Source organism: Bufo bufo, chromosome 6 (assembly GCF_905171765.1).
Source record: "Bufo bufo chromosome 6, aBufBuf1.1, whole genome shotgun sequence".
Taxonomy (NCBI): domain Eukaryota; kingdom Metazoa; phylum Chordata; class Amphibia; order Anura; family Bufonidae; genus Bufo; species Bufo bufo.
In genome coordinates this window covers 8,279,764-8,351,852 of record NC_053394.1, presented here as the reverse complement: position 1 = coordinate 8,351,852, position 72,089 = coordinate 8,279,764, and positions in this window count along the sequence as shown.

The window sequence follows — 72,089 nt, the reverse complement described above, 5'->3', positions numbered from 1 at the left end:
ACAGTGCTGCACCCCCTACATCTCCTCCTCATCTCTGTCTACCACCCTACCTGTACTCTCCACAGTGCTGCACCCCCTACATCTCCTCCTCATCTCTGTCTACCATCCTATCTGTGCTCTCCACAGTGCTGCACCCCCTACATCTCCTCCTCATCTCTGTCTACCACCCTACCCGTGCTCCCCACAATGCTGCACCCCCTACATCTTCTCCTCATCTCTGTCTACCACCCTACCTGTGCTCTCCACAGTGCTGCACCCCCTAGATCTCCTCCTCATCTCGGTCTACCACCCTACCCGTGCTCTCCAAAGTGCTGCACCCCCTACATCTCCTCCTCATCTCTGTCTACCACCCTACCTGTACTCTCCACAGTGCTGCACCCCCTACACCTCTTCCCTCATCTGTCTACCATCCTACCTGTGCCCTCCACAGTGCTGCACCCCCTACATCTCTTCTCTTATCTGTCTACCATCCTACCCATGCTCTCCACAGTGCTGCACCCCCTACATCTCCTCCTCATCTCTGTCTACCATCCTACCTGTACTCTCCACAGTGCTGCACTCCTACATCTCCTCCTCATCTCTGTCTACCATTCTACCTGTGCCCTCCACAGTGCTGCACCCCCCCCTACATCTCTTCCCTCATCTCTGTCTACCATCCTACCTGTGCTCTCCACAGTGCTGCACCCCCTACATCTCCTCCTCATCTCTGTCTACCATCCTACCCGTGCCCTCCACAGTGCTGCACCCCCTACATCTTCTCTTCCCTCATCTCTGTCTACCACCCTATCCGTGCTCTCCACAGTGCTGCACCCCCTACATCTCTTCCCTCATCTCTGTCTACCATCCTACCTGTGCTCTCCACAGTGCTGTACCCCCTACATCTCCTCCTCATCTCTGTCTACCATCCTACCTGTACTCTCCACAGTGCTGCACCCCCTACACCTCTTCCCTCATCTCTGTCTACCATCCTACCTGTGCTCTCCACAGTGCTGCACCCCCTACATCTCCTCCTCATCTCTGTCTACCACCCTACCCGTGCTCTCCACAGTGCTGCACCCCCTACATCTTCTCCTCATCTCTGTCTACCACCCTACCTGTGCTCTCCACAGTGCTGCACCCCCTAGATCTCCTCCTCATCTCGGTCTACCACCCTACCCATGCTCTCCACAGTGCTGCACCCCCTACATCTCCTCCTCATCTCTGTCTACCATCCTACCCGTGCCCTCCACAGTGCTGCACTCCTACATCTCCTCCTCATCTCTGTCTACCATCCTACCTGTGCTCTCCACAGTGCTGCACCCCCTACATCTCCTCCTCATCTCTGTCTACCATCCTACCCGTGCCCTCCACAGTGCTGCACCCCCTACATCTTCTCTTCCCTCATCTCTGTCTACCATCCTACCAGTGCTCTCCACAGTGCTGCACCCTCTACATCTCCTCCTCATCTCTGTCTACCACCCTACCCGTGCTCTTCGCTCTGTAAATGCTTTACCACTGACATCCTCCATAATCTGAACCTCTCACTCCCATCTCCAAGACTTCTCCTGAGCTGCACCAGTTCTCTGGAATGCCCTACCCCAAGAAATTAGGTTAATTCATAACATCCACAGTTTTAGGCGCTCCTTAAAAACACATCTTTTTAGTTTAGCCCATCATATTCCCTAATCTTTCTCTTCTCCTCCTCCCCCATCATCATTCTGAACCTGCTCATTATCAAATATCCAGACCGCACACTATGCACTCAGACGCACTACAGATACCAGCTGGTGACGGCTCATGCAGCCTTAGATCTACTCCCCTATTGTGTTAAGATGGCCGGACCATTGTACTAATCAAGCACTTGTTACCTTTTGTCGCCCCCCCCCCCCCCCATGTCCTGATAGATTGTAAGCTCTTGTGAGCAGGGCCCTCATTCCTCTTGTTTTCATTGTTGACCTGTTTGTTGCTCTGTTATTTATGACTCTCTTTGTACATGAAACCCCTGTGGAATATGTTGTATGGCCATGGCCATATGTGGAGTCACTGCACAGAGCTCTGTATGGTGTTAATTGAGCACTAGATAGTTGCATTATTTGGGACTTGTGTGGTGGTATTGTATGTTCACTGTGTATTTATGCTCTCCATGGCGGGCTTATACAAACACTGTATGGCAGGCTTATTCATGATGATATTATTTCTGCACTTTATAGCTGTATGACCAAGTTGTTTGAGCCTTGTATGGTGGTACTGTTCTACAAGTCACCTATAGCATTATAAAACATGGACTTGTTTGACAGGCTTAGGCCGGGTTCACATCTGCGTTGGGAATTCCGGCAGTTTGTTCCGGTGGAGGACCACCGTGCACCACTGGATCCCCATTCACTGTAATAGGATCCGGCCGCTTTCAGCATATATGCCGGCTTTCAGCCAGACAAAAACATGCTGCGTGTATCATGTACACCAGATACAGGGAATTCTGGCAGTTTTTTAATAGAAACATAGAAACCTAGACTGTGTCGGCAGATAAGAACCATTTGGCCCATCTAGTCTGCCCAATATACTGAATACTATGGATAGCCCCCGGCCCTATCTTATATGAAGGATGGCCTTATGCCTATCCCATGCATGCTTAACCCCTTAAGGACACAGCCTTATTTCACCTTAAGGACCAGGCCATTTTTTGCAAATCTGACCAGTGTCACTTTAAGTGGTGATAACTTTAAAACGCTTTGACTTATCCAGGCCATTCTGAGATTGTTTTTTCGTCACATATTGTACTTCATGACACTGGTAAAATGAAGTCCAATTTTTTTTTATTTTTTGCATAAAAAAATACCTAATTTACCAAAAATCTGAAGTCACTTTGCGAGGCTTACATAATAGAAACCACCCAAAAATGACCCCATTCTATAAACTACACCCCTCAAGGTATTCAAAACTGATTTCACAAACTTCGTTAACTCTTTAGGTGTTTCACAAGAGTTATTGGCAAATGGGGATGAAATTTGAGAATTTCATTTTTTTCCTTATTTTTCCATTTTAACCCATTTTTTCCACTAACAAAGCAAGGGTTAACAGCCAAACAAGACTGTATCTTTATTGCCCTGACTCTGCCGTTTACAGAAACACCCCATATGTGGCCGTAAACTACTGTACGGCCACACAGCGGGGCGTAGAGGGAAAGGTGCGCCGTTTGGTTTTTGGAAGGCAGATTTTGCTGGACTGTTTTTTTTGACACCATGTCCCATTTGAAGCCCCCCTGATGCACCCCTAGAGTAGAAACTCCATAAAAGTGACCCCATCTAAGAAACTACACCCCTCAAGGTATTCAAAACTGATTTTACAAACGTCGTTAACCCTTTAGATTTAATGGGAAATAGAGATACAATTTCAAAATTTCCCTTTTTGGCAGATTTTCTATTTTAATATTTTTTTTCCAGTTACAGCCAAACAAAACTCATTATTTATGGTCCTGATTCTGTAGTTTACAGAAACACCCTATATGTGGTCGTAAACCGCTGTACGGGCACACGGCAGGGCGCAGAAGGAAAGGAAAGCCATACGGTTTTTGGAAGGCAGGTTTTGCTGGACTGGTTTTTGACACCATGTCCCATTTGAAGCCCCCCTGATGCACCCCTAGAGTAGAAACTCCCAAAAAGTGACCCCATTTTAGAAACTACGGGATAGGGTGGCAGTTTTGTTGGTACTAGTTTAGGGTACATATGATTTTTGGTTGCTCTATATTACACTTTTTGTGCGGCAAGGTAACAAGAAATAGCTTTTTTGGCACCGTTTTTTTTTGTTATTTACAACATTCATCTGACAGGTTAGATCATGTGGTAATTTTATAGAGCAGGTTGTCACGGACACGGTGATACCTAATATGTATACAATTTTTTTTATTTATGTAAGTTTTACACAATGATTTCATTTTTAAAACAAAAAAAAAAGTTTTAGTGTCTCCATAGTCTAAGAGCCATAGTTTTTTCAGTTTTTGGGAGATTATCTTAAGTAGGGTCTCATTTTTTGCGGGATGAGATGACGGTTTGATTGGAACTATTTTGGGGTGCATATGACTTTTTGATCGCTTGCTATTACACTTTTTGTGATGTAAGATGACAAAAAATTGCTTTTTTTACATTGTTTTTTTTTTTTTTTTTTACGGTGGTCATCTGAGGGGTTAGGTCATGTGATATTTTTATAGAGCCGGTCGATACGGACATGGCGATACCTAATATGTATACTTATTTTTTATTTATGTAAGTTTTACACAATGATTTCATTTTTGAAACAAAAAAAATCATGTTTTAGTGTTTAGAGCCATAGATTTTTCAGTTTTTGGGCGATTATCTTGGGTAGGGTATAATTTTTGCGGTTTGATTGTTACAATTTTGGCGTACATGCGACTTTTTTGATCACTTTTATTACCTTTTTTGGGAAGTAAGGTGGGCAAAATTTATATTTCATCATAGTTTTTTATTTTTTATTTTTATGGCGTTTACCGTTCGGGTAAAGTAACATGACCGTTTTATCGATCAGGTCGTTATGGACGCGGCGATACCAAACATGTGTAGGGAATTTAATTTTTTTCATTTTTAATCAGTGATAAATGTGTTTTTTGATTTTTACTTTTCTTTCACTTTTTTTTAATGAATTTTTTGACCCAGACCCACTTGGTTCTTGAAGATCCAGTGGGTCTGATGTCTGTATAATACAGTACAGTACACCATATAGTGTTTTGTACTGTATTTTACTTACACTTTGTCTGAACAGATCTATGCCTTTAGCACAGATCTGTTCAGCACCATGGACAGCAGGATGCCCGAGAAGGTATGGGGGCTCTCTCCCTCTCCATCGGGGGGCTGCAAAGGCACAGCAGCCCCCCGATGGGAGAGGGAGGGAGCTCCCTGAGCTGTTAACCTTTTCCATATGGCGGTCCGTACGGACCGCGGTATGGAAAAGGTTAAACGGCTGACATCGCATCACAGATGTCAGGTGTTTATACCAGGGTGTCAGCAATGTGCTGACACCCTGGTATACCCACTGGCCACCAACGATTTTTCAAGGGGAGGTGGGCGGGGGATCGCGATCCCGCCTGCCGCACCGCCCGCCTCCTGCACCTCCCAGCGGGATAAAATCATTCAGGGGTGGTGAAACATATATATTTTAGGAGTACTAAAGTTTCTGATCCCCGCGGTCAGGGACCGCGGGGATCAGAAACTGCAGAAAGTGCAGCAAACCGCAGGTCTGAATTGACCTCCAGTTTGTTATGATCGCTGACATGGCGGAGTCACGGGACGCCCCCGTGCATTTAGCCGAGGTGCCTGCTCAATGATTTGAGCAGGCACCTTGTTCCGATCACAGCCGGCCGGGCGGCAGTGATCGGAACAACACATGACGTACCGGTACGTCATGTGTCCTTAAGGGGTTAACCTCCTTCACTGTATTTGCAGCTACCACTTCTGCAGGAAGGCTATTCCATGCATCCACTACTCTCTCAGTAAAGTAATACTTCCTGATATTACTTTTAAACCTTTGCCCCTCTAATTTAACACTATGTCCTCTTGTAGCAGTTTTTCTTCTTGTAAATCTTCTCTCCTCTTTTACCTTGTTGATTCCCTTTATGTATTTAGCAGTTTCTCTCATCTCCCCTCTGTCTCGTCTTTCTTCCAAGCTCTACATATTAAGGTCCTTTAATCTTTCCTGGTAAGTTTTATCCTGCAATCCATGTACCAGTTTAGTAGCTCTTCTCTGAACTCTCTCCAAAGTATCTATATCCTTCTGGAGGTATGGTCTCCAGTACTGAGCACAATACTCCAGATGAGGTCTCACTAGTGCTCTGTAGAGCGGCATGAGCGCCCCCCTCTGTCTACTGGTAATGCCTCTCCCTATACACCCCAGCATTCTGCTAGCATCTCCTGCTGCTCTATGACATTGTCTGCCTACCTTTAAGTCTTCTGAAATAATGACCCCTAAATCCCTTCCCTCAGATACTGAGGTTAGTACTGTTTCCGTCGGAACAGACTGTTGGAGGAGGATGGAGAGGGCAAAGGAGTCAGAAGAGGACAGAGGGGTCTGAAAGGGAGAGAGGAGTCTGGGGGGACAGAGGAGTCTGGGGGGGACAGAGCTAGCTCCAAGCTTTTTAGAGGATGAAGCAAGAAGAATGTTGATGATATAGCCAACTAGAGAAGACAGACGTTTAAGGAGATTTCTCATGTCCTTGAGGACAGGTATGGTCATACGTGTCTGAGGCCATTCTGCAGGAGACATTCTTTGCCGAGCATCAGGGATCATGGAAGCCTGTAAGGGAGTCAGAGAATCTTTTTGGCCATGAGTTGCTCCCCACTCTAGGTTGGTGGAAAGGCATAGTTGAACCTTATCACATCCACTTGCTAGCTGGCTGCACACATCAATATTGCTGGTTTTGTTTCCAGCAGCATTTTCCCAGATTACTCTTCCATCTGCCTGCTACTGACATGAGGTCTGCAGAGCACTGCTATTTATCATCTCTATACCATGTAATTCTCATGACCTAAAAATCCTGGTGCTCCACACATTATCCAACAGCAATATTACAACTGGCCATTAGGTGGCAGCGCAGCCTTTCACCTTTTACACTGTAGTACATTTTTATCCCAGTGCAGTATTTCCATAGCATATTTCCCCCTGTCCCCAGTGTGGTTCACCTGTAATGTCCATCACATCCTGCCCAAGGTCCATGACTTCCCCAGAGTGGTCATTGCAGATGATCGACAAAATTTCCCATCAGTATACAGCTGTGCCCTGGAGCTGTGCATGCATGGTGCCCCCCCCCCCTCCCCCACTTACCTCAATACCTCTTTTCTAGTACTCCAGCTGGCATTTTTTAAGCATTGTAAGATCCACATAGCACACATTTAACACATCACATTTCATATGCAACATGTTGTATTAACATGAATGCAAGTACATTACACACGAGTGCAGGGAGATATCATGCATAACAAAGCGTATGGAGGGTCAAATAACAACCTACTGCAAAGGACAGACTTTCTAAGGAAGGAGCGGCGGGGGGACACTTTCTTTCAACCCTCCTACAGGTCCATGTGGTATCCCTGGAAAGGACTTGCTCGATGACTGTTGGCTGGTTTAAGTGAATTGAGTTACCCTGTCTAGTGGAGACTGGATCAGTTCAGTCTTCAAAACTCATTTTCCTGTACAGTTATGTGAAAGCAGCGCCACCTGGGTGCTCCTCAAGGGGGCTAATAGCCTGCCCACCTCTGCTGAAGGGGTGATTGAAGTGGACATTACAGTATGGGGCAGGGAACTGAGCAAGAAGGGGTCTGATTTGAAAGGTAAGGGGGTATTTTTAGTACTGGCACACAATGTTTAGGGGTATTTTTGTGGACTGGAGTATATTATAAGGAGGTATTTTTTTTCTACTGGTGCACATTGTAAGGGGGTATTTTTTGGACTGGTGCACATTATAGGGGTATTCTTTGTACTAATGCATAATATAAGGAGGGATTTTTTGTACCGGCACACATTATAACGGGGTATTTTTGTACTGGCACGTATAAGAGGGCAATTTTTCTAGTGGCAGACATTATAAGGAGAAGTATTATTACTGAGGCACTATGGGGAACACAATTACTAGTATAATGGGGACATTATTACTATTGGGGGCACTGTTACTACTATGTGCACTCTGGCAGGTTATTTCTATTGGTGGCACTTTGGGAGCACTATTACTGTGGGGGGCACCGTGGCACAGTATCAGCTTAGACTAATTATTTTTGGGGGACACTTTGTTTATACTATTAGTGCCAGGGGCACTGTTTGCTGGGAGCAGTTATTTTTTAGGGCACTGTGTGGCAATAATTACTGAAGGGGGCACTATCTGTGTGGTAGTAGTATTATCAGGGGGACTGTTTCTGCAGTTAGGTATTGGGGGGCACAGCGGGCACAGTATTAGGGGTGGGAGGATGGGGTGTTCACAAAGTGGAGAGGATGATGGAAAAGTAGGAAACTAAGATGTCTGTTTGTCAAACTCTGCAGAGACAAGAGACGGCTGAAAGAAAACATCATGGTGGTCTGGACTGAATGGAGAAGATGAGGAAGGAGAATATCTACATCTGAGGAGATGTCACTGGATATAAGAGGTATGGGGCGCTGCATTACCCTCTATGTTTTGTAGAGCTGTATGTAAAGTTTCCAAGTATGTCTTTAAAAGGGTTGTCTCATGACAGACAATGGGGGCATATCGCTAGGATATACCCCCATTGTCTTATAGGTGCCCGCACCTATATCGAGAGCGGAGCCCCGAAAGTGAAGGAGGGAGCACTACGCATGCGCAGACGCCCTTCATTCATTTTCTATGGGGCCAGCGAAAATAGCTGAGCGCTGGCTCGGCTATTTCCATCGAGCCCATAGAAATGAATGGGAACGGTGGCCGGTCATGTGGGGTGCGCTCCTATGGGGAGCCGGCTTGGTGGTGGCCGGACCAGAGTCCTCCAGCCACCACCTTGCGAGGCTCCGTTCTCAATATAGGTGCAGGTCCCAGCGGTGGGACCCTCACCTATAAGACAATGGGAGCATATCCTAGCGATATGCCCCCATTGTGTATGATGGGTCAAAGATCACAGGAAGTAACGATGATAACAAACAGAATGTAACAACCTCAGCATTCTGACAGTATAAACAACATAATAACAATGCACAGATAATAAATATAATAAAGTTTGTGTAAAGAAGAACCAGCCCGGGTTTATTCAATATGATGTTCATATGTATCGACCTGTGATGTATAGGATTCTAAAACACGTCCGGTTACCGAGGATTTATAGCAGAACAAATAGATAATATTGAATAAAGAAAAGGAAAAGAAAGTTCTGTGTTCATCAGGAATGTATAATGTACCGAGATCTGTAAGAGCGGTCACACTGCGGAGGTCTGTACTGTAAGAGCGGTCACACTGCGGAGCTCTCTACTGTAAGAGCGGTCACACTGCGGAGGTCTGTACTGTAAGAGCGGTCACACTGCGGAGGTCTCTACTGTAAGAGCGGTCACACTGCGGAGGTCTGTACTGTAAGAGCGGTCACACTGCGGAGGTCTCTGCTGTAAGAGCGGTCACACTGTGGAGGTCTGTATCGTAAGAGTGCTCAGACTGCGGAGGTCTGTACTGTAAGAGTGGTCACACTGCGGAGGTCTGTACTGTAAGAGCGGTCACACTGCGGAGGTCTGTACTGTAAGAGCGGTCACACTGCGGAGGTCTCTACTGTAAGAGCGGTCACACTGCGGAGGTCTCTACTGTAAGAGCGGTCACACTGTGGAGGTCTGTACTGTAAGAGCGGTCACACTGCGGAGGTCTGTACTGTAAGAGCGGTCACACTGCGGAGGTCTGTACTGTAAGAGCGGTCACACTGTGGAGGTCTGTACTGTAAGAGCGGTCACACTGCGGAGGTCTGTACTGTAAGAGGTCATTGTGGAGGTCTGTACTGTAAGAGCGGTCACACTGCGGAGGTCTGCGATGTAAGAGCGGTCACACTGCGGAGGTCTCTACTGTAAGAGCGGTCACACTGCGGAGGTCTCTACTGTAAGAGCGGTCACACTGCGGAGGTCTCTGCTGTAAGAGCGGTCACACTGCGGAGGTCTGTACTGTAAGAGCGGTCACACTGCAGAGGTCTGTACTGTAAGAGCGGTCACACTGCGGAGGTCTGTACTGTAAGAGTGGTCACACTGCGGAGGTCTGTACTGTAAGAGCGGTCACACTGCGGAGGTCAGTACTGTAAGAGTGGTCACACTGCGGAGGTCTGTACTGTAAGAGCGGTCACACTGCGGAGGTCTTTACTGTAAGAGCGCTCACACTGCGGAGGTCTCTACTGTAAGAGCGGTCACACTGCGGAGGTCTCTGCTGTAAGAGCGGTCACACTGCGGAGGTCTGTACTGTAAGAGTGGTCACACTGCGGAGGTCTGTACTGTAAGAGCGGTCACACTGCGGAGGTCAGTACTGTAAGAGCGGTCACACTGCGGAGGTCTGTACTGTAAGAGTGGTCACACTGCGGAGGTCTGTACTGTAAGAGCGCTCACACTGCGGAGGTCTTTACTGTAAGAGCGGTCACACTGCGGAGGTCTGTACTGTAAGAGCGCTCACACTGCGGAGGTCTGTACTGTAAGAGCGCTCACACTGCGGAGGTCTGTACTGTAAGAGCGGTCACACTGCGGAGGTCTGTACTGTAAGAGCGGTCACACTGCGGAGGTCTGTACTGTAAGAGCGGTCACACTGCGGAGGTCTCTACTGTAAGAGCGGTCACACTGCGGAGGTCTCTGCTGTAAGAGCGGTCACACTGCGGAGGTCTCTACTGTAAGAGCGCTCACACTGCGGAGGTCTCTACTGTAAGAGCGGTCACACTGCGGAGGTCTGTACTGTAAGAGCGGTCACACTGCGGAGGTCTGTACTGTAAGAGCGGTCACACTGCGGAGGTCTGTACTGTAAGAGCGGTCACACTGCGGAGGACAGTACTGTAAGAGCGCTCACACTGCGGAGGTCTCTGCTGTAAGAGCGGTCACACTGCGGAGGTCTGTACTGTAAGAGCGCTCACACTGCGGAGGTCTGTACTGTAAGAGCGGTCACACTGCGGAGGTCTGTACTGTAAGAGCGCTCACACTGCGGAGGTCTGTACTGTAAGAGCGGTCACACTGCGGAGGTCTCTGCTGTAAGAGCGGTCACACCGCGGAGGTCTGTCCTGTAAGAGCGCTCACACTGCGGGGGTCTGTACTGTAAGAGCGCTCACACTGCGGAGGTCTGTACTGTAAGAGCGGTCACACTGCGGAGGTCTGTACTGTAAGAGCGGTCACACTGCGGAGGTCTGTACTGTAAGAGCGCTCACACTGCGGAGGTCTGTGCTGTAAGAGCGGTCACACTGCGGAGGTCTCTGCTGTAAGAGCGGTCACACTGCGGAGGTCTGTACTGTAAGAGCGGTCACACTGCGGAGGTCTGTACTGTAAGAGCGCTCACACTGCGGAGGTCTGTACTGTAAGAGCGGTCACACTGCGGAGGTCTGTACTGTAAGAGCGCTCACACTGCGGAGGTCTGTACTGTAAGAGCGGTCACACTGCGGAGGTCTCTACTGTAAGAGCGCTCACACTGCGGAGGTCTGTACTGTAAGAGCGGTCACACTGCGGAGGTCTGTACTGTAAGAGCGGTCACACTGCGGAGGTCTCTACTGTAAGAGCGGTCACACTGCGGAGGTCTGCGATGTAAGAGCGGTCACACTGCGGAGGTCTGTACTGTAAGAGCGCTCACACTGCGGAGGTCTGTACTGTAAGAGCGGTCACACTGCGGAGGTCTCTACTGTAAGAGCGGTCACACTGCGGAGGTCTCTACTGTAAGAGCGGTCACACTGCGGAGGTCTGTACTGTAAGAGCGGTCACACTGCGGAGGTCTGTACTGTAAGAGCGGTCACACTGCGGAGGTCTGTACTGTAAGAGCGGCCACATGATGGAGGTCTGTACTGTAAGAGCGCTCACACTGCGGAGGTCTGTACTGTAAGAGCGGTCACACTGCGGAGGTCTGTACTGTAAGAGCGGTCACACTGCGGAGGTCTGTGCTGTAAGAGCGCTCACACTGCGGAGGTCTGTGCTGTAAGAGCGATCACACTGCGGAGGTCTCTGCTGTAAGAGCGGTCACACTGCGGAGGTCTGTACTGTAAGAGCGGTCACACTGCGGAGGTCTCTACTGTAAGAGCGGTCACACTGTGGAGGTCTGCGATGTAAGAGCGGTCACACTGCGGAGGTCTCTACTGTAAGAGCGCTCACACTGCAGGGGTCTGTACTGTAAGAGCGGTCACACTGCGGAGGTCTGTACTGTAAGAGCGCTCACACTGCGGTGGTCTGTACTGTAAGAGCGGTCACACTGCGGAGGTCTCTACTGTAAGAGCGGTCACACTGCGGAGGTCTGTACTGTAAGAGCGGTCACACTGCGGAGGTCTGTACTGTAAGAGCGGTCACACTGCGGAGGTCTCTACTGTAAGAGCGGTCACACTGCGGAGGTCTGTACTGTAAGAACGGTCACACTGGAGGTCTGTGCTGTAAGAGCGGTCACACTGCGGAGGTCTCTACTGTAAGAGCGGTCACACTGCGGAGGTCTGTACTGTAAGAGCGGTCACACTGCGGAGGTCTCTACTGTAAGAGCAGTCACACTGCGGAGGTCTGTACTGTAAGAGCGGTCACACTGGAGGTCTGTGCTGTAAGAGCGGTCACACTGCGGAGGTCTGTACTGTAAGAGCGGTCACACTGCGGAGGTCTCTACTGTAAGAGCGGTCACACTGCGGAGGTCTGTACTGTAAGAGCGGTCACACTGCGGAGGTCTGTACTGTAAGAGCGGTCACACTGCGGAGGTCTCTACTGTAAGAGCGGTCACACTGCGGAGGTCTCTACTGTAAGAGCGGTCACACTGCGGAGGTCTGTACTGTAAGAGCGGTCACACTGCGGAGGTCTGTACTGTAAGAGCGGTCACACTGCGGAGGTCTCTACTGTAAGAGCGGTCACACTGCGGAGGTCTCTACTGTAAGAGCGGTCACACTGCGGAGGTCTGTACTGTAAGAGCGGTCACACTGTGGAGGTCTGTGCTGTAAGAGCGGTCACACTGCGGAGGTCTGTACTGTAAGAGCGGTCACACTGCGGAGGTCTGTACTGTAAGAGCGGTCACACTGCGGAGGTCTGTACTGTAAGAGCGGTCACACTGCGGAGGTCTCTGCTGAAAGAGCGGTCACACTGCGGAGGTCTGTACTGTAAGAGCGCTCACACTGCGGAGGTCTGTACTGTAAGAGCGGTCACACTGCGGAGGTCTGTACTGTAAGAGCGGTCACACTGCGGAGGTCTGTACTGTAAGAGCGCTCACACTGCGGAGGTCTGTACTGTAAGAGCGCTCACACTGCGGAGGTCTGTACTGTAAGAGCGCTCACACTGCGGAGGTCTGTACTGTAAGAGCGCTCACACTGCGGAGGTCTGTACTGTAAGAGCGGTCACACTGCGGAGGTCTGTACTGTAAGAGCGCTCACACTGCGGAGGTCTGTACTGTAAGAGCGGTCAGACTGCGGAGGTCTGTACTGTAAGAGCGGTCACACTGCGGAGGTCTGTACTGTAAGAGCGGTCACACTGCGGAGGTCTGTACTGTAAGAGCGGTCACACTGCGGAGGTCTGTACTGTAAGAGCGGTCACACTGCGGAGGTCTGTACTGTAAGAGCGGTCACACTGCGGAGGTCTCTACTGTAAGAGCGCTCACACTGCGGAGGTCTGTACTGTAAGAGCGGTCACACTGCGGAGGTCTGTACTGTAAGAGCGGTCACACTGCGGAGGTCTGTACTGTAAGAGCGCTCACACTGCGGAGGTCTCTACTGTAAGAGCGGTCACACTGCGGAGGTCTGTACTGTAAGAGCGGTCACACTGCGGAGGTCTGTACTGTAAGAGCGGTCACACTGCGGAGGTCTCTACTGTAAGAGCGGTCACACTGCGGAGGTCTCTACTGTAAGAGCGGTCACACTGCGGAGGTCTGTACTGTAAGAGCGGTCACACTGCGGAGGTCTCTACTGTAAGAGCGGTCACACTGCAGAGGTCTCTACTGTAAGAGCGGTCACACTGCGGAGGTCTGTACTGTAAGAGCGGTCACACTGCGGAGGTCTGTACTGTAAGAGCGGTCACACTGCGGAGGTCTGCGATGTAAGAGCGGTCACACTGCGGAGGTCTGTACTGTAAGAGCGGTCACACTGCGGAGGTCTGTACTGTAAGAGCGGTCACACTGCGGAGGTCTGCGATGCAAGAGCGGTCACACTGCGGAGGTCTGTACTGTAAGAGCGGTCACACTGCGGAGGTCTGTACTGTAAGAGCGGTCACACTGCGGAGGTCTGTACTGTAAGAGCGGTCACACTGCGGAGGTCTGTACTGTAAGAGCGCTCACACTGCGGAGGTCTGTACTGTAAGAGCGCTCACACTGCGGAGGTCTGTACTGTAAGAGCGGTCACACTGCGGAGGTCTGTGCTGTAAGAGCGGTCACACTGCGGAGGTCTCTGCTGTAAGAGCGGTCACACTGCGGAGGTCTGTACTGTAAGAGCGGTCACACTGCGGAGGTCTCTACTGTAAGAGCGGTCACACTGCGGAGGTCTGCGATGTAAGAGCGGTCACACTGCGGAGGTCTCTACTGTAAGAGCGCTCACACTGCGGAGGTCACTGCTGTAAGAGCGGTCACACTGCGGAGGTCTGTACTGTAAGAGCGGTCACACTGCGGAGGTCTGTACTGTAAGAGCGGTCACACTGCGGAGGTCTGTACTGTAAGAGCGGTCACACTGCGGAGGTCTGTACTGTAAGAGCGGTCACACTGCGGAGGTCTGTACTGTAAGAGCGGTCACACTGCGGAGGTCTGTACTGTAAGAGCGGTCACACTGCGGAGGTCTGTACTGTAAGAGCGGTCACACTGCGGAGGTCTGTGCTGTAAGAGCGCTCACACTGCGGAGGTCTGTGCTGTAAGAGCGATCACACTGCGGAGGTCTCTGCTGTAAGAGCGGTCACACTGCGGAGGTCTGTACTGTAAGAGCGGTCACACTGCGGAGGTCTCTACTGTAAGAGCGGTCACACTGTGGAGGTCTGCGATGTAAGAGCGGTCACACTGCGGAGGTCTCTACTGTAAGAGCGCTCACACTGCGGAGGTCTGTACTGTAAGAGCGGTCACACTGCGGAGGTCTGTACTGTAAGAGCGGTCACACTGCGGAGGTCTGTACTGTAAGAGCGGTCACACTGCGGAGGTCTGTGCTGTAAGAGCGGTCACACTGCGGAGGTCTGTACTGTAAGAGCGGTCACACTGCGGAGGTCTGTACTGTAAGAGCGGTCACACTGCGGAGGTCTGTACTGTAAGAGCGGTCACACTGCGGAGGTCTCTACTGTAAGAGCAGTCACACTGCGGAGGTCTGTACTGTAAGAGCGGTCACACTGGAGGTCTGTGCTGTAAGAGCGGTCACACTGCGGAGGTCTCTACTGTAAGAGCGGTCACACTGCGGAGGTCTGTACTGTAAGAGCGGTCACACTGCGGAGGTCTCTACTGTAAGAGCGGTCACACTGCGGAGGTCTCTACTGTAAGAGCGGTCACACTGCGGAGGTCTGTACTGTAAGAGCGGTCACACTGCGGAGGTCTGTACTGTAAGAGCGGTCACACTGCGGAGGTCTGTACTGTAAGAGCGGTCACACTGCGGAGGTCTCTACTGTAAGAGCGGTCACACTGCGGAGGTCTCTACTGTAAGAGCGGTCACACTGCGGAGGTCTGTACTGTAAGAGCGGTCACACTGCGGAGGTCTCTACTGTAAGAGCGGTCACACTGCGGAGGTCTGTGCTGTAAGAGCGGTCACACTGCGGAGGTCTGTACTGTAAGAGCGGTCACACTGCGGAGGTCTGTACTGTAAGAGCGGTCACACTGCGGAGGTCTGTACTGTAAGAGCGGTCACACTGCGGAGGTCTCTGCTGTAAGAGCGGTCACACTGCGGAGGTCTGTACTGTAAGAGCGCTCACACTGCGGAGGTCTGTACTGTAAGAGCGGTCACACTGCGGAGGTCTGTACTGTAAGAGCGGTCACACTGCGGAGGTCTGTACTGTAAGAGCGGTCAGACTGCGGAGGTCTGTACTGTAAGAGCGGTCACACTGCGGAGGTCTCTACTGTAAGAGCGGTCACACTGCGGAGGTCTGTGATGTAAGAGCGGTCACACTGCGGAGGTCTCTACTGTAAGAGCGCTCACACTGCGGAGGTCACTGCTGTAAGAGCGGTCACACTGCGGAGGTCTGTACTGTAAGAGCGGTCACACTGCGGAGGTCTGTACTGTAAGAGCGGTCACACTGCGGAGGTCTGTACTGTAAGAGCGGTCACACTGCGGAGGTCTGTACTGTAAGAGCGGTCACACTGCGGAGGTCTCTACTGTAAGAGCGGTCACACTGCGGAGGTCTGTACTGTAAGAGCGGTCACACTGGAGGTCTGTGCTGTAAGAGCGGTCACACTGCGGAGGTCTCTACTGTAAGAGCGGTCACACTGCGGAGGTCTCTACTGTAAGAGCGGTCACACTGCGGAGGTCTCTACTGTAAGAGCGGTCACACTGCGGAGGTCTGTACTATAAGAGCGGTCACACTGCGGAGGTCTGTACTGTAAGAGCGGTCACACTGCGGAGGTCTGTACTGTAATAGCGGTCACACTGCGGAGGTCTGTACTGTAAGAGCGGTCACACTGCGGAGGTCTGTACTGTAAGAGCGGTCACACTGCGGAGGTCTCTACTGTAAGAGCGGTCACACTGCGGAGGTCTGTACTGTAAGAGCGGTCACACTGCGGAGGTCTGTACTGTAAGAGCGGTCACACTGTGGAGGTCTGTGCTGTAAGAGCGGTCACACTGCGGAGGTCTGTACTGTAAGAGCGGTCACACTGTGGAGGTCTCTACTGTAAGAGCGGTAACACTGCGGAGGTCTGTACTGTAAGAGCGGTCACACTGCGGAGGTCTGTACTGTAAGAGCGCTCACACTGCGGAGGTCTGTACTGTAAGAGCGGTCACACTGCGGAGGTCTCTACTGTAAGAGCGGTCACACTGCGGAGGTCTGTACTGTAAGAGCGGTCACACTGCGGAGGTCTGTACTGTAAGAGCGGTCACACTGCGGAGGTCTGTACTGTAAGAGCGGTCACACTGCGGAGGTCTGTACTGTAAGAGCGGTCACACTGCGGAGGTCTGTACTGTAAGAGCGGTCACACTGCGGAGGTCTGTACTGTAAGAGCGCTCACACTGCGGAGGTCTGTACTGTAAGAGCGCTCACACTGCGGAGGCCTGTACTGTAAGAGCGCTCACACTGCGGAGGTCTGTACTGTAAGAGCGCTCACACTGCGGAGGTCTGTACTGTAAGAGCGGTCACACTGCGGAGGTCTGTACTGTAAGAGCGCTCACACTGCGGAGGTCTGTACTGTAAGAGCGCTCACACTGCGGAGGTCTGTACTGTAAGAGCGGTCACACTGCGGAGGTCTGTACTGTAAGAGCGCTCACACTGCGGAGGTCTGTACCGTAAGAGCGGTCACACTGCGGAGGTCTGTACTGTAAGAGCGCTCATACTGCGGAGGTCTGTACTGTAAGAGCGGTCACACTGCGGAGGTCTGTGCTGTAAGAGCGGTCACACTGCGGAGGTCTGTACTGTAAGAGCGGTCACACTGCGGAGGTCTGTACTGTAAGAGCGCTCACACTGCGGAGGTCTGTACTGTAAGAGCGCTCATACTGCGGAGGTCTGTACTGTAAGAGCGGTCACACTGCGGAGGTCTCTGCTGTAAGAGCGGTCACACTGCGGAGGTCTGTACTGTAAGAGCGGTCACACTGCGGAGGTCTGTACTGTAAGAGCGGTCACACTGCGGAGGTCTGTACTGTAAGAGCGGTCACACTGCGGAGGTCTGTACTGTAAGAGCGGTCACACTGCGGAGGTCTGTACTGTAAGAGCGGTCACACTGCGGAGGTCTGTACTGTAAGAGCGGTCACACTGCGGAGGTCTGTACTGTAAGAGCGGTCACACTGCGGAGGTCTGTACTGTAAGAGCGGTCACACTGCGGAGGTCTGTACTGTAAGAGCGCTCACACTGCGGAGGTCTGTACTGTAAGAGCGCTCATACTGCGGAGGTCTGTACTGTAAGAGCGGTCACACTGCGGAGGTCTGTGCTGTAAGATCGGTCACACTGCGGAGGTCTGTACTGTAAGAGCGCTCACACTGCGGAGGTCTGTACTGTAAGAGCGCTCACACTGCGGAGGTCTGTACTGTAAGAGCGCTCATACTGCGGAGGTCTGTACTGTAAGAGCGGTCACACTGCGGAGGTCTGTGCTGTAAGAGCGGTCACACTGCGGAGGTCTGTACTGTAAGAGCGGTCACACTGCGGAGGTCTGTACTGTAAGAGCGCTCACACTGCGGAGGTCTGTACTGTAAGAGCGCTCATACTGCGGAGGTCTGTACTGTAAGAGCGGTCACACTGCGGAGGTCTCTGCTGTAAGAGCGGTCACACTGCGGAGGTCTGTACTGTAAGAGCGGTCACACTGCGGAGGTCTGTACTGTAAGAGCGGTCACACTGCGGAGGTCTCTGCTGTAAGAGCGCTCACACTGCGGAGGTCTGTGCTGTAAGAGCGGTCACACTGCGGAGGTCTCTACTGTAAGAGCGGTCACACTGCGGAGGTCTGTACTGTAAGAGCGGTCACACTGCGAAGGTCTGTGCTGTAAGAGCGGTCACACTGCGGAGGTCTGTGCTGTAAGAGCGGTCACACTGCGGAGGTCTGTACTGTAAGAGCGCTCACACTGCGGAGGTCTGTACTGTAAGAGCGGTCACACTGCGGAGGTCTGTACTGTAAGAGCGGTCACACTGCGGAGGTCTGTACTGTAAGAGCGGTCACACTGCGGAGGTCACTACTGTAAGAGTGGTCACACTGCGGAGGTCTGTACTATAAGAGCGGTCACACTGCGGAGGTCTGTACTGTAAGAGCGGTCACACTGCGGAGGTCTGTACTGTAAGAGCGCTCATACTGCGGAGGTCTGTACTGTAAGAGCGGTCACACTGCGGAGGTCTGTACTGTAAGAGCGGTCACACTGCGGAGGTCTGTACTGTAAGAGCGGTCACACTGCGGAGGTCTGTACTGTAAGAGCGGTCACACCGCGGAGGTCTGTACTGTAAGAGCGGTCACACCGCGGAGGTCTGTACTGTAAGAGCGCTCACACTGCGGAGGTCTGTACTGTAAGAGCGGTCACACTGCGGAGGTCTGTACTGTAAGAGCGCTCACACTGCGGAGGTCTGTACTGTAAGAGCGCTCACACTGCGGAGGTCTGTACTGTAAGAGCGCTCACACTGCGGAGGTCTGTACTGTAAGAGCGCTCACACTGCGGAGGTCTGTACTGTAAGAGCGCTCACACTGCGGAGGTCTGTACTGTAAGAGCGCTCATACTGCGGAGGTCTGTACTGTAAGAGCGGTCACACTGCGGAGGTCTCTGCTGTAAGAGCGGTCACACTGCGGAGGTCTGTACTGTAAGAGCGGTCACACTGCGGAGGTCTGTACTGTAAGAGTGCTCACACTGCGGAGGTCTGTACTGTAAGAGCGCTCATACTGCGGAGGTCTGTACTGTAAGAGCGGTCACACTGCGGAGGTCTCTGCTGTAAGAGCGGTCACACTGCGGAGGTCTGTACTGTAAGAGCGGTCACACTGCGGAGGTCTGTACTGTAAGAGCGGTCACACCGCGGAGGTCTGTGCTGTAAGAGCGGTCACACTGCAGAGGTCTGTACTGTAAGAGCGGTCACACTGCGGAGGTCTCTACTGTAAGAGCGCTCACACTGCGGAGGTCTGTACTGTAAGAGCGCTCACACTGCGGAGGTCTGTACTGTAAGAGCGGTCACACTGCGGAGGTCTGTACTGTAAGAGCGCTCACACTGCGGAGGTCTGTACTGTAAGAGCGGTCACACTGCGAAGGTCTGTACTGTAAGAGCGCTCACACTGCGAAGGTCTGTACTGTAAGAGCGGTCACACTGCGGAGGTCTGTACTGTAAGAGCGGTCACACTGCGGAGGTCTGTACTGTAAGAGCGGTCACACTGCGGAGGTCTGTACTGTAAGAGCGGTCACACTGCGGAGGTCTGTACTGTAAGAGCGCTCACACTGCGGAGGTCTGTACTGTAAGAGCGGTCACACTGCGGAGGTCTGTACTGTAAGAGCGGTCACACTGCGGAGGTCTCTACTGTAAGAGCGGTCACACTGCGGAGGTCTGTACTGTAAGAGCGGTCACACTGCGGAGGTCTGTACTGTAAGAGCGCTCACACTGCGGAGGTCTGTACTGTAAGATCGCTCACACTGCGGAGGTCTGTACTGTAAGAGCGCTCACACTGCGGAGGTCTGTACTGTAAGAGTGCTCACACTGCGGAGGTCTGTACTGTAAGAGCGCTCACACTGCGGAGGTCTGTACTGTAAGAGCGCTCACACTGCGGAGGTCTGTACTGTAAGAGCGGTCACACTGCGGAGGTCTGTACTGTAAGAGCGGTCACACTGCGGAGGTCTGTACTGTAAGAGCGCTCACACTGCGGAGGTCTGTACTGTAAGAGCGGTCACACTGCGGAGGTCTGTACTGTAAGAGCGCTCACACTGCGGAGGTCTGTACTGTAAGAGCGCTCATACTGCGGAGGTCTGTACTGTAAGAGCGCTCACACTGCGGAGGTCTGTACTGTAAGAGCGGTCACACTGCGGAGGTCTGTACTGTAAGAGCGGTCACACTGCGGAAGTCTCTGCTGTAAGAGCGGTCACACTGCGGAGGTCTGTACTGTAAGAGCGGTCACACTGCGGAGGTCTGTACTGTAAGAGCGGTCACACTGCGGAGGTCTGTACTGTAAGAGCGGTCACACTGCGGAGGTCTGTACTGTAAGAGCGGTCACATGGTGGAGGTCTGTACTGTAAGAGCGGTCACACTGCGGAGGTCTGTACTGTAAGAGCGGTCACATGGTGGAGGTCTGTACTGTAAGAGCGGTCACACTGCGGAGGTCTGTACTGTAAGAGCGGTCACACTGCGGAGGTCTGTACTGTAAGAGCGGCCATATGGTGGAGGTCTGTACTGTAAGAGCGGCCACATGGTGGAGGTCTGTACTGTAAGAGCGGTCACACAGCGGAGGTCTGTACTGTACTGCCAGCAGTCTACAGTAAAGGACTCTGCCCAATCAGTGATGCTGGTGTCAGACTGTGCAGGGACACACCCCAACTGGTAACACCCATCTGTACCTTTACTACAAGCTTCTAGCAAGTTACTTACAAACTTCTAGTAGAAATTACAAAGGAACGGCACAATGTGAAGCCATAAAAATAGATGCTCCAGAACTGTTATTACATGGGGAATGTAAGTAGTGACTACAACACAACAGCCATGTCTGGAGAGGTGAGAGGTCCTCTTTAATATTATCCACAGCAATAACCCCATCTATGAGCTTCAGCAGGTAACATCCTCTTTGGGGAGCAAATCGTCGCATTGCAGCAAAGCTTCATTGTCCAAAAGTCAACAATACGTCATTTAGGCGAGATTTCACCTATTTAATAATTGTATCAGTTCTACTTAGAATTGTGTCGTTCCTCCAGATCTTTACTGATCCCGTCTACATTTCTTATAACTTCCTGCACTATTTCCAGCTCTCGATATGTTTTTGCCCCGAGGCCGCCAGTCCACGTCCCAGTGAAATTTTTTCACAATTACCGCGTGTTCTGCTCCGAGGGGTCATCTCCTCTGTTAGCGCCATTTAATTACTGATTGGATTCAGGTTCTTTTTTTCCCGCTCTCTAAATGTGCGGATAAGGAGCGGCTCCACCTCGGGCTACAGATGTTTCACTGATGTTTACTCCGGGACCGCAAACGCAATTCTGCCATTAGAAGAATCCATTTACATAAAGGACTTGTTCTAGCTCCGGGCTAATTGAGAAATGACATGGAAGTTTTCTTTTAAAAAAAATCTCCTTGGTGGGAACGGGAGATAGCTGAGCTGGAGCGGCGCGGAGACGAACCCACGGCGGAATGAGAATGACTTCTATCCGGCGGAATCAGAAACAGACGCGTTATTAATATTTCACATCAACATCTGTGCCCATAAATATACAAATCTTATTAAAGGGATGCGGGGAGAAAGGCGCCACCTCATTACCAAAAGTATTCAAGCCCCGTAGTCTCCCTGCGTGGAACACATCACCTATTATCCACCACTCTACAGATCTAATTATACAGAAAATCTATATACAGATTCATCTGTGGTGTTACATAGGACTGCAGGTGACATCTGCTACATTATCTGTACTCAGAGAGTTATCACTGTGTTATCTGTGGTGTTACATAGGACTGCAGGTGACATCTACTACATTATCTGTACTCAGAGAGTTATAACTGTGTTATCTGTGGTGTTACATAGGACTGCAGGTGGCATCTACTACATTATCTGTACTCAGTTATCACTGTGTTATCTGTGGTGTTACATAGGACTGCAGGTGACATCTACTACATTATCTGTACTCAGAGAGTTATCACTGTGTTATCTGTGGTGTTACATGGGACTGCAGGTGACATCTACTACATTATCTGTACTCAGAGAGATATCACTGTGTTATCTGTGGTGTTACATAGGACTGCAGGTAACATCTACTACATTATCTGTATTCAGAGTTATCACTGTGTTATCTGTGGTGTTACATAGGACTGCAGGGGACATCTACTACATTATCTGTACTCAGAGAGATATCACTGTGTTATCTGTGGTGTTACATAGGACTACAGGTAACATCTACTACATTATCTGTACTCAGAGAGTTCTTACTGTGTTATCTGTGGTGTTACATAGGACTGCAGGTAACATCTACTACATTATCTGTACTCAGAGACTTATCACTGTGTCATCTGTGGTGTTACATAGGACTGCAGGTGACATCTACTACATTATCTGTACTCAGAGAGTTATCACTGTGTTATCTGTGGTGTTACATAGGACTGCAGGTGACATCTACTACATTATCTGTACTCAAAGAGTTATCACTGTGTCATCTGTGGTGTTACATAGGACTGCAGGTGACATCTACTACATTATCTGTACTCAGAGAGTTATCACTGTGTTATCTGTGGTGTTACATAGGACTGCAGGTAACATCCACTACATTATCTGTACTCAGAGAGTTATCACTGTGTTATCTGTGGTGTTACATAGGACTGCAGGTGACATCTACTACATTATCTGTACTCAGAGAGTTATCACTGTGTTATCTGTGGTGTTACATAGGACTGCAGGTGACATCTACTACATTATCTGTACTCAGAGAGTTATCACTGTGTTATCTGTGGTGTTACATAGGACTGCAGGTGACATCTACTACATTATCTGTACTCAGAGAGTTATCACTGTGTTATCTGTGGTGTTACATAGGACTGCAGGTGACATCTACTACATTATCTGTACTCAGAAAGTTATCACTGTGTTCTCTGTGGTTTTACATAGGACTGCAGGTGACATCTACTACATTATCTGTACTCAGGGAGTTATCACTGTGTTATCTGTGGTGTTACATAGGACTGCAGGTGACATCTATTAAATTATCTGTACTGAGAGAGTCATCACTGTGTTATCTGTGGTGTTACATAGGACTGCAGGTGACATCTACTACATTATCTGTACTCAGAGAGTTATCACTGTGTTATCTGTGGTGTTACATAGGACTGCAGGTGACATCTACTACATTATCTGTACTGAGAGAGTCATCACTGTGTTATCTGTGCTGTTACATGGGACTGCACGTGACATCTACTACATTATCTGTACTCAGACAGTTATCACTGTGTTATCTGTGCTGTTACATGGGACTGCATGTGACATCTACTACATTATCTGTACTCAGACAGTTATCACTGTGTTATCTGTGCTGTTACATAGGACTGCAGGTGACGTCTACTACATTATCTGTACTGAGAGAGTTATCACTGTGTTATCTGTGGTGTTACATAGGACTGCAGGTGACATCTACTACATTATCTGTACTCAGAGAGTTATTACTGTGTTATCTGTGGTGTTACATAGGACTGCAGGTGACATCTACTACATTATCTGTACTCAGAGAGTTATCAGTGTGTTATCTGTGGTGTTACATAGGACTGCAGGTGACATCTACTACATTATCTGTACTCAGGGAGTTATCACTGTGTTATCTGTGGTGTTACATAGGACTGCAGGTGACATCTACTACATTATCTGTACTCAGGGAGTTATCACTGTGTTATCTGTGGTGTTACATAGGACTGCAGGTGACATCTACTACATTATCTGTACTCAGAGAGTTATCAGTGTGTTATCTGTGGTGTTACATAGGACTGCAGGTGACATCTACTACATTATCTGTATTCAGAGTTATCAGTGTTATCGATAGTGTTACATAGGACTGCAGGTGACATCTACTACATTATCTGTATTCAGAGTTATCACTGTGTTATCTGTGGTGTTACATAGGACTGCAGGTGACATCTACTACATTATCTGTACTCAGAGAGATATCACTGTGTTATCTGTGGTGTTACATAGGACTGCAGGTAACATCTACTACATTATCTGTACTCAGAGAGTTATTACTGTGTTATCTGTGGTGTTACATAGGACTGCAGGTAACATCTACTACATTATCTGTACTCATAGACTTATCACTGTGTCATCTGTGGTGTTACATAGGACTGCAGGTGACATCTACTACATTATCTGTACTCAGAGAGTTATCACTGTGTTATCTGTGGTGTTACATAGGACTGCAGGTGACATCTACTACATTATCTGTACTCAAAGAGTTATCACTGTGTCATCTGTGGTGTTACATAGGACTGCAGGTGACATCTACTACATTATCTGTACTCAGAGAGTTATCACTGTGTTATCTGTGGTGTTACATAGGACTGCAGGTAACATCCACTACATTATCTGTACTCAGAGAGTTATCACTGTGTTATCTGTGGTGTTACATAGGACTGCAGGTGACATCTACTACATTATCTGTACTCAGAGAGTTATCACTGTGTTATCTGTGGTGTTACATAGGACTGCAGGTGACATCTACTACATTATCTGTACTCAGAGAGTTATCACTGTGTTATCTGTGTGTTACATAGGACTGCAGGTAACATCCACTACATTATCTGTACTCAGAGAGTTATCACTGTGTTATCTGTGGTGTTACATAGGACTGCAGGTGACATCTACTACATTATCTGTACTCAGAGAGTTATCACTGTGTTATCTGTGGTGTTACATAGGACTGCAGGTGACATCTACTACATTATCTGTACTCAGAAAGTTATCACTGTGTTCTCTGTGGTTTTACATAGGACTGCAGGTGACATCTACTACATTATCTGTACTCAGGGAGTTATCACTGTGTTATCTGTGGTGTTACATAGGACTGCAGGTGACATCTATTAAATTATCTGTACTGAGAGAGTCATCACTGTGTTATCTGTGGTGTTACATAGGACTGCAGGTGACATCTACTACATTATCTGTACTCAGAGAGTTATCACTGTGTTATCTGTGGTGTTACATAGGACTGCAGGTGACATCTACTACATTATCTGTACTGAGAGAGTCATCACTGTGTTATCTGTGCTGTTACATGGGACTGCACGTGACATCTACTACATTATCTGTACTCAGACAGTTATCACTGTGTTATCTGTGCTGTTACATGGGACTGCATGTGACATCTACTACATTATCTGTACTCAGACAGTTATCACTGTGTTATCTGTGCTGTTACATAGGACTGCAGGTGACGTCTACTACATTATCTGTACTCAGAGAGTTATCACTGTGTTATCTGTGGTGTTACATAGGACTGCAGGTGACATCTACTACATTATCTGTACTCAGAGAGTTATTACTGTGTTATCTGTGGTGTTACATAGGACTGCAGGTGACATCTACTACATTATCTGTACTGAGAGAGTCATCACTGTGTTATCTGTGCTGTTACATGGGACTGCACGTGACATCTACTACATTATCTGTACTCAGACAGTTATCACTGTGTTATCTGTGCTGTTACATGGGACTGCATGTGACATCTACTACATTATCTGTACTCAGACAGTTATCACTGTGTTATCTGTGCTGTTACATAGGACTGCAGGTGACGTCTACTACATTATCTGTACTGAGAGAGTTATCACTGTGTTATCTGTGGTGTTACATAGGACTGCAGGTGACATCTACTACATTATCTGTACTCAGAGAGTTATTACTGTGTTATCTGTGGTGTTACATAGGACTGCAGGTGACATCTGCTACATTATCTGTACTCAGAGAGTTATCACTGTGTTATCTGTGGTGTTACATAGGACTGCAGGTGCCATCTACTACATTATCTGTACATTGTCATCACTGTGTTATCTGTGGTGTTACATAGGACTGCAGGTGACATCTACTACATTATCTGTACTCAGGGAGTTATCACTGTGTTATCTGTGGTGTTACATAGGACTGCAGGTGACATCTACTACATTATCTGTACTCAGAGAGTTATCAGTGTGTTATCTGTGGTGTTACATAGGACTGCAGGTGACATCTACTACATTATCTGTATTCAGAGTTATCAGTGTTATCGATAGTGTTACATAGGACTGCAGGTGACATCTACTACATTATCTGTATTCAGAGTTATCACTGTGTCATCTGTGGTGTTACATAGGACTGCAGGTGACATCTACTACATTATCTGTACTCAGAGAGATATCACTGTGTTATCTGTGGTGTTACATAGGACTGCAGGTAACATCTACTACATTATCTGTACTCAGAGAGTTATTACTGTGTTATCTGTGGTGTTACATAGGACTGCAGGTGACATCTACTACATTATCTGTACTCAGAGAGTTATCACTGTGTTATCTGTGGTGTTACATAGGACTGCAGGTAACATCCACTACATTATCTGTACTCAGAGAGTTATCACTGTATTATCTGTGGTGTTACATAGGACTGCAGGTGACATCTACTACATTATCTGTACTCAGAGAGTTATCACTGTGTTATCTGTGGTGTTACATAGGACTGCAGGTGACATCTACTACATTATCTGTACTCAGAGAGTTATCACTGTGTTATCTGTGGTGTTACATAGGACTGCAGGTGACATCTACTACATTATCTGTACTCAGAGAGTTATCACTGTGTTATCTGTGGTGTTACATAGGACTGCGGGTGACATCTACTACATTATCTGTACTCAGAAAGTTATCACTGTGTTCTCTGTGGTTTTACATAGGACTGCAGGTGACATCTACTACATTATCTGTACTCAGGGAGTTATCACTGTGTTATCTGTGGTGTTACATAGGACTGCAGGTGACATCTATTAAATTATCTGTACTGAGAGAGTCATCACTGTGTTATCTGTGGTGTTACATAGGACTGCAGGTGACATCTACTACATTATCTGTACTCAGAGAGTTATCACTGTGTTATCTGTGGTGTTACATAGGACTGCAGGTGACATCTACTACATTATCTGTACTGAGAGTCATCACTGTGTTATCTGTGCTGTTACATGGGACTGCACGTGACATCTACTACATTATCTGTACTCAGACAGTTATCACTGTGTTATCTGTGCTGTTACATGGGACTGCATGTGACATCTACTACATTATCTGTACTCAGACAGTTATCACTGTGTTATCTGTGGTGTTACATAGGACTGCAGGTGACATCTGCTACATTATCTGTACTCAGAGAGTTATCACTGTGTTATCTGTGGTGTTACATAGGACTGCAGGTGCCATCTACTACATTATCTGTACATTGTCATCACTGTGTTATCTGTGGTGTTACATAGGACTGCAGGTGACATCTACTACATTATCTGTACTCAGAGTTATCAGTGTTATCGATAGTGTTACATAGGACTGCAGGTGACATCTACTACATTATCTGTATTCAGAGTTATCACTGTGTTATCTGTGGTGTTACATAGGACTGCAGGTGACATCTACTACATTATCTGTACTCAAAGAGTTATCACTGTGTCATCTGTGGTGTTACATAGGACTGCAGGTGACATCTACTACATTATCTGTACTCAGAGAGTTATCACTGTGTTATCTGTGGTGTTACATAGGACTGCAGGTAACATCCACTACATTATCTGTACTCAGACAGTTATCACTGTGTTATCTGTGCTGTTACATAGGACTGCAGGTGACGTCTACTACATTATCTGTACTCAGAGAGTTATTACTGTGTTATCTGTGGTGTTACATAGGACTGCAGGTGACATCTACTACATTATCTGTACTGAGAGTCATCACTGTGTTATCTGTGCTGTTACATGGGACTGCACGTGACATCTACTACATTATCTGTACTCATACAGTTATCACTGTGTTATCTGTGCTGTTACATGGGACTGCATGTGACATCTACTACATTATCTGTACTCAGACAGTTATCACTGTGTTATCTGTGGTGTTACATAGGACTGCAGGTGACATCTGCTACATTATCTGTACTCAGAGAGTTATCACTGTGTTATCTGTGGTGTTACATAGGACTGCAGGTGCCATCTACTACATTATCTGTACATTGTCATCACTGTGTTATCTGTGGTGTTACATAGGACTGCAGGTGACATCTACTACATTATCTGTACTCAGAGTTATCAGTGTTATCGATAGTGTTACATAGGACTGCAGGTGACATCTACTACATTATCTGTATTCAGAGTTATCACTGTGTTATCTGTGGTGTTACATAGGACTGCAGGTGACATCTACTACATTATCTGTACTCAAAGAGTTATCACTGTGTCATCTGTGGTGTTACATAGGACTGCAGGTGACATCTACTACATTATCTGTACTCAGAGAGTTATCACTGTGTTATCTGTGGTGTTACATAGGACTGCAGGTAACATCCACTACATTATCTGTACTCAGACAGTTATCACTGTGTTATCTGTGCTGTTACATAGGACTGCAGGTGACGTCTACTACATTATCTGTACTCAGAGAGTTATTACTGTGTTATCTGTGGTGTTACATAGGACTGCAGGTGACATCTGCTACATTATCTGTACTCAGAGAGTTATCACTGTGTTATCTGTGGTGTTACATAGGACTGCAGGTGCCATCTACTACATTATCTGTACATTGTCATCACTGTGTTATCTGTGGTGTTACATAGGACTGCAGGTGACATCTACTACATTATCTGTACTCAGGGAGTTATCACTGTGTTATCTGTGGTGTTACATAGGACTGCAGGTGACATCTACTACATTATCTGTACTCAGAGAGTTATCAGTGTGTTATCTGTGGTGTTACATAGGACTGCAGGTGACATCTACTACATTATCTGTATTCAGAGTTATCAGTGTTATCGATAGTGTTACATAGGACTGCAGGTGACATCTACTACATTATCTGTATTCAGAGTTATCACTGTGTTATCTGTGGTGTTACATAGGACTGCAGGTGACATCTACTACATTATCTGTACTCAGAGTTATCACTGTGTTATCTGTGGTGTTACATAGGACTGCAGGTGACATCTACCACATTATCTGTACTCAGGGAGTTATCATTGTCTTCTCTGTGGTATTACATAGGACTGCAGGTGACATCTACTACATTATGAATCATAAAATGTAATGTTTATTAATGACAAGTATTAAAAAATGATATTCACAGTACATGATTGTGAATAAGTGGGGAAAGAACACAGTGGCACATCCCCTCAGATAAAAGCTCTTCAGTATAGCGACCTATGAAGATGATAGTAGCAAATCCCGGGTACAGGGTATGGCGGTCGGGTCTGTATAAAGTGCATGTGTATGTACTTGGTATGCCAAAAAGTGACCAATGCGTAGAGTAAGCAAAAAAGTAACAAACATGTACTGTATACTCACTAACTACAGATACAACATAGATGGCAACATACCGATTGGAAGATAGGCAATAAAGGGTGATGGCGCTCCTCGACGCTCCTGAGGAATTATGTGTATTCAGAGAGTTATCACTGCGTTAGGGTTGGGTTCACACTAGCGTTAGGGATTCTACAGGACTTTGTTTTCCATCTTGCATAACGGGAACCAGACGGATCCGTTATGATTCCCATAGACTTCTATTATGACGGAAAGCAAACGGAATCCCTAACGCTAGTGTGAACCCACCCTTATCTGTGGTGTTACATAGGACTGCAGGTGATGTACTGCAGCATCTGTTGGTAAGCCTCTAGAAGTGTTGTACAGTAATTTGTGGGCTGGAAGTTTCAGGACTTTTCATCATTATCAGTGATGGTTCTATATTCTCAGCTGATGCCGGAGCGCACTGGGTGGTAGGTGGTGATGTGGCCGGACAATAAGACCCGAATCCCATGTTCCACATTTGACAATTTTTATTAAAATGAATAATTCACTGACAGGAGATACACGGATGATGTGCGTTGGTTTTGGGAGAGGATTCTAATGAACAGATGTAGACAATACAGCACGAGGCTCAATAGACTGTAATTTGGGGGAGGTATACATTAAAGGCTATTCTATCTATCTAGTATTAGAGATGAGCGAATCGAAGCTTACGAAGTGGAATTCAATCCGAATTTCTGGAATTATTCGATTTGCACCGAATCCGAATTTCCTCACGCTTCTAAAATGGCTGCTGCACGAGCAAGGAACTCTGGGAAGGCGGGATCACCCATAATGCCATGCATGCAGCCAATCAGCAGCCAGCCCTGTGATGTCACAGCCGTGAAAATGGCCTCAGCCATCTTGGTTTCTGGCAGTTTCCAGTGCACTTAGTGCGGGGAGAGACGTCAGCAGGCGCTAGGGACAGTGCGAGGATAGACTTCATTGTGCTGAAAAAACGATTTACAGGTTCAGGGAAAGATTATTCAAGGTGTAGGGAAAGGATCGGGAGGAATCATCCCACATCATTTATGTAGAACAGGGTTCAGTCGGGGAGGTTACAGCCTGGGGAATAGGAACAATCCTATTACACCTTGCTGCACTGACTGCGGATCCACATTGCCATTATACAGCTCTGTAATTCCAGCAAACCGCTCTTGTTATTGGGGGGCAAGTGCTGTGTGATACCGCCATTAACAGGGGTTATTACAGGGGAATATTTCTTATTTGCCCTTGTGCGGTGCAGTTATAGGTTCTAAAGCATTTTTTGCCTTGTATTAGTGGGGAAAAAAGGGCTTATTAGCCGTTGTGTGGTGAAGTGCGAAAATTACAGCCCTTTTTGTCGTGTATTAATGGCAAAAGAAAAATATATTTGCCGTTCAGCGGTGCACTTATTTGTTCTAAAGCCCTTTTTTGCGTGTATTAGTGAGAAAAAAAGGTTTTATCAGCTGCTGTGTGGTGAAGTGAGAAAATTACTGACTTTTTTGGGGTGTTTTAATTTCCTTTTTATTTATTTGTTTGATCTAACAGTAAGTCAGGCAGAGAAGTGCCAGGCCCTGCACAGGGGAGTTGCAGAGGCCTAAATGTTTCTGGCGCAGGCAGAGGTCGCAGCAGAGTAAGGGGCCGTGGCAGCAGGGGTCGCAACGAGAGGTCTGAGCTCCCGGTGTCATCTAGCGGTCGTGTCTTGACCAGCAACCCTGCGGAGTCAGTGGCGGTAGCAGTCAGTCATTGCGTAGTGTTGGGGGTAAAATCACCTACTCAATGGTGTGGAAGTTTTTTGTTAAACCGCCAGAGAAGGTGAACATGGCCATTTGTAGAATCTGTGGGCAGAAGGTGAAGCATGGCCAGGGTGCCAATGTTAGCACCACGGCCCTGTGTCCACATATGCAGCATCATCATGAAGTGTCCTGAGAGAACCATGGCTCCGATGTGGTGGTCCAGCCTGCAGCAGCAACCGCTGCATCACCCAGTGGCACGCACCCGGTTTCATGCAGTCAAGGCTCCACCACCTTAGCCAAAGGGAGCTGTCTGTCCTTCCCATCATCTGCTAGTCCTGATGCTCCTGATGCTCCTCCTCATCCTTGTCAGTCATTCCGTCAGCAATCGATCACCGAAGCGATTTGCCAAGAGACACCAGTATGCGTGCAGTCATTCAACAGCGCAGAAGCTGAACGTGCTCCTGTCCAAGTTGCTAGTACTGCAGTCCCTCCCTTTCCAAGTGGTGGACTCTGCACCTTTCAGAGAACTGATGGCTTGTGCCGAGCCAAGGTAAAGAGTACCAATCCGTCATCTCTTTGCCAAAAAGGCAGTACCAGCCCTGCACACACATGTAGAACAGAAGGTGGGCCAGTCCCTGAGCCTGTCGGTGTCTGCCAAAGTGCAATGCAGCGCGGACGTGTGGAGGTGTAACTATGGTCAGGGAGAATACATGTCCTTTACAGACCACTGGGTGAATGTGGCTCCTGCACAGCCACACCAGAAACTTGGCCAGGTGATGCCGCTTCTGCCTCCACGTTCTCACGCCGTAGGTCCTGCGACAATGGGGGGGGTACCAGCAGTACCAGCTCCATCAGCAGCAGCCTGAGTCTAAAGTCGCTGATGAGCAACTTTCTTCACCCACATAGTGAAGAAACTACTCACCAGCAGCTAGACCTAGAGCAGGACCTGAACCAGCAGGTGGTGGCATACTTGGACAGCACCCTGCCACCCCACATTGAAGATCTTCTGGACTACTGTGTAGCAGTCAGAGGAGGAAGAGACCGCAAGGCAGGATTCAGTACAGCAGACAAGGAGGCTGAAGCATACACCGGCTTTATTAAAGAGAAAAATGTACCTGCCGGAAAATCTGATTAACAGTATAATACCACCGCACCAGAGGCACAATGGGTTAATGACAGAAATGGTATAAGCAGGTGTACATAGATCAACAAGAATGGTAATGGAAATTTGCATAGAAAACAGAATGAGCTAAAACAGCAAACAGACATCTTACAAGCTACTCTCCTCTAATAATTTCCTATCTAGGCCTGCTACCCAGGGGACGCTTCTACAGCGCACTGACTAAATTCCCTTACTCTATAACCTATCGCAGATAAGCACCGGTGCCACTCACAGTCCTGCAGATTCTCCTTGGTCCAGTACATGATGGAAGGTGCAGTCTGGCTCCAGATCCGGTCGCTTGCCTGTCCCAGCGTGGTCTTTCCTTCTCTCTGGTTGGATTACAGCAGGTGCAGGCATCCACCTAGTTCAGCTCTGGCAGGAGGAATCCGGCTTGTCACTGGTCTCTGAATTGCACGATCTCAATCCTCTGGAACACACTTTGCAGTCTCTGTATTCTGCTCCACAGCTGTCAGGAAGAAATCACTTCTTATAGTCTCTTTCTGTTATATCTCCCAGCAGGCAGACTCTCTCCCTCTCCAGACAGACCCAGCAACTTGCAGCACAGCCCGGGAGAAACTTTATTATCTTCCTTCAGCTTGTCCTCTCCCTTATTCCGAGACACAGCGACCTCTTGTGGCTGGAGGAAGATATCACAGCCTGTGTGCAGCAATGTCATTGCAATGTAATTTGGTGAATATAAGGCTGACTCTTACATGCCTCCCCACTTAAAGGTGGCCATCCTCGGCCTTGTGATATAGTCCATGGGAAATAAAGGGGTTAATGGAACATTTAAACGGCAGTACAACATTGTCCACAATATATACAGGCAGACCAAATGAACTGATCAGCAGCGTACCTGTTTGGTGGAACCCCTGCAGTAGACCTACTGGATCTCCGGAGGTCTTGACTGTCTGTTAAGACCTGACTTTCTCCACTGGGAGATGTTAACCTGGGTGCTTCCATTACAGCAGGAGATTTGGATGTTGTCCCGGTTTCCTCCTCACTGCGAGACGGTAGTGGTTCTGTAGCAGGAGCCTCATCACCTGCGGCCTGGGGACCTTCCGCAGTGTCAGGAACGGTCCACCAGTCTTGACATTCGTTTCCATCGGAGATAACACATTCTGAGTATGGGGCAGGAGGAGGAGGTGTCTTCTGAAAATGTGCGGGATCTTCGGACTGGCATGGTCGTAGCATATTCCTATGTAGAGTCTGTGAAGCAAACTCCTCATTTTCAACCTTCACTTCGTAGATCAGACCATTAGGGTACACTCTCTTGATCACTTTGTATGGCTGTACCTCCCAACTCTCACTCAACTTGCCTCTAGGAAGTTTCTCTCATACCAGTACCCGGTCTCCAGGCTTCAGTGGAACCTCCTGGACTGGAGGACGGTCCGTATGAGTTCTCTCCTGTAACCGCTGACCTGCCAACCGGCGAATGGTCTGGAGTCGTTGACGGTGTTCTTTCACCCATGAGGTGGTTTATCGGTTCATTAGGTCTTCTGGCTGTTCTAGGTTTAATTCAACGATTTACCGACCAGCTCTCCCAAACAGCAACAGGTACGGGGTGTAACCGGTGGTGGTGTGGACCCGATTATTGTAGGCCCAGACTAATTCCGGCAGGTAGTCAGGCCAGTGTGCCCTCTTGTCCTCCTCTAGCATCCTCAGCATTTGCAGCAGCGTCCGGTTGAAGCGCTCACAGGCCCCGTTTCCTTGGGGATGATAGGGGGTCATCCTGGATTTTTCAATACCATACAGTTGGTGTAGCTCCTCCATCACTTACCCTTGAAAGCACGCCCCTTGATCTGAGTGGATCAGCTTTGGACACCCGTAGACCCGGATGAAGTCCTGACAGATAGCGTGTGCTGCGGACTCAGTCGTCTGGTCCCAAGTTGGGGAGACTACTGCAAACTTGGAGAAGTGGTCAATCATGACCAGGCAGTACTGTGGACCTCTTGATGATTGTCCCATGAGGAGGTAGTCTATCATCAATACTTCCAGCGGTTCTTTGGTCTGTATGGACTGTAGAGGTACCCTCTGTTCCGTGCTTTTAGTGAGTTCACACACTCGTCACTGTTGGCAAACTTCCTCAACCGTGGCCTCCAGTCGCGGACAATATACATAACACTGCAGCCACTGGTAAGTCTTGGCTGGCCCGAAGTGAGCTCCAAATTCATGGGCTTCTTTGGCTATCTCCTGTGCCACGCTTCTGGGTATTACTACTTGTCACCTCACCTCTAGGTCATTGGGCTGTTGCCACTTGCGGTACAGAACAGCTCTGTGCACTTCCAGTCTGTCCCATTGATGTAGAACGGACTTCATCTCGGCATCCAGATCAGTCCTTAGTTCTCTGTTGGGTTTCCTTCGCTGGGTTGCCCAGATTTTCATCTGCCGCAGTCCAATATCTTCTTCCTGTAATCGGCCCCAGTCCTCATTAGTTGTCCCCAGTGCCTTTGGTAACTTACGTGCCTCCCCACTTGTCTGGGCCGTGACTGTGGGAGGAACGAACTTGCGGAAGTCTGGAGTTTCATCCTCTTCCTTTTTTTAATCGATATCTCCTACTGGAGTTTCAAAAGTAACCCTCGACAGACCATCGGCATTAGTGTTCTCTGTAGCGGAATGGTAGCGAATTGAGAAGTCATACTTTGCAAGGCGAGCTGCCCAGCGTTGCTCCAGGCCTCCCAACTTGACAGTATTCAGGTGGGACAGGGGATTGTTATCAGTCTGTACAAAGATCTTAGCCCCTGCCAGATATCCCGCAAATTTCTCCGTCATAGCCCACACCCGCAAGGGGTTCCAGCCGGAAGGAACTGTAGTTGTGGGGGTTTCGCTCTGTATCTCGCAAGGATCTACTGGCGTAGGTGAATCACTATTTCATGCCCATCTTGTACCTGCGACAGGACTGCCCCAAGTCTGTAGAGGCGGCCATCAGTAGATAAGAGAAATGGTTTATCAAAGTCAGCATAAGCCAAGATGGGGGCCTATGTCAGGACTTCTTTCAGGGCCTGGAAGGCCTCCTCCTGCTTCGGTTTGTAACACCCCAGAGTTGTGTTACGACACTCCTCTACCCCGTTGCTATCTCCTAAGAGCCTTTACATTGTCATCTGATATGATTTTGCTCATGTCTTCACAACTGTGCATCTAAAACTTTATTAAATGTAAATTTCCTTGTAATTTTCTATGTTCACCAGCAGGTGGCAGCAATGGATTGGTAAGGAGATAGCTACAGTTTAGTATTTCTAAGCTGGAATGGTTCATTCCAGCTTAGCTCCCCCTCTGTGGAGGTGTGGACTATTCCCACAGCCTACACCCTGGGTGGAGAAGTAAGTTATTGAGGAGTGCAGCCCACCCCCTGCTAGGGGTAGGGGGTGTGTGTTAGAAGCTCCCTGATATAGGGAACAAAGCCAGGATCTTGTCTCGGCTGAGACATTGATCACAACCCCTGCAGCCTCAGCTGGAAGAAGCAAGCAGACAACCTCCAGTTCCAGAAAGAAAGCATTCCCTGTGAATATAACTGTGAGTAAAGTCCAGAGACCTAGGAGAAGCCATATTCCTCTTCAGCTAGTCAGTCCCCATAAAGCAGAAGATAGAAAGTGCAGAAGCCGAATTCCTGCCACAGTTTTAGAGCTACAAGCAGACGTCCTTTCCTGCAAGCTCCAGGTTTAGAGCAAACCTGCTGGGACCTAAGACCAAAGCTGTACCTTGCTTGGATGAAAGTTACCCTCAGTAAAGATGAGTTTGAACTTTACCAAAGGTCTGGATCTCATTTTCTGCTGCAAAATCCCTCTATTACTCCTCCTATCACTACACTCCATTTTATTGCAAGTGAGCCAGGAGTCCAGCCGTACCCAGGTAGGAGACACCGTTGACACAATTACCACTACCATACAGAGACATTACACCACTCTGGCATTCCTAAACTGGGACGTGCGTGATACCATCTTTGAAGGGCCCTGTGATAGTACCCTGCACACGCTGCAATTGGCGTCACGAACAAACTATAGACTATTATCCACCCATATCCTGACCTACTGCATAAGTGGCGTCAGCTTACCCAAATCCTGCTCATTGCATGTCCCCAGGAAATACTTTGGCGCTTGGGCCTCCAAGCCGTTCCTCTAAACAACTCATTCAGAGGGCCCGCTATCTTTGCGTAGTCTTTGATGAACTGCCAGTAGTACCCGGTCAGTCCAAGGAAGGCCTTCAACTCCTGCAGCGTTCTGGGCACTAGCCAATGTCGTATCGCAGCCACTTTGTCTTAGGACGGCAGCACTCCGTCTTGGGACACCCCATGGCCCAAGTACTCGATCACCCTCTTGAAGAGATGACATTTCTTTGGCTTTACCTTCAGGCCATGGCTTCAAAATTCAGGTCTCCCAGGCATCTCTCCATCAGCCGCTGGAAGGTCCCCAGGGCATTAGTCAGCCCGAATGGCATCCTGTTTAATTTGAATAGTCCCATGGGGGGTATGAATTCTCTCTTTGCCTTGTCTTGCTTAGCCACTGGTACTTGCCAGTACCCGCTTGCTAGGTCCAGGGTGGAGAAGTATTTGGCTCGTCCTAGAGCCGTCAGAAACTCCTCGATGCGTGGCAGCGGCGTTCAACCGCCGGTAATCCACACAAAATCGAATAGTGCCATCCTTCTTCTTGACAAGCACCACTAGGGCTGCCCAAAGGCTCTGGCCACCCTGCACCATTCCGGAATCTATCATCTGTTTCAACAGCGTTTTCACTTCCTGGTACAATTTGGGCAAAATCTGCCGATATGTCTCCCGAATTGGTGGAGTGTCCCCTGTCGGTATCTCATGTGAGATAGCATCCGTGCAGCCAAAGTCATCGGCGTGGCGGGCAAATGCAGCCTGATTTTCCCACAGCAATACAGCATGGTTTCAACTGCTCGCCGTTGGTCCGAACTGAGAGCCTTCACATCTATTTCCATTTGGTCCAAGATGGTTCTCCCATTCCAATCTGGGGTCGGCACCTCTTCTACGCTGGCAGTAACGGCCAGGGTCCAAACAGCATCACCTACCGGAGCTAGAGTCACTTCTCTCTGACTCAGTACTTCTCCCCGATGTAGGTACACACTCCTGGCATCAAGGGAGCTTCTATATGTCCCATATTCACAGCTCTTATGGGTACTCGTCAATTCTGGACCACTCCCAGTGTCCGGGCCACCAGGACATCCTGATCCAACTCTCCTAGGGCCGTCGGTTCGATGAACACCTCCATACCTTCAAGATTGTGGAAGGCTCCCATGGGTAACGTCAACACGGTCTCCTGTCCAGAGGGGAGGTTGAGGGTAGCCTTTCTTGGCGCTCGGATCGTTCACACAGACTGGTGTGCTGGGACGCTTTTCTGTGCTTTTCTGTGTCCCACAGAATCGGATCAGCCGTTGAAACTCTTTCTGAGTAGGTTTGTGTGGAGTATCTTGCTTCCAATAGCCCGCCCCCCGTTTGGTGAACATGATCTGATCCAATTCTCACAGAATATTCATGCCCATTATCACCGGCACATCTTCTTTGAACGTCTTGGGGACCAACAGGATACCTTTCCGTCTCACTTCCTGCCCACATAGCCGTACATTCATCCACATGACTCCTGTGACAGGGATCTGTTGTTGGTTGGCCGCTGTAGCCCAGACCAGCGTCTCTCGCTCTGCCTTGGCCATCGCTCGAAAGTAACAGTAGAAGAGTGACTCAGGCATAGTCGTTACCTGTGACCCAGTATCCACTAAGCAGTGGACAGGAATGCCTTCAAATTCAGCTCGTATGGTGGGACACCCTGCGACCAGGTGTTCGGAGCCATGCTGGGTATCTTGGCTCTCCACCTCCCCCGCAGTACGCCCCACTACTGCGGGGGCAGGAAGTGTGACAGTGGCTCTGGGCGTCCAGCCACATCACTCCAACACTCTCTGGCGTAATGTCCGTAATCTCCACACCGCCAACACTGTGCCCCTTGACGGCCTTTTCTTTGTCTGCGTATGTGGGATGCCCTTAGGACTTGATCTTGATTGACTGGCCTCCGTGGAGGATATTGAGGAACTTGGTGAGAAGGCAAATTAGGGTGAGGATATTCTGGTGTAGGAACCCATGGGGTCGCCTGATAAGTTTGTTGTCGGGCCAGGTAGGCAGCCTCAGGGGTATAGCGCGACTCTATCCGTTTTTACAGGTGCGTAAACTTTTCGTGCATAGCACTCAGAGAGCTCTGTAAGTCTTGTACCACTCTGACTAGTACATCTTCGCTCTTTGTAACCCCGAGAGGTGTGACGGTCTGGGTCCGTATCACTCCGGACACATAACTTTCTTCTTTGCTCCGTGCCACTGCCTCTGCTAATATTTGTCTAAAGGTTAGTGTAGGGTCCACCCTAACTCGTTCCTGCAGGGCCCGTTTCAGGGGAGTGCTGTAGAGTCCCAGAATGAATTGTTCCCGCAGCATCAGTTCTACAGTTCCCATGGCGGTTACTCCGTCTGCCTCTTTTTTCTGCACCTCGGCCAACACTTCCTGTAGAGCCGTCGTATACTGCGAGACACCTTCATCTTCCCACTGAATCCGGTAAAAGAACTACGCCGTGAGGAGCCCTGCACTGGCCGTTTCACCATATATTTCTTCCAGGAATCGCACTTCAACGTATTGCGCAACATTTCTTTGGGCCTCACCCTCTAGAGCGGCCCAAGTGATTTCTACTTGTAGTTCTGTACTGACATTGTAAATCCTAGCAGCGCTCTGTAACCTTGTCACCCAGTCCGACAGTGACATGTTCTGGCCATCAAATTTGGGTAGCAAGTTAAACATCGTGCCAATAGAGAGGGCCCTTGCAGGGGTTCCACCATTGTTTGAGGTGCTCACATTAACATCATGCACATTGCCTTCAGCTGCCTCCATCTCTGTGACTGTACCCTGCTCGCAGCGCCACTTGTAGCGGTCAGAGGAGGAAGAGACCGCAAGGCAGGATTCAAATACAGTACAGCAGACAAGAAGGCTGAAGCATACACCGGCTAAATTAAAGAACAAAATGTACCTGCCAGAAAATCGGATTAACAGTATAGTACCACCGCACCAGAGGCACAATGGGTTAATGACAGAAATGGTCAAGAATGGTAATGGAATTTTGCATAAAAAAACTGAATGGGCTAAAACAGCAAACAGACATCTTACAAGCTACTCTCACTAATAATTTCCTATCTAGGCCTGCTACCCAGGGGAAGCTTCTACAGCACACTGACTAAATTCTACTCTATAACCTATCGCAGATAAGCACCGGTGCCACTCACAGTTCTGCAGATTCTCCTTGGTCCGGTACGTGATGGAAGGTGCAGTCTGGCTCCAGATCCGGTCGCTTGCCTGTCCCAGCGTGGTCTTTCCTTCTCTCTGGTTGGATTACAGCAGGTGCAGGCATCCACCTAGTTCAGCTCTGGCAGGAGGAATCCGGCTTGTCACTGGTCTCTGAATGGCACAATCTCACTCCTCTGGAACACACTTTGCAGTCTCTGTATTCTGCTCCACAGCTGTCAGGAAGAAATCACCTCTTATAGTCTCTTTCTGTTATATCTCCCAGCAGGCAGACTCTCTCCCTCTCCAGACAGACCCAGCAACTTGCAGCACAGCCCGGGAGAAACTTTGTCTTCCTTCAGCTTGTCCTTTCCCTTATTCCAAGACACAGCGGCCTCTTGTGGCTGGAGGAAGATATCACAGCCTGTGTGCAGCATTATCACCAGAAATGTCAGTGCAGTGTAATTTTATGAATATAAGGCTGGCCAGCCAAACTGGATTTGTGGCCGCAACTGGCAGAGTTTGCCCTGGAAAAGCTGTCCTGCCCAGCCAGTAGTGTGGCATCAGAGCAGGTGTTTAGTGCGGCGGGGGCCATAGTTACCCCAAGAAGAACTCGCCTGTCAAAAATGTGGAAAAACTGACCTTTTTCAAGATGAATCAGGTGTGGACCAGCCAGGATTTTCACCCACCAATGCCTGATGCATCAGACTAGATCATCTATGGTGCCACACCAACACTTTGGCAAAAGAGACCGGTTTCTTCTGGCTACCTGCCTCAGCAACTATTCTGATGCTGCCACCCGCCTGATGCCACACACCTAATGCCAAGTGCTCCTTCTTACACCCACCATCATCAGCGGGTACTGTTATTGCCACCCACCTCCCCACTCTGTCACCGGATCACTCTGTGGTCTCCTGATGCTGCTGCCACCTCCACACTATGTCACCTCCTGATGCTGCTGCCACCTCTACACTCTGTCACCGGGTCACTCTGTGGTCTCCTGATGCTGCTGCCACCGCCACACTATGTCACCTTGCCACTCTGTGGCCTCCTGATGCTGCTGCCACCTCCACACTTTGTCACCTTGCAACTCTGTGGTCTCCTCATGATGCTGCCACCTCCACACTATGTCACCTTGCCACTCTGTGTTCTCCTGATTCTACCGCCACCTCCACACTATGTCACCTTGCCACTCTGTGTTCTCCTGATTCTACCGCCACCTCCACACTATGTCATTGTGCCTTTCTGTGGCCTTCTGATACTGCCACCACCTCCACTCTGTCATTGGGCCACTCTGTGGACTTCTCATGCTGTTCCCACCCTCCCCACTTCATGACTGGGCCACTATTTAGCCTTTTGGACTGGCTGACATCATCATTTATTTGACCCTTCTTCTGATCTGTCAGAAGGAAGGAAAAATAAGACGCACAATGGATCCTGTCTGTGTAGCGGCTGTAAGGCCTGTATGGTCCCATCCGAATCGGCTTATGATTTGGTAGCCAGAAGCAGGAGTGGGTACAAAACACAGAAGACATGCAAATATTCCATTTACGTGTCATCTCTGTTTTGGATCCACTCCTGTTTCTTTGGCATTATCAATATTGATGGATTTCTGACCAAATGCGGACCGAGTGAAGGCGGATGCTCCACAGACAGAATCCGTTTTTTGGGGTTATTGTTCTGACAGATCAGAGGAAGAGCAAAATAATCAGTGACTTCAACACAAACTTATTGCTGACCCCCTCTCCACTCTGTCGGGGGCTCTACTTGTATAAGCGTTTAATAGAACAGGTTCTGTAGACATCTATGTGGAGTCAGCTGACGACGGTGTAAAAGGAGTGCGCTTCTTCTTGGCGCTAACATCGACCTGTAAGGCTGAGTTCACACTTTAGTTATTTGGTCAGTTTTGGCCCCGTGACTGCCCAAAGAAGTGAAGTGTGCAGTGATTCTAAGAGCGACGCCTGTCATCTGCATGTCCTACGGACTCACAGTATTATCTCACTACCACAGCAGACTCCCTATGAGTGTTACTGCAGGGCACAGTATTCTACACCGCTATACAGGCACAGTGTTCTACACCGCTATAGAGGCACAGTGTTCTACACCTCTATACAGGCACAGTGCTCTACACCACTATAGAGGCACAGTGTTCTACACCGCTATACAGGCACAGTGTTCTACACCACTATACAGGCACAGTGTTCTACACCGCTATACAGGCACAGTGTTCTACACCGCTATACAGGCACAGTGTTCTACACCACTATACAGGCACAGTGTTCTACACCGCTATACAGGCACAGTGTTCTACACCACTATACAGGCACAGTGTTCTACACCGCTATACAGGCACAGTGTTCTACACCACTATACAGGCACAGTGTTCTACACCACTATACAGGCACAGTGTTCTACACCTCTATACAGGCACAGTGCTCTACACCACTATAGAGGCACAGTGTTCTACACCGCTATACAGGCACAGTGTTCTACACCGCTATACAGGCACAGTGTTCTACACCGCTATACAGGCACGGTGTTCTACACCGCTATACAGGCACAGTGTTCTACACCGCTATACAGGCACAGTGTTCTACACCGCTATACAGGCACAGTGTTCTACACTGCTATACAGTCTCTCTGCAGCCAGGAAATAGCTGTTTTTTAACACGATTCTCCACGAATAAATTTGGATCGAACCAAATTGTTTTTAGAAAATTGGGCGAACCGGCCAAATCAAATTTTTGAAGAATTCGCTCATCTCTATCTATTTTCTATCTATCTCTCTTTCTATCTATCTCTCTATCTGTCTATCTATTAGATGTTAATATTTTATTATTTTAGTCACCTGACCTGCTTCTCTCCATTATGCCCGGCTCTTCCCTTTCATGCACTGTTGCCCTCATTATATATGCTCTGCGCTGGTAATCCCGTATTGCGGTATAATTTTTGCCTGGTGCAGTTTTCCCGCTCTGTAAATTCCATTCTGTAAGCAGACGGCACTGGCGGCTCATGTCCATTAATTATCTCTGCATCTAACGGCAGATCAGTCACATCCTCCATCTGTCAGATCTGCACAATGTGACACTCACATTTCATGTGCCAGATTCTTACAAAATAAAATTTCACATTAATATTTCAAGACGACGGAATCTGAGAACATTTCCCCCTGTTCTGTTAATTCTTAATTCGCTAGAGATGATCTTGGGGGCGATGACTCTGAGGGACAGCTGTCAATCAATGGCATCTGGATCACAGGAAGTTACATTGTTTCTGTATCATACAAGAAATGGCTACAAACTGTAGATCAGGTGACATGGAAATATCCCCCTCATTGAAAGTGTCAGCTCATGCCACCAGCGGTCTTACGTATTATTACTATTCTATAATATGTGTGGATGCACAAGGACCTTTTAGAGATGTGACTTAATTTAACTTATTCAGGGGCTTAAACTGTAGTGAGAAAGTGGACATTGCAGGGAGATGACTACTAGCAGTGCTCTGCAGACCTCATGTCAGTATCAAGCAGGGGATTGAAGAGTCAGCTCGGAAGCTGCTGCTGGAAAGAAAGGGAGCAATATTCCTGCTTGCAACTAGCTAGTAAGTGGAGGTGATTGATACTAGTTGTAACGGATCTCCTGGCGCCCCGACCGGGTACCTCCGTCGATGGATGCTCCTAGCGCTTCCCGAGGACTCCAAGCACTCCACTTGACACCGTAAGCACTGCAGACCCCACAAACCGCCAAAGCTTGGTTGAGGTCTCACTGTCTCCTACCCACCCTGGACCTACGACAAGGCTCCAGGCTGCAGTGGGTGAACCTCTCCTAAATCCAGAGAGCAGGAACAGCTCTTACAAGAGCTAGGAGTTATAGCCCGGGGAGTATACAGCGTATAGCAATCCCCATACACATGAGACGAGGCTCTCTGTTGAATGTAAAACAGGAACTCTTTATTCAACACACAGAATTGACTTATGCACATTTTCCAACAAGGTTACCACCCCCGTGGACCTGGTTGGGAACTGAGGACATGACCTAGCAGCCAATCCTTTACAGCTTTACAGTTTAAACACTCCCATACAAAATCCTCCCCTCTGCCTGTGATACAATTACCTTACACAATGGGTTCATGTAATTATCACAGGCAGTAGAATACATAGTTTTAAACAATGTCTTCTGTCCTGGAGACAACCGAGGAGTAATTCAATTATCTCTCAGGACAAAGGGAAATCGCCAATACACACGTGGGGACAATAGGACAGACATCACTACTCAAATATACAATGTCCCAAACATTACAGTAAACATAGACATTTAACATATTCCCAGATGGCTTGGACCTGAGCGCTCAATATATCCAAACAGCGCTCAGATGCCACAAACACAGTCAAATCGCCATGGGGTTTAAGTTTAGCATGGGCTGATGAGAGGGCCCATAATCCTGGGGCAAGAGGCGGGCAACCAGACTTCTCCAGCACCCAGTGGCGAGGTTGGTTTCACCACACTAGTCATAAGAATACAATGCCTCAGGCAATACATAGGGCCACAGAGGAGCTGAACATCACAGAGGAGTTGAGGCCAGAGCTGAGGGGTAGAGAGAAGCCACCTGATCCATGCATCCTGAAAGTATCCAACATCTGAATAGTCCTGTGACCGAGACCAGCCGGCCGCCTGTAAGCAACACTGTGTGGCAGACTGTGTGGCGTTCTGTGTGTCGTGAGAAAGGATATACCACGACTGACTGGGACTGCACAGACCGTGGCTTATTGCTCCATGGAGACACAAATATGCTGCTCTGGGGAAACCAGAGCCAGAGTGTGGACACCCAGGCAGCCAGAGGGACAGAGAGTTATTGCCTCTTATAGTGTTATATTGCCTGTTGCCACTCAGAGACAGTGCACCTCAACAGGGGCATAACTACCATAGTGGCAGTCCATGCGAATGCTATTGTGCCCAGGGCAAGAGGGGGCCCAGTCTTAGTTGGGATCATCCTCTCTTCTACTAGGGGTGAACACTTGGACAGGACTCTACCCTGTGGAAAAAATGGCCCAAGGGTCATTGAAAGGGGTTTAGGTGGAAACCCTTCTGTCCTGTGTGGGGGGCCTGGTTTAATCCTTGCAATGGGGCCCTTACTTCTCTATGTACGCCACTTCACCTAAATATCCTGCTGCCTCATTGTGAGACTGTAACCACTAAGCTGGTGCCAGTCCAAAGACACCCTTAAGCTTAGTCAAGTGAAGTTCACCATGTTTAATTTACATCTGTGTCCTCCTGGGGAGCCACGTACACCACTCAGGGCCAAAGAGATTTTGTCTATACCTGTTACAGGCAATTGCCATAAAATGCATTTCCAAACTCACATGCTTGGCGGATGCGATCACTCAATATGAGGGCATAGTACTCGTGACGGTTATAGTCTCTTAAAGGCACAGTCTTTTGACTGTACTTTTGTCCATTACAGTTTAAGTCCCAAGTGGAACCTCTTAGATCCAGGGGTGATGTTGAAGGCCTCTTGGCTACAAGAGCCATAGGTCAGCATCATTCTGCTCTTTTACATGCAGCTCGTTAAATTCTACCCAGGGCACTATCCTCCTGCCGCTCTGTGCCCCCAAGGACTCATGTATAGAACAGGGCTTTGGCTCATTTTCAGGCTCGCCAGCAGTAACTCTGCTTTCCCCAGCTGCCTTTTCTTTCTGATTGCCCTCAGCTTTCTCTTCCGGCACTTTGATTGGGAAAAGAGACTCCTTTTCCTCCTGTGCTCCTCATCAACTGTATTGCTGTCCTGAATATGTAGAGATGAGCGTTTTCACAATGAAAGCGCTCATTGCCCTTGGCCCTTCGGCTGCCCCCCTCTTGCTCCACCTGTTGCTGCCTGAGGCGATCGCCTCACCTGGCCTCATTGGTGGTGCGCCCTTGGCTGTTATAGCTGTGTCCTCACCGGTCGGGTTATCTTGTATCCCGCCATGATGGCGCTCTCTGTGTACAGGCGAGGAGGATATGAGGCCGGGGCTGCAATACAATTACCAAACACTGAGCAATTGTCTCTGGATGCAGCAGAGTTCCTATGTACAGGTGCTGCGGGGGAAGGGTGACCTGACGCATCTCTTACCGGGATGTTCCTAATTATTCCCCCTTTATATTACTGTGACTGATTAATCTCGATGAGCAGCGCCGCGCATTGCAGTGAGACAGAGGCTTGTCTGCGGCTCCACCAAATGGACGGATGCTGAGAAATTAGCATATAATATGCCTTCTGATAATTGTCTGATAACTGAGAGCGCCAGCGGGTTCCACATGAAGAGCGTCGGTAGCTGAGCGGTAATTGGTCTGCTTCCAATCAGCAGAGAGCGCAGAGATGAAGAGTGGGGGTCACACAGCCAAAACCATCTTATACTGGTCCAAACCAGTGGTAAAGTGCCGAAAACCCCCGCCCCAGGAAAGAATGAAGCTTCCTATGTGTGACTGAAATGATGATAATCGTACGGCCTCTAGCCTGGATACAAGATGAGATACGGCCTCTAGCCTGGATACAAGATGAGATACGGCCTCTAGCCTGGATACAAGATGAGATACGGCCTCTAGCCTGGATACAAGATGAGATACAGCCTCTAGCCTGGATACAAGATGAGATACAGCCTCTAGCCTAGATACAAGATGAGATACTGCATCTAGCCTGGATACAAGATGAGATACAGCCTCTAGCCTAGATACAAGATGAGATACGGCCTCTAGCCTGGATACAAGATGAGATACGGCCTCTAGCCTAGATACAAGATGAGATACGGCCTCTAGCCTAGATACAAGATGATATACGGCCTCTAGCCTGGATACAAGATGAGATACAGCCTCTAGCCTGGATACAAGATGAGATACGGCCTCTAGCCTGGATACAAGATGAGATACGGCCTATAGCCTGGATACAAGATAAGATACGGCCTCTAGCCTGGATACAAGATGAGATACGGCCTCTAGCCTGGATACAAGATGAGATACGGCCTCCAGCCTGGATACAAGATGAGATACAGCCTCTAGCCTAGATACAAGATGAGATACGGCCTCTAGCCTAGATACAAGATGAGATACGGCCTCTAGCCTAGATACAAGATGAGATACAGCCTCTAGCCTGGATACAAGATGAGATACTGTATCTAGCCTGGATACAAGATGAGATACAGCCTCTAGCCTAGATACAAGATGAGATACTGCCTCTAGCCTACATACAAGATGAGATACTACATCTAGCCTAGATACAAGATGAGATACAGCCTCTAGCCTGGATACAAGATGAGATACGGCCTGTAGCCTGGATACAAGATGAGATACTGCATCTAGCCTAGATACAAGATGAGATACAGCCTCTAGCCTGGATACAAGGTGAGATACTGCATCTAGCCTAGATACAAGATGAGATACAGCCTCTAGCCTGGATACAAGGTGAGCTACTGCATCTAGCCTAGATACAAAATGAGATACTGCATCTAGCCTGGATACAAGATTAGATACAGCCTCTAGCCTAGATACAAGATGAGATACGGCCTCTAGCCTAGATACAAGATGAGATACTGCATCTAGCCTGGATACAAGATGATATACTGCATCTAGCCTAGATACAAGATGAGATACTGCATCTAGCCTGGATACAAGATGAGATACAGCCTCTATCCTAGATAAAAGATGAGATACTGCATCTAGCCTGGATACAAGATGAGATATAGCCTCTAGCCTGGATACAAGATGAGATACTGCCTCTAGCCTGGATACAAGATAAGATACGGCCTGTAGCCTAGATACAAGATGAGATACTGCATCTAGCCTAGATACAAGATGAGATACAGTCTCTAGCCTGGATACAAGATGAGATACGGCCTGTAGCCTGGATACAAGATGAGATACTGCATCTAGCCTAGATACAAGATGAGATACAGCCTCTATCCTGGATACAAGATGAGATACGGCCTCTAGCCTGGATACAAGATGAGATACTGCATCTAGCCTAGATACAAGATGAGATACAGCCTCTAGCCTACATACAAGATGAGATACGGCCTCTAGCCTAGATACAAGATGAGATACTGCATCTAGCCTAGATACAAGATGAGATACAGCCTCTAGCCTGGATACAAGATGAGATACGGCCTGTAGCCTGGATACAAGATGAGATACTGCATCTAGCCTAGATACAAGATGAGATACTGCATCTAGCCTAGATACAAGATGAGATACGGCCTCTAGCCTAGATACAAGATGAGAAACAATGGCCTGTAGCCTGGATACAAGATGAGATACGGCCTGTAGCCTGGATACAAAATGAAATACGGCCTGTAGCCTGGATACAAGATGAGATACTGCCTCTAGCCTGGATACAAGATGAAATACGGCCTCTAGCCTGGATACAAGATGAGATACGGCCTCTAGCCTAGATACAAGATAAGATACGATCTCTAGTCTGGATAGAAGATGAAATGCGGCCTGTAGACTGGATACAAGATGAAATACGACCTCTAGCCTAGATACAAGATGAGATACTGCATCTAGCCTAGATACAAGATGAAATACGGCCTCTAGCCTAGATACATGATGAGATACGGCCTGTAGCCTGGATACAAGATGAGATACGGCCTGTAGCATGGATACAAGATGAGATACAGCCTCTAGCCTGGATACAAGATGAGATACGGCCTCTATCCTGAATACAAGAAGAGAAACAACGGCCTCTAGCTTGGATACAAGATGAGATATGGCCTCTAGCCTGGATACAAGATGAGATATGGCCTCTAGCCTAGACACAAGATGAGATACGGCCTCTAGCCCGGATACAAGATGAGATACGGCCTCTAGCCTGGATACAAGATGAGATATGGCCTCTAGCCTAGACACAAGATGAGATACAGCCTCTAGCCTGGATACAAGATGAGATATGGACTCTAGCCTGGAAACAAGATGAGATACAACCTCTAGCCTGGATACAAGATGAGAGACGGCCTCTAGCCTGGATACAAGATGAGATACGGCCTCTAGCCTGGATACAAGATGAGATACTGCATCTAGCCTAGATACAAGATGAGATACTGCATCTAGCCTAGATACAAGATGAGATACGGCCTCTAGCCTAGATACAAGATGAGATACGGCCTGTAGCCTGGATACAAGATGAGATACTGCATCTAGCCTAGATACAAGATGAGATACTGCATCTAGCCTAGATACAAGATGAGATACGGCCTCTAGCCTAGATACAAGATGAGAAACAATGGCCTGTAGCCTGGATACAAGATGAGATACGGCCTGTAGCCTGGATACAAAATGAAATACTGCCTGTAGCCTGGATACAAGATGAGATACTGCCTCTAGCCTGGATACAAGATGAAATACGGCCTCTAGCCTGGATACAAGATGAGATACGGCTTCTAGCCTAGATACAAGATAAGATACGATCTCTAGTCTGGATAGAAGATGAAATGCGGCCTGTAGACTGGATACAAGATGAAATACGGCCTCTAGCCTAGATACAAGATGAGATACTGCATCTAGCCTAGATACAAGATGAAATACGGCCTCTAGCCTAGATACATGATGAGATACGGCCTGTAGCCTGGATACAAGATGAGATACGGCCTGTAGCATGGATACAAGATGAGATACAGCCTCTAGCCTGGATACAAGATGAGATACGGCCTCTATCCTGAATACAAGAAGAGAAACAACGGCCTCTAGCCTGGATACAAGATGAGATATGGCCTCTAGCCTGGATACAAGATGAGATATGGCCTCTAGCCTAGACACAAGATGAGATACGGCCTCTAGCCCGGATACAAGATGAGATACGGCCTCTAGCCTGGATACAAGATGAGATATGGCCTCTAGCCTAGACACAAGATGAGATACAGCCTCTAGCCTGGATACAAGATGAGATATGGACTCTAGCCTGGAAACAAGATGAGATACAACCTCTAGCCTGGATACAAGATGAGAGACGGCCTCTAGCATGGAGGCCTACAGGTTCCTGGTATCCCGCGGTATATTTGCCTACAGATGTCACAGCTGTAGATCATGCACACTCGTAGTTTGGTGAAGCTCACGTCCCCGCTGGTCTTTCAAATGCTGGTTTGGTGATAATCTGGTGACCGGGCGGACAATGAAGTGTTGTAATCTGAAGGAGATATTCCTGGGAAACCCTTGCTGTGTGCGGGCGAGCATTATCCTGCCATGACAGGAACACATGAGGCGGCAGGATGTCCTGCACATATCACTGAGCTGTTAGTGTCCCTCGTATCACTACTAGGGGTGACCGACTGTCATTTGCAATAGCTCCCCCGATCACCACACTAGCAGTTGTGGCAGTGTGTCCTCCACAGACAGGACTGCAAAGCTCACCTTGAGGCCTCCATACTCCAACCTGACTGTCACCGGATCCTAAATAGGGCCTGGATTCATACAATACAGTTCCAGTCCACAGCAGTCCAAGTTTCTTGTTCTTGTTCTTGTTTAAATGAAGGTGACGGTGGCCGGCTGTCAAGGGCAGGAAACCAAATATAAATCCATGAACGATGTCTCCAGGATGCTTCTACGCTCCTAGGAAGCCATCCCACTGCTGCCACCAATGTGACGGATTGTTTGGCACCCTGACTGGGTGCCTCCGATAATCGATGCTTCTTAGTGCTCACCGAGTACTTCCAAGCACTCCACTGGACACCATCTGCACTGTAGTCCCCCCTTCCAGCATTACAGTTTGGCTGGGGTCTCGCTGTCCTCCACCCACCCTGGGCCCAAGACCAGGATCCAGCTTCCAGTGGGTAGAACCGTGTTGGTATCCCAGGGGAGTATAATACCGCTAGCAATCCGCAGAGTAAATATAGCTGTTCCCCCCACTCATGAGATGAGGCTCTATGTTGAGGGTGAAACAAATCAAGAACTCTCTTTATTGAAGACCAACTCAGTATATATACAGTTCAAGATGTCTAGCAACATAACTCAATCAAACATGAACAGCATGCAAACAGACATCCCCTCCCCAGTGTCTTAACGAAAGAATAGGGAGAGAGAAGACACATGTGATGGGATTATCTCCTGAGTGTATCATTGGGGGATCTACTCCTCTACACCGGAGTCGGCTACTCCTAGAGTCAACTATCTTAATCCTGTCACTAACACAATAGAACAAAGGGACAAATAAACTAACACATTCATTGGGAGTCTCAGTGCAGAGTTAACCCTTTTTGTGTTGCGAGATTCACACCCTGCACCTTTAATGGGCAATAGGAAAGATGTGGCTTATAACTCCACACCTAAATCAGGGTTAATAGTTCCTTTAACCCCAAGAGGTCTGAGGGGGTCTCCATAGTTCTGGGTCCAGGAGGCTAGCCCTCAGGCTTCTCCATCAGCCCCAATGACGGTTCAGTCCGTCACAGGCGCAGTGTTACCAACTTTTATTCTGCTAAGCCCCTGGAAATTGTCCGGGCAGTGACAGGGGTGTAATGAAGGGGCCACATGTGTCCGGATGGTGGGCAACAAAACTGTGGGAGCTGCTCGTGTTTGTCAAGGATCAAACAGTCCTCTCTGCTGGTGTCTGTCTGGTGAACCCAGAGCCTGTTCACTATATGTGCCCTCATGTAACCACTACACCTCCTAACAGCTAGGTCACAAAGGCCTAGATGGCGGAAATTGGTCTGAACGACCATCCTGCTTCTCTCTGTGCAATGATGCCCCTCCTCTCAAAGTCTCAAAACTGGGTAAAATGTATTCCAGTGTGTTGTGGCGGCATGTCTAGCAGTCACCGATCTCTCACCAAGAGGTACACTACCTAAAAGTAGCCTCTTAGAGACTTTTTATACGACAGCAAAGGTAGCACTTTTACATCCTCTTGTGGAAAATACAGTGTCTAATCAGACCAGACCTATAATCATTTACATACAATGACGAGCAAAAGGGTAACAATGAATACATTGGACTTGCAGCTATTTAGCATATGATTCTTGTCCAGTAACTGCATTCTTACTGTTTTGCTCCTAAAATTCAAAATTCTGATTTTCATGTTAGTATTTGGTAAATCCACCTTTGGCTTTCAGCACTGCCTGAATCCTTCTGGGCATGCTCTTGATCAGATTCAAGCAGGTCTCGACCAAAATCTGTTCCCAGGTCTCTTCTGCACGTTCCCAGTGAGGCTGCATATTGGGCGACTCCCTTGGGTGTGAATACAGCTTTTTGTTCAACACTACCCACAAGTGTTGGATTGGTTTGAGGTCTGGGGACTGTAGGGGCCGATCCAGCACCTCTACTTAATTTCTTCTCCAATCTCGACGTAGGCTCCGCGTCGTTGTCCTGCTGGAACACGTTGTCCTTTTCATACCCATAGTACTCAAGTGTATGAAGTAACTTGTCTTGCAGGATACTCGCATATAGCTCAGCACTGAGACCACCATCGATCCTGGTTAAGCATCCAACATCCTTGGCTGTGAAACAACCTCATATCATCAGGCTTCCTCCACCGAACTTGACAGTTTTTTGATCCGTTAGCCCCCTTTTCCCTTGGTTCTTCCAGACCCATCAGAGCCCAGTCTAGTGACTTTCGTCTGAGAAATCATCATCCGTTTTCAATCTTCTACTGTCCACTGTTCATACTTTGTTAACTCGAGCCGACGCTTCTTATGACGATATTGAAGTTGAGGCTTCTTCTCCTTTTTTTTGGGCCTCCATTCCAGACTTGTGTAATGCACGGTTCTTGCATGGACGTCTGTGATCTCACTATTACGAAGCACACGAGCCGCCTCCACTGCCATGTTTGTTGTTGCGCCAGAACTGATAGACCTTGTGATGAGCCGACTTGTTGACTCTGGTATTTTGCCTGGATGTCCACCTCTTGGCTTTGAAATGGATGGACGGACTTCATTTCGTATTCTTCCAACTGTGATGGTGCTCACAGGATGCAGGTTGGCAATTTTCTTGGTGGAGATACCGTTATCGATGAGCTGGATGCTGCTGCTTCTCTTTTCTTGGGAAGTCTTCATGGTTGCTTCTGGATTCAGACCAGTGACCTTTCGCTTGGAATCAACCTAATAAGACCCTGAGCTATTAGGGAATGTGAGGACAGGTTGTAATTTGTAGTCTACAAGAAGAAAAAAGATTGTTCCACCACCAGGAGCAGAACAGGAACAATGCAGATACATGAGAAGAAACTGCAGAACTAATCATATGCTGAATACCTGCAAGTCCAATGTATGTATGAGATAGCCGGGAGGATTGTCTATAAGATGATGGGAGTCTCACGGTCGAAGCTGTAGTGGATGATGAGATATGGAGCATGAGAGTCAGAAGTACAAGACATTGTTACCCTTTTGCTCGTCAGTGTATCTGCCCGAGACAGAACTGCAATTTCAAATCTGACATTTCTATTGGAGCAAGATGTTTTTTTTTGCTGTAACGGAGTGTATGACCAGTCTGAGTGCAAGGAGAGGGAAAAGACGTATGACCAGTATGGGTGTAGAGTGTGTGTGTGTGGGGGGGGGGGTGAAGGTGCCCATAGACTCTACTTATCTATTCCTCTCTCCGTACACATGCACACACAGCGTGGCTGAGAATGCATGTGAGTTGGAATAAGCGGCAGCCGGAGACCTCTGGTAATGACTTTGTTTTCATTAGATCAAAGGATCCACATGCCAAGCACATGGATAGGGCTTAGGTCAAGGATCCTGGCCCCAGAGGACATGAGGTTGGGAAAATGGCACTGGCATCATGGTGTATGGAGTGAGGATAGGGAAAGTGGTGAGGCAATGCTCTTACCTGAGTAGGTCATTTATAGAGTGGGCAAGGAGTAGTTGGGGGACATCACATGAGATTTAGGAGAGGTGCGGGTATAACAAGACCCCGTGTAAGGTTAGGAATGCAGCGGCAATGGATGACTGGGGCGTTGGTTTAGGGAATTGCTTAGTTCTGGGTATAGTGGATACCGCTATGGTTTGGGCAGCTGGAAGGACTGTGTAATGCCTGGAGGAAACCAGTTGGTTGGGATGAGGCTCCGGGTCAGGTTTGGCGCCCTTATATTCTGCACATCCTTTTATATCCATTCCCTAACGTTACAGGACAGATGGCAGCGACCGCCTGGAGACCAGGACCACTGATGAGATCCAGGTCGCTGTCACCACAGCAATTATCAGAGAACAATGTACTCGTCTAACGGAGGCCGGTGCGATTCGGGGTCTAAACGGTTAATGATTTAATAAACTAGTGGAGTAGAAATCTCATTTGTTGAGCCCCTCGGAATTAGGCGAACCTCAAAGAGCAGATTTTCTGTGTATCTTGGTCCAATATTGCTACCTGCTGGGCTCCCAACGCAGTCTCTAAATAAATTGTAAGTGGCCTTGGGCAAACGGAAGATTCTGCCTTTGATCCAGCCAGAGAGAACATCGACAAGCGTTCAGTCAATCAATCAGCGCCATCACTTCCCGCCCGCTGCCGTCCTGACAAGACGCTATTATTTATTTTTAAAATCCTATATTTCATTATTGCAGAACACGAGGTCCCCGGTGGGGCGCACTCAATTATTGATGTGCCTTCTATAGGACTGGGGTTGTTATTTCTGACATGCTTGTCACTAACTACTGTTCAGAAGAGTTTGCTAAGGAATCAAGTTGGAAAAGTTTGTGCCTCGTTTTACCGCCGCCTTCAAGACAAACGTCTCTTTCCTCCTCACTGATCTCCTAACTGGTGCTGACAATCAGATCCAGAGGACGCTCGCTTTTTTTCGTGTCTCTGCGCGGTTCCAAGGCAACATTTTAATAGCTGGAGATGCGGCCTCAGAGCCTTCAAGGCTCAAGGAGCAAAATGAGGCACAGAATGAAGGGGGCGGGCGCCTCTCACTGCCATTTCTGCTGAATAGGGGGTTTAGTCTGGTAATGGGACTTGGCAGGGGGGTGATGGAGGCTGTGAGGTGCATTCAGCGGTGATATCTGCTCCATAACCAGTATCGGGAAGATAATCATAGAAGATATCACGTATCGCTGCACACACCAGCCGAGGGTCGGACATTTACTGAGAACCAAGAATTTACCCCAAAAAGATGCATAATGAGGTTTATACCCCTAAAAATCAGAATATAAAATGTACTGCCCAAAATATAGAAATAGATGAGGGGCGGAAATTAATAATATCACTGCTCTGCCTTCCACTTATCAACAGGATAGATAGATACATAGCTAGATAGATGTCACAGTACAGGGATAATACACACAGTGATGTCACAGTACAGGGATAATACACACAGTGATGTCACAGTACAGGGATAATACACACAGTGATGTCACAGTACAGAGATAATAAACACAGTGATGTCACAATACAGGGATAATACACACAGTGATGTCACAGTACAGGGATAATACACAGTGATGTCACAGTATAGGTATAATACACACAGTGATGTCACAGTACAGAGATAATACACACAGTGATGTCACAGTACAGAGATAATAAACACAGTGATGTCACAGTGCAGAGATAATAAACACAGTGATGTCACAGTGCAGAGATAATAAACACAGTGATGTCACAGTACAGGGATAATGCACACAGTGATGTCACAGTACAGGGATGATAAACACAGTGATGTCACAGTACAGAGATAATAAACACAGTAATGTCACAGTACAGGGATAATACACACAGTGATGTCACAGTACAGGGATAATACACACAGTGATGTCACAGTACAGGGATAATACACACAGTGATGTCACAGTACAGAGATAATACACACAGTGATGTCACAGTACAGGGATAATACACACAGTGATGTCACAGTACAGAGATAATAAACCCAGTGATGTCACAGCACAGGGATAATAAAGACAGTGATGTCACAGTACAGAGATAATACACACAGTGATGTCACAGTACATGGATAATACACACAGTGATGTCACAGTACAGAGATAATACACACAGTGATGTCACAGTACAGGAATAATACACACAGTGATGTCACAGTACAGGGATAATACACACAGTGATGTCACAGTACAGAGATAATACACACAGTGATGTCACAGTACAGGGATAATACACACAGTGATGTCACAGTACAGGGATAATAAACAGTGATGTCACAGTACAAAGATAATAAACACAGTGATGTCACAGTACAGGGATAATACACACAGTGATGTCACAGTACAGAGATAATAAACACAGTGATGTCACAGTACAGGGATAATAAACACAGTGATGTCACAGTACAGAGATAATACACACAGTGATATCACAGTACAGAGATAATACACACAGTAATGTCACAGTACAGAGATAATACACACAGTGATGTCACAGTACAGAGATAATACACACAGTGATGTCACAGTACAGGGATAATACACACAGTGATGTCTCAGTACAGGGATAATAAACAGTGATGTCACAGTACAGAGATAATAAACACAGTGATGTCACAGTACAGAGATAATACACACAGTGATGTCACAGTACAGAGATAATACACACAGTGATGTCACAGTACAGGGATAAGAAACACAGTGATGTCACAGTACAGGGATAATACACACAGTGATGTCACAGTACAGGGATAATAAACAGTGATGTCACAGTACAGAGATAATAAACACAGTGATGTCACAGTACAGGGATAATAAACACAGTGATGTCACAGTACAGAGATAATAAAACACAGTGATGTCACAGTACAGGGATAATACACACAGTGATATCACAGTACAGAGATAATACACACAGTGATGTCACAGTACAGAGATAATACACACAGTGATGTCACAGTACAGAGATAATACACACAGTGATGTCACAGTACATGGATAATAAACACAGTGATGTCACAGTACAGGGATAATAAAGACAGTGATGTCACAGTACAGAGATAATACACACAGTGATGTCACAGTACAGAGATAATACACACAGTGATGTCACAGTACAGGGATAATAAACAGTGATGTCACAGTACAGAAATAATAAACACAGTGATGTCACAGTACAGGGATAATACACACAGTGATGTCACAGTACAGAGATAATACACACAGTGATGTCACAGTACATGGATAATACACACAGTGATGTCACAGTACAGAGATAATACACACAGTGATGTCACAGTACAAGGATAATAAACACAGTGATGTCACAGTACAGAGATAATACACACAGTGATGTCACAGTACAGAGATAATACACACAGTGATGTCTCAGTACAGGGATAATAAACAGTGATGTCACAGTACAGACATAATAAACACAGTGATGTCACAGTACAGAGATAATACACACAGCGATGTCACAGCACAGAGTTAATAAACACAGAGATGTCACGGTACAGAGATAATACACACAGTGATGTCACAGTACAGAGATAATAAACACAGTGATGTCACAGTACAGGGATAATACACACAGTGATGTCACAGTACAGAGATAATACACACAGTGATGTCACAGTACAGGGATAAGAAACACAGTGATGTCACAGTACAGGCATAATACACACATTGATGTCACAGTACAGGGATAATAAACAGTGATGTCACGGTACAGAGATAATAAACACAGTGATGTCACAGTACAGGGATAATAAACACAGTGATGTCACAGTACAGAGATAATAAACACAGTGATGTCACAGTACAGGGATAATAAACACAGTGATGTCACCGTACAGGGATAGTGAACACAGTGATGTCACAGTACAGGTATAATACACACAGTGATGTCACAGTATAGAGATAATAAACACAGTGATGTCACAGTACAAGGATAATAAACACAGTGATGTCACAGTACAGAGATAATAAACACAGTGATGTCACAGTACAGAGATAATAAACACAGTGATGTCACAGTACAAGGATAATAAACACAGTGATGTCACAGTACAGAGATAATAAACACAGTGATGTCACAGTACAGGGATAATGAACACAGTGATGTCACCGTACAGGGATAGTGAACACAGTGATGTCACAGTACAGGTATAATACACACAGTGATGTCACAGTATAGAGATAATAAACACAGTGATGTCACAGTACAAGGATAATACACACAGTGATGTCACAGTACAGAGATAATACACACAGTGATGTCACAGTACAGGGATAATACACACAGTGATGTCACAGTACAGAGATAATAAACACAGTGATGTCACAGTACAGAGATAATGAACACAGTGATGTCACAGTACAGGGATAATAAACACAGTGATGTCACAGTATAGAGATAATAAACACAGTGATGTCACAGTACAGAGATAATAAACACAGTGATGTCACAGTACAGGGATAATAAACACAGTGATGTCACAGTACAGGGATAATAAACACAGTGATATCACAGTACAGAGATAATGAACACAGTGATGTCACAGTACAGAGATAATAAACACAGTGATGTCACAGTACATTGATAATAAACACAGTGATGTCACAGTACAGGGATAATAAACACAGTGATGTCACAGTAAAGGGATAATAAACACAGTGATGTCACAGTACAGGGATAATAAACACAGTGATGTCACAGTACAGGGATAATAAACACAGTGATGTCACAGTACAGGGATAATACACACAGTGATGTCACAGTATAGAGATATTAAGACAAAAAAGCTCCCAAAGGTAGCAAATAAAAACAGCGCACTGCATTGGATACTTTGAGGTGTTTTATTGTATAAAAACAATTACAAAACAAATAAAAACACCAGTTGTTAACTGTTTTGATTTGCTACCATTGGGAGCTTTTATGTCTTAATATCTCTATACTGTGACATCACTGTTTATTATCTCTGTACTGTGACATCACTGGGTTTATTATCCCTGTACTGTGACATCACTGTGTATATTATCCCTGTACTGTGACATCACTGGGTTTATTATCCCTGTACTGTGACATCACTGGGTTTATTATCCCTGTACTGTGACATCACTGTGTGTATTATCCCTGTACTGTGACATCACTGTGTTTATTATCCCTGTACTGTGACATCACTGTGTTTATTATCTCTGTACTGTGACATCACTGTATGTATTATCCCTGTACTGTGACATCACTGTGTTTATTATCTCTGTACTGTGACATCACTGTGTGTATTATCCCTGTACTGTGACATCACTGTGTGTATTATCTCTGTACTGTGACATCACTGGCCCAGATTCAGGTAGATTTGCCCATTACTTACACCTGAGCCGCTCAGCTGAATTTCTCTGCGCTGGAGCAATTTTGCCAAATTGCCACCTGATTCAGGAATCGTTTGTTCATTTATTTGCTCCTGTTTAAGGCAAAGCTGAGGGCGCAAGGCCGTGCAAGTCAAAGTGGGTGCGCCCCTATGTAAATGAGGAATTTTCGGCTCAGCAGAGGTTTGCTAGCATAATTTCAGGGCAAATCCTGCTCAGCTGCTTGCACTGAGCAAATAAATAGGAGCAGACTTGCGCAGGTTCTTTGCTGAATTTCATCCTGCTTTTTCCTACCCCCCCTGAGCAAGGAAATTCAGCCCTTTTGCAAGACATGGCACCTCCCAAAGGGACCAAAATATTTTATATTACTGTATAAAGAATTTAAATTATAAAAGAACAGAAATAAACATACATAGCCTTTATTTTATTGGTGCAGCTGTTTTAGTGTAGTACTTGAATGAGATAAGTAAATTCTAGAAACATCTGAAAATGTCATTTTTCATTTGAAGAGCACAAGGAACACTTGTTTTTGTGTTTTATTCTCATAGGATAAAAAGGTATAAGAACAAACTGCCATCTAGAATAACTATTTAGATGTTCTTTAGATGTATTTCAAATCTGCTTGTTCAGATCGTCTGTCTAGGTGCTGCTGAAGTTGCGCGCTCCTTCAGATGACATTTGGCCATCTTTTGCTAACTTGCCCCTGCTTTTAACAGGAGCAAGTTTGCCCAGGGAAAAAAGCTTGCACGCTTCCAGCGCAAGATGCGCATCACACGCGCATGTTTCTGAATCATCGGCAGTACCTAATTTGCATATTCGCTGAGGGAATTCCATGAAGGCGCAACTTACACCCCGCGCAAAATTGCACGCAAATTGCGCAGGAACAGCTAGGCTGCGTGCGCGGGAAAATGGCAGCATTTCAGGCTTAACTGGTTTACAGAATCAGCCGCAAATTTGCATAGGAGCAAATCAGTACTTGCGCGGCGCAAATCACACTTGTTCCCGCGCAAGTGCTTCTTGAATCTGGGCCACTGTGTTTATTATCTCTGTACTGTTACATCACTGTGTGTATTATCCCTGTACTGTGACATCACTGTGTTTATTATCCTGTACTGTGACATCACTGTGTGTATTATCCCTGTACTGTGACATCACTGTGTTTATTATCCTGTACTGTGACATCACTGTGTTTATTATCCCTGTACTGTGACATCACTTTGTGTATTATCCCTGTACTGTGACATCACTGTGTGTATTATCTCTGTACTGTGACATCACTGTGTTTATTATCCCTGTACTGTGACATCACTAAGTTTATTATCCCTGTACTGTGACAACACTGGGTTTATTATCCCTGTACTGTGACATCACTGTGTTTATTAACCCTGTACTGTGACATCACTGTGTTTATTATATCTGTACTGTGACATCACTGTGTTTATTATCTCTGTACTGTGACATCACTGTGTTATTATCCCTGTACTGTGACATCACTGTGTTTATTATCCCTGTACTGTGACATCACTGTGTTTATCATCCCTGTACTGTGACATCACTGTGTGCATTATCCCTGTACTGTGACATCACTGTGTTTATCATCCCTGTACTGTGACATCACGGTGTGTATTATCTCTGTACTGTGACATCACTGTGTTATTATCCCTGTACTGTGACATCACTGTGTTTCTTATCCCTGTACTGTGACATCGCTGTGTTTATTATCCCTGTACTGTGACATCACTGGGTTTATTATCCCTGTACTGTGACATCACTGTGTTTATTATCTCTGCACTGTGACATCACTGGGTTTATTATCCCTGTACTGTGACATCACTGTGTTTATTATCTCTGCACTGTGACATCACTGTGTTTATTAATTATTATCCCTGTACTGTGACATCACTGTGTTTATTATCTATATATTGTGACATCACTGTGTTTATTATCCCTGTACTGTGACATCACTGTGATTATTATCCCTGTACTGTGACATCACTAGGTTTATTATCCCTGTACTGTGACATCGCTGTGTTTATTATCCCTGTACTGTGACATCACTGGGTTTATTATTCCTGTACTGTGACATCACTGTGTTTATTATCTCTGTACTGTGACATCACTGTGTTATTATCCCTGTACTGTGACATCACTGTGTTTATTATATCTGTATTGTGACATCACTGTGTGTATTATCTCTGTACTGTGACATCACTGTGGTTATTATCTCTGTACTGTGACATCACTGGGTTTATTATTCCTGTACTGTGACATCACTGTGTTTATTATCTCTGTACTGTGACATCACTGTGTTATTATCCCTGTACTGTGACATCACTGTGTTTATTATATCTGTACTGTGACATCACTGTGTGTATTATCTCTGTACTGTGACATCACTGTGGTTATTATCTCTTTACTGTGACATCACTGTGTTTATTATTTCTGTACTGTGACATCACTGTGGTTATTATCTCTGTCCTGTGACATCACTGTGTTTATTATCTCTGTACTGTGACATCACTGTGGTTATAACTCTTTACTGTGACATCACTGTGTTTATTATCTCTTTACTGTGACATCACTGTGTTTATTATCTCTGTACTGTGACATCACTGTGGTTATTATCTCTTTACTGTGACATCACTGTGTTTATTATTTCTGTACTGTGACATCACTGTGGTTATAACTCTGTACTGTGACATCACTGTGGTTATAACTCTGTACTATGACATCACTGTGTTTATTATCTCTATACTGTGACATCACTGTGTTTATTATCTCTGTACTGTGACATCACTGTGTTTATTATCTCTGTACTGTGACATCACTGTGTTTATTATCCCTGTACTGTGACATCACTGTGTTTATTATCTCAGTAATGTGACATCACTGTGTGTATTATCCCTGTACTGTGACATCACTGTGTTTATTATCTCAGTAATGTGACATCACTGTATATATTATCGCTGTACTGTCCCAGCTATGTCTTTCAACTTGAATTCATTATTGTAGTCTGTTATATATTATCCTTATATACTTAGTGTACTTTGTTGCCATCTTGTGGCCATTGTTATAGTTGGTTTTATGAAGTTACCCATGTTTGAAATTCATTTTGTCAATCATCTTGTAACTCCTCCTCTGTGACCTCATATCCTGTGTCCTGTAGTCAGATATATACAGAGATAAAGAGAGAATTTTCCTTTGACCTCTCACATTATTTCTCCAAGTACATTCAATATATTACCTAATAGCATACCCATTGCACCTCCCTCTTTGGAATTCTACATGCATTTGGTGTCGCTAGAGGAATAAGCATAGCAAGTTCACTATCTTCCATTGCCGGTCACTCTCTTCAGAGACGTCACGTACATTGGTGGCAGAATAGTCCCTGTATTGTCACATTAATGTAATGGTGTTACATAGGACTTCAGGTGACATCTACTACATTATCTATACTTAGAGAGTTATCACTGTGTTACTTTTGGTGTTACATAGGACTGCAGGTGACATCTACTACATTATCTGTACTCAGAGAGTTATCACTGTGTTATCTGTGGTGTTACATAGGACTGCAGGTGACATCTACTACATTATCTGTACTCAGAGAGTTATCACTGTGTTATCTGTGGTGTTACATAGGACTGCAGGTGACATCTGCTACATTATCTGTACTCAGAGAGTTATCACTGTGTTATCTGTGGTGTTACATAGGACTGCGGGTGACATCTACTACATTATCTGTACTCAGAGAGCTATCAATGTGTTATCTGTGGTGTTACATAGGACTGCAGGTGACATCTGTTACATTATCTGTACTCAGAGAGTTATCACTGTGTTATCTGTGGTGTTACATAGGACTGCAGGTGACGTCTGCTACATTATCTGTACTCAGAGAGTTATCAGTGTGTTATCTGTGGTGTTACATAGGACTGCAGGTGACGTCTGCTACATTATCTGTACTCAGAGAGTTATCACTGTGTTATCTGTGGTGTTACATAGGACTGCAGGTGACGTCTGCTACATTATCTGTACTCAGAGAGTTATCACTGTGTTATCTGTGGTGTTACATAGGACTGCAGGTGACATCTACTACATTATCTGTACTCAGAGAGTTATCACTGTGTTATCTGTGGAGTTACATAGGACTGCAGGTGATGTCATCATGTAGGACTTGCACACTTGTCACTGGGTCCTCACAGGGTGTAGTTTGGAGAGTTCTGTGAGTGACACGTGTTCTTGAAGTGTGGATGGGGGGATGACAGATGTCCCTGATGTCTTCTGTGGGGGGGGGGGGGGCGGTGGAGTCAGGACGTGTCTTGGTTTCCTATAGATGATAGGTTTCAGATGTGGCGCTTGTTCCTGGGTTTCGCTGCATCGCAGTCGGTTGACTTGTCTGTTAATATTCAGTATCTGGAGGAGAATATTACTCCGGTGCTTCGTCTAAAATTCTCTTTAATGTTGTTCCCCAAACAAGAGGAAACAAATAGAAGAAATGAAATCAAAGCCGCGTCTTACGTTATTTATGATCCTTCCATTGGAAAAGGTTTGATTTAACAGATGCAAACTAATGCTGCGGAGCACCCCCTACCTAAATGAAGGGGCGCTGGCGGCACAACACAAACCGCCTGTCCAAACATCTCCTGACAGAGAGGATTCTGATCCACAGGTTGTGCTGAGAACACTAATGTTTCCATATTGCACCATCTGTGCCCATATAGTGCCATAGTGTGCGTATAATGTACAGTGCTGCACAGTGCCCATATAGTGCCATAGTGTGCTTATACTGTATAGAGCTGCACAGTGCCCATATAGTGCCATAGTGTGCTTATACTGTATAGTGCTGCACAGTGCCCATATAGCGCCATAGTGTGCTTATACTGTATAGTGCTGCACAGTGCCCATATAGTGCCATAGTGTGCTTATACTGTATAGTGCTGCACAGTGCCCATATAGTGCCATAGTGTGCTTATACTGTATAGTACTGCACAGTGCCCATATAGTGCCATAGTGTGCTTATACTGTATAGTGCTGCACAGTGCCCATATAGTGCCATAGTGTGCTTATACTGTATAGTGCTGCACAGTGCCCATATAGTGCCATAGTGTGCTTATACTGTATAGTGCTGCACAGTGCCCATATAGTGCCATAGTGTGCTTATACTGTATAGAGCTGCACAGTGCCCATATAGTGCCATAGTGTGCTTATACTGTATAGTACTGCTCAGTGCCCATATAGTGCCATAGTGTGCTTATACTGTATAGAGCTGCACAGTGCCCATATAGTGCCATAGTGTGCTTATACTGTATAGTGCTGCACAGTGCCCATATAGCGCCATAGTGTGCTTATACTGTATAGTGCTGCACAGTGCCCATATAGTGCCATAGTGTGCTTATACTGTATAGTGCTGCACAGTGCCCATATAGTGCCATAGTGTGCTTATACTGTATAGTGCTGCACAGTGCCCATATAGTGCCATAGTGTGCTTATACTGTATAGTACTGCACAGTGCCCATATAGTGCCATAGTGTGCTTATACTGTATAGTGCTGCACAGTGCCCATATAGTGCCATAGTGTGCTTATACTGTATAGTACTGCTCAGTGCCCATATAGTGCCATAGTGTGCTTATACTGTATAGTGCTGCACAGTGCCCATATAGTGCCATAGTGTGCGTATAATGTACAGTGCTGCACAGTGCCCATATAGTGCCATAGTGTGCTTATACTGTATAGAGCTGCACAGTGCCCATATAGTGCCATAGTGTGCTTATACTGTATAGTGCTGCACAGTGCCCATATAGTGCCATAGTGTGCTTATACTGTATAGTACTGCTCAGTGCCCATATAGTGCCATAGTGTGCTTATACTGTATAGTGCTGCACAGTGCCCATATAGTGCCATAGTGTGCTTATACTGTATAGTACTGCACAGTGCCCATATAGTGCCATAGTGTGCTTATACTGTATAGTGCTGCACAGTGCCCATATAGTGCCATAGTGTTCTTATACTGTATAGTGCTGCACAGTGCCCATATAGTGCCATCGTGTGCTTATACTGTATAGTGCTGCACAGTGCCCATATAGTGCCATAGTGTGCTTATACTGTATAGTGCTGCACAGTGCCCATATAGTGCCATAGTGTGCTTATACTGTATAGTGCTGCACAGTGCCCATATAGTGCCATAGTGTGCTTATACTGTATAGAGCTGCACAGTGCCCATATAGTGCCATAGTGTGCTTATACTGTATAGTACTGCTCAGTGCCCATATAGTGCCATAGTGTGCTTATACTGTATAGTGCTGCACAGTGCCCATATAGTGCCATAGTGTGCTTATACTGTATAGTGCTGCACAGTGCCCATATAGTGCCATAGTGTGCTTATACTGTATAGTGCTGCACAGTGCCCATATAGTGCCATAGTGTGCTTATACTGTATAGTGCTGCACAGTGCCCATATAGTGCCATAGTGTGCTTATACTGTATAGTACTGCTCAGTGCCCATATAGTGCCATAGTGTGCTTATACTGTATAGTGCTGCACAGTGCCCATATAGTACCATAGTGTGCTTATACTGTATAGTGCTGCACAGTGCCCATATAGTGCCATAGTGTGCTTATACTGTATAGTGCTGCACAGTGCCCATATAGTGCCATAGTGTGCTTATACTGTATAGTGCTGCACAGTGCCCATATAGTGCCATAGTGTGCTTATACTGTATAGTGCTGCACAGTGCCCATATAGTACCATAGTGTGCTTATACTGTATAGTACTGCACAGTGCCCATATAGTGCCATAGTGTGCTTATACTGTATAGTGCTGCACAGTGCCCATATAGTACCATAGTGTGCTTATAGTATATAGTGCTGCTCAGTGCCCATATAGTGCCATAGTGTGCTTATACTGTATAGTGCTGCACAGTGCCCATATAGTGCCATAGTGTGCTTATACTGTATAGAGCTGCACAGTGCCCATATAGTGCCATAGTGTGCTTATACTGTATAGTACTGCACATTGCCCATATAGTGCCATAGTGTGCTTATACTGTATAGTGCTGCACAGTGCCCATATAGTGCCATAGTGTGCTTATACTGTATAGTGCTGCACAGTGCCCATATAGTGCCATAGTGTGCTTATACTGTATAGTGCTGCACAGTGCCCATATAGTGCCATATTGTGCTTATACTGTATAGTGCTGCACAGTGCCCATATAGTGCCATAGTGTGCTTATACTGTATAGTGCTGCACAGTGCCCATATAGTGCCATAGTGTGCTTATACTGTATAGTGCTGCACAGTGCCCATATAGTGCCATAGTGTGCTTATACTGTATAGTGCTGCACAGTGCCCATATAGTGCCATAGTGTGCTTATACTGTATAGAGCTGCACAGTGCCCATATAGTGCCATAGTGTGCTTATACTGTATAGTGCTGCACAGTGCCCATATAGTGCCATAGTGTGCTTATACTGTATAGTGCTGCACAGTGTCCATATAGTGCCATAGTGTGCTTATACTGTATAGAGCTGCACAGTGCCCATATAGTGCCATAGTGTGCGTATACTGTATAGTGCTGCACAGTGCCCATATAGTGCCATAGTGTGCTTATACTGTATAGTGCTGCACAGTGCCCATATAGTGCCATAGTGTGCGTATACTGTATAGTACTGCACAGTGCCCATATAGTGCCATAGTGTGCTTATACTGTATAGAGCTGCACAGTGCCCATATAGTGCCATAGTGTGCTTATACTGTATAGTGCTGCACAGTGCCCATATAGTGCCATAGTGTGCTTATACTGTATAGTGCTGCACAGTGCCCATATAGTGCCATAGTGTGCTTATACTGTATAGTGCTGCACAGTGCCCATATAGTGCCATAGTGTGCTTATACTGTATAGTGCTGCACAGTGCCCATATAATGCCATAGTGTGCGTATAATGTACAGTGCTGCACAGTGCCCATATAGTGCCATAGTGTGCTTATACTGTATAGTACTGCTCAGTGCCCATATAGCGCCATAGTGTGCTTATACTGTATAGTGCTGCACAGTGCCCATATAGTGCCATAGTGTGCTTATACTGTATAGTGCTGCACAGTGCCCATATAGTGACATAGTGTGCGTATAATGTACAGTGCTGCACAGTGCCCATATAGTGCCATAGTGTGCTTATACTGTATAGTACTGCACATTGCCCATATAGTGCCATAGTGTGCTTATACTGTACAGTGCTGCACAGTGCCCATATAGTGCCATAGTGTGCTTATACTGTATAGTACTGCACATTGCCCATATAGTGCCATAGTGTGCTTATACTGTACAGTGCTGCACAGTGCCCATATAGTGCCATAGTGTGCTTATACTGTACAGTACTGCACAGTGCCCATATAGCGCCATAGTGTGCTTATACTGTATAGTACTGCACAGTGCCCATATAGTGCCATAGTGTGCTTATACTGTATAGTGCTGCACAGTGCCCATATAGTGCCATAGTGTGCTTATACTGTATAGTGCTGCACAGTGCCCATATAGTGCCATAGTGTGCTTATACTGTATAGTACTGCTCAGTGCCCATATAGTGCCATAGTGTGCTTATACTGTATAGTGCTGCACAGTGCCCATATAGTGCCATAGTGTGCTTATACTGTATAGAGCTGCACAGTGCCCATATAGTGCCATAGTGTGCTTATACTGTATAGTACTGCACATTGCCCATATAGTGCCATAGTGTGCTTATACTGTATAGTGCTGCACAGTGCCCATATAGTGCCATAGTGTGCTTATACTGTATAGTGCTGCACAGTGCCCATATAGTGCCATAGTGTGCTTATACTGTATAGTGCTGCACAGTGCCCATATAGTGCCATAGTGTGCTTATACTGTATAGTGCTGCACAGTGCCCATATAGTGCCATAGTGTGCTTATACTGTATAGAGCTGCACAGTGCCCATATAGTGCCATAGTGTGCCTATACTGTATAGAGCTGCACAGTGCCCATATAGTGCCATAGTGTGCCTATACTGTATAGTACTGCACATTGCCCATATAGTGCCATAGTGTGCTTATACTGTATAGTGCTGCACAGTGCCCATATAGTGCCATAGTGTGCTTATACTGTATAGTGCTGCACAGTGCCCATATAGTGCCATAGTGTGCTTATACTGTATAGTGCTGCACAGTGCCCATATAGTGCCATAGTGTGCTTATACTGTATAGTGCTGCACAGTGCCCATATAGTGCCATAGTGTGCTTATACTGTATAGTGCTGCACAGTGCCCATATAGTGCCATAGTGTGCTTATACTGTATAGTGCTGCACAGTGCCCATATAGTGCCATAGTGTGCTTATACTGTATAGAGCTGCACAGTGCCCATATAGTGCCATAGTGTGCCTATACTGTATAGAGCTGCACATTGCCCATATAGTGCCATAGTGTGCTTATACTGTATAGTGCTGCACAGTGCCCATATAGTGCCATAGTGTGCTTATACTGTATAGTACTGCTCAGTGCCCATATAGTGCCATAGTGTGCTTATACTGTATAGTGCTGCACAGTGCCCATATAGTGCCATAGTGTGCTTATACTGTATAGTACTGCACAGTGCCCATATAGTGCCATAGTGTGCTTATACTGTATAGTGCTGCACAGTGCCCATATAGTGCCATAGTGTTCTTATACTGTATAGTGCTGCACAGTGCCCATATAGTGCCATCGTGTGCTTATACTGTATAGTGCTGCACAGTGCCCATATAGTGCCATAGTGTGCTTATACTGTATAGTGCTGCACAGTGCCCATATAGTGCCATAGTGTGCTTATACTGTATAGTGCTGCACAGTGCCCATATAGTGCCATAGTGTGCTTATACTGTATAGAGCTGCACAGTGCCCATATAGTGCCATAGTGTGCTTATACTGTATAGTACTGCTCAGTGCCCATATAGTGCCATAGTGTGCTTATACTGTATAGTGCTGCACAGTGCCCATATAGTGCCATAGTGTGCTTATACTGTATAGTGCTGCACAGTGCCCATATAGTGCCATAGTGTGCTTATACTGTATAGTGCTGCACAGTGCCCATATAGTGCCATAGTGTGCTTATACTGTATAGTGCTGCACAGTGCCCATATAGTGCCATAGTGTGCTTATACTGTATAGTACTGCTCAGTGCCCATATAGTGCCATAGTGTGCTTATACTGTATAGTGCTGCACAGTGCCCATATAGTGCCATAGTGTGCTTATACTGTATAGAGCTGCACAGTGCCCACATAGTGCCATAGTGTGCTTATACTGTATAGTACTGCACATTGCCCATATAGTGCCATAGTGTGCTTATACTGTATAGTGCTGCACAGTGCCCATATAGTGCCATAGTGTGCTTATACTGTATAGTGCTGCACAGTGCCCATATAGTGCCATAGTGTGCTTATACTGTATAGTGCTGCACAGTGCCCATATAGTGCCATAGTGTGCTTATACTGTATAGTGCTGCACAGTGCCCATATAGTGCCATAGTGTGCTTATACTGTATAGTGCTGCACAGTGCCCATATAGTGCCATAGTGTGCTTATACTGTATAGTGCTGCACAGTGCCCATATAGTGCCATAGTGTGCTTATACTGTATAGAGCTGCACAGTGCCCATATAGTGCCATAGTGTGCTTATACTGTATAGTGCTGCACAGTGCCCATATAGTGCCATAGTGTGCTTATACTGTATAGTGCTGCACAGTGCCCATATAGTGCCATAGTGTGCGTATACTGTATAGTACTGCACAGTGCCCATATAGTGCCATAGTGTGCTTATACTGTATAGAGCTGCACAGTGCCCATATAGTGCCATAGTGTGCTTATACTGTATAGTGGTGCACAGTGCCCATATAGTGCCATAGTGTGCTTATACTGTATAGAGCTGCACAGTGCCCATATAGTGCCATAGTGTGCTTATACTGTATAGTGCTGCACAGTGCCCATATAGTGCCATAGTGTGCTTATACTGTATAGTGCTGCACAGTGCCCATATAGTGCCATAGTGTGCTTATACTGTATAGTGCTGCACAGTGCCCATATAGTGCCATAGTGTGCTTATACTGTATAGTGCTGCACAGTGCCCATATAATGCCATAGTGTGCGTATAATGTACAGTGCTGCACAGTGCCCATATAGTGCCATAGTGTGCTTATACTGTATAGTACTGCTCAGTGCCCATATAGCGCCATAGTGTGCTTATACTGTATAGTGCTGCACAGTGCCCATATAGTGCCATAGTGTGCTTATACTGTATAGTGCTGCACAGTGCCCATATAGTGACATAGTGTGCGTATAATGTACAGTGCTGCACAGTGCCCATATAGTGCCATAGTGTGCTTATACTGTATAGTACTGCACATTGCCCATATAGTGCCATAGTGTGCTTATACTGTACAGTGCTGCACAGTGCCCATATAGTGCCATAGTGTGCTTATACTGTACAGTACTGCACAGTGCCCATATAGCGCCATAGTGTGCTTATACTGTATAGTACTGCACAGTGCCCATATAGTGCCATAGTGTGCTTATACTGTATAGTGCTGCACAGTGCCCATATAGTGCCATAGTGTGCTTATACTGTATAGTGCTGCACAGTGCCCATATAGTGCCATAGTGTGCTTATACTGTATAGTGCTGCTCAGTGCCCATATAGTGCCATAGTGTGCTTATACTGTATAGTACTGCACAGTGCCCATATAGTGCCATAGTGTGCTTATACTGTATAGTACTGCACAGTGCCCATATAGTGCCATAGTGTGCTTATACTGTATAGTACTGCACAGTGCCCATATAGTGCCATAGTGTGCTTATACTGTATAGTGCTGCACAGTGCCCATATAGTGCCATAGTGTGCTTATACTGTATAGTGCTGCACAGTGCCCATATAGTGCCATAGTGTGCTTATACTGTATAGTGCTGCACAGTGCCCATATAGTGCCATAGTGTGCGTATAATGTACAGTGCTGCACAGTGCCCATATAGTGCCATAGTGTGCTTATACTGTATAGTACTGCTCAGTGCCCATATAGCGCCAGTGTGCTTATACTGTATAGTGCTGCACAGTGCCCATATAGTGCCATAGTGTGCTTATACTGTATAGTGCTGCACAGTGCCCATATAGTGCCATAGTGTGCTTATACTGTATAGTGCTGCACAGTGCCCATATAGTGCCATAGTGTGCTTATACTGTATAGTGCTGCACAGTGCCCATATAGTGCCATAGTGTGCTTATACTGTATAGTACTGCTCAGTGCCCATATAGCGCCAGTGTGCTTATACTGTATAGTGCTGCACAGTGCCCATATAGTGCCATAGTGTGCTTATACTGTATAGTACTGCACAGTGCCCATATAGTGCCATAGTGTGCTTATACTGTATAGTGCTGCACAGTGCCCATATAGTGCCATAGTGTGCTTATACTGTATAGTGCTGCACAGTGCCCATATAGTACCATAGTGTGCTTATACTGTATAGTGCTGCACAGTGCCCATATAGTGCCATAGTGTGCGTATAATGTACAGTGCTGCACAGTGCCCATATAGTGCCATAGTGTGCTTATACTGTATAGTACTGCACATTGCCCATATAGTGCCATAGTGTGCTTATACTGTACAGTGCTGCACAGTGCCCATATAGTGCCATAGTGTGCTTATACTGTATAGTGCTGCACAGTGCCCATATAGTGCCATAGTGTGCTTATACTGTACAGTACTGCACAGTGCCCATATAGTGCCATAGTGTGCTTATACTGTATAGTGCTGCACAGTGCCCATATAGTGCCATAGTGTGCTTATACTGTATAGTGCTGCACAGTGCCCATATAGTGCCATAGTGTGCTTATACTGTATAGAGCTGCACAGTGCCCATATAGTGCCATAGTGTGCTTATACTGTATAGTGCTGCACAGTGCCCATATAGTGCCATAGTGTGCTTATACTGTATAGAGCTGCACAGTGCCCATATAGTGCCATAGTGTGCTTATACTGTATAGTGCTGCACAGTGCCCATATAGTGCCATAGTGTGCTTATACTGTATAGTGCTGCACAGTGCCCATATAGTGCCATAGTGTGCTTATACTGTATAGTACTGCACAGTGCCCATATAGTGCCATATTGTGCTTATACTGTATAGTACTGCACAGTGCCCATATAGTGCCATAGTGTGCTTATACTGTATAGTGCTGCACAGTGCCCATATAGTGCCATATTGTGCTTATACTGTATAGTACTGCACAGTGCCCATATAGTGCCATAGTGTGCTTATACTGTATAGTACTGCACAGTGCCCATATAGTGCCATAGTGTGCT